General features: G+C 43.6%; 1 protein-coding gene across 1 annotated transcript; it reads right to left on the bottom strand.

Annotated features, from left to right (window-relative positions):
• Window positions 1-27,775: 27,775 nt before the first annotated feature.
• On the bottom strand, window positions 27,776-36,914 carry LOC124689523 (2'-deoxymugineic-acid 2'-dioxygenase-like). The gene is made up of 4 exons (XM_047223042.1): window positions 36,852-36,914; window positions 34,925-35,640; window positions 28,122-28,263; window positions 27,776-27,874 (listed from the first exon to the last, which is right to left on the bottom strand). The coding sequence occupies exons 1-4, from the start codon at window positions 36,912-36,914 to the stop codon at window positions 27,776-27,778; spliced, it is 1,020 nt and encodes a 339-aa protein (XP_047078998.1).
• Window positions 36,915-72,089: the final 35,175 nt, after the last annotated feature.

Here is a 72,089-nt window from a genome sequence, read left to right as displayed (position 1 = left end):
AGATTTGAGGAAATAATAGGAGTGGAGAAACAAAGATAGGACTTAGCTAGCTAACGGGGACGTACCAGCACCATCTAAGTTTCGAACGGCTTTGCGACGCATCACCTACTTCAATGAGTCCTCATCAGTTCATATGTGTCCAGCAAATAGTTGCACGTACGTGCACGTCTACTCTACTCGGTTGGTTTTTGATCATCTCGTATATCAACGGTGCCGGATAATTTGCTGAAAATGGACCATGCATGCGCCAAATATCCTCAGATGGGACAAGAATGTGAAACCCAAAAAAATGAGGAAGGGCTCACTCCACATTCTCCTACTCATCATCCACGGTACCGTGAACCACTCCATGTCGACATGCATTTGGCTACTAGGAAACCAAAAAATCATGTTCAAATTAGCATCCTGGAGGAGTAGAATAGTTCACAGCGTCCAACCTAAATTGTCCCGATTCATCCTATTCACAGCAATTTACGCAGGTGAATCAAGGAGTTTGATTCAGCTCCTATCATGTATTCTGTAGAAAGGAAGGATGATTTCTCTTCTCAGTCTAACAGATGATTATTCTTTCCTGTTGAAATGGATGCCATCTACTATATATCTACAGGGTCTTGGTGTATGGAGTAAAGTCACACTTTAGTTTTCACCAACTGATGGAGCAATTATCTTGAATAGCCAACTGTTGTGTTCTGCGAGTACTACGCTATGTGAGGGGTAATAATATGACAACCGTAAACTGGGGAGTATAGAGGCAGCGCCGGCTAGGAAGACGAGGCCACCTGGCGCCCAAATCACGACCCAAACGATCACTCACACGCCGCCCTATAGCCCACGTCCGCGCGGCCACCCAAACCGACCAAATAGAATACAAAACGTGTCCTATTTGCGTCCTCATGTTGGAGATGGCCTTATTAGTACTACACTATATATTTTCTAGAGTTGAGTAATAACCATTTTCTCTCTCCATACTAGAAGAAAAAGAAACTATTTCCTCTATTTGAAGTTAGTTGTGTTAGAAATAGTATCTGAGTCGGTTGTTTAGACTCGTATGTATTTAGGACTTCTCCCTCTCCCTCTTGATGTACTCCTATATAAACCAAGACAGAAATACAATCTCGGTTATCCGAGTAGATTCAACTCTACCTGATCTTTTACATGGTATCAGGCCGGCCTCTTCGCCGACGAAACTGATCGCCGAAACCCTACGATCCATCCTCTACATCGCCGCCGCCCCGATCGTCTCTGGTCGTCGTCTCCATGGCGTCGCCCTCGTCGTTCCAGTCAATCAATTTGGGACAGCCGCCGTCTGATAAACTGACGCGCTCCAACTACATAGGGTGGCGAGCCCAAGTCCTTCCGCCGATCTGAGGTGTTCGCCTCTTCGGTCTCCTTGATGGCAGCGATGCTGCTCCGCCGGAGATGCTTGAGGTCGCGCCCATGGACAAGGAAACTACGGATCAAACTCCCAAGAAGATCAATAACCCGGCCTATGACTCGTGGATCTCACGGGATCAGATTGTGCTCGGGTATTGATACGTCCCCGACGTATCGATAATTTCTTATGTTCCATGCCACATTATTGATGTTATCTACATGTTTTATGCACACTTTATGTCATATTCGTGCATTTTCTGGAACTAACCTATTAACAAGATGCCGAAGTGCCGCTCCTGTTTTCTCGCTGTTTTTGGTTTCAGAAATCCTAGTAACGAAATATTCTCGAATCGGACGAAATCAATGCCAAAGATCTTAGAATCCCCGGAAGCATCCAGAACACACCAGAGAGGTCAGAGGGGGGCCACAGGCCCACCAAACTATAGGCTGGCGCGGCCAGAGGGGGGGGGCCGCGCCGCCCTATAGTGTGGCCCCCCTGTCAGCCCTCCTGCACCGCCTCTTCGCCTATATAAAGCCCCTGACCTAAAAACCTCGACACGCTTGACGAAACCCACAGAAACCTTCCAGAGCCGCCGCCATCGCGAAGCCAAGATCTGGGGGACAGGAGTCTCTGTTCCGGCACGCCGCCGGACGGGGAAGTGCCCCCGGAAGGCTTCTCCATCGACACCGCTGCCATCTCCACCGCCATCTTCATCACCGCTGCTGCTCCCATGAGGAGGGAGTAGTTCTCCATCGAGGCTCGGGGCTGTACCGGTAGCTATGTGGTTAATCTCTCTCCTATGTACTTCAATACAATGATCTCATGAGCTGCTTTACATGATTGAGATCCATATGATGAGCTTTGTATCGCTACTAGTTGTGTGCTACTCATGTGATGTTATTAAAGTAATCTATTCCTCCCGCATGGTGTAAAGGTGACTAGTGTGTGCACCATGTGGTTCTTGTCGTAGGCTATGATCATGATCTCTTGTAGATTGTGGAGTTAATTATCATTATGATAGTATTGATGTGATCTATTCCTCCTTCTTAGTGTAATGTGGACAGCTGTGTGCACTATGTTAGTTCTTGGTTTATTTTGCAATAATCTATTATGCTCTAAGGTTATTTAAATATGAACATTATTGTGGAGCTTGTTAACTCCGGCATTGAGGGTTCGTGTAATCCTACGCAATGTGTTCATCATCCAACAAAAGAGTGTATGTAGCACATATGAGAAAGAGTTATTTATTATGCGATCAATGTTGAGAGTGTCCACTAGTGAAAGTATGATCCCTAGGCCTTGTTCCTAAATATCGCTATCGCTGTTTGTTTACCGTTTTACTGCAGCTACTACCGCTGCAATACTACCACCATCAACTACACGCCAGCAAGCTATTTTCTCGGCACCGTTGCTACCGCTCATACTTATTCATACCACCTGTATTTCACTATCTCTTCGCCGTACTAGTGCACCTATTAGGTGTGTTGGGGACACAAGAGACTTCTTACTTTGTGGTTGCAGTGGTTGCATGAGAGGGATATCTTTGACCTCTTCCTCCCCGAGTTCGATAAACCTTGGGTGATCCACTTAAGGGAAAACTTGCTGCTGTTCTACAAACCTCTGCTCTTGGAGGCCCAACACTGTCTACAGGAAAGGAGGGGGAACGTAGACATCAAGCTATTTTCTGGCGCCGTTGCCGGGGAGGAAAGGTAAAAGGTACTCACACTCCGGATCTCGGCTACTAAGCTATTTACCGGCGCTGTAAGTACTCGAAGCTATTTCCTTTAGATCCTGCAATTGCAACTTTTTGTTTCTTGTTTACACTAGTTAGGCATAATGGAAAACAACAAAAATATGAGAGATCTTTATGAACTTTATCTTGAATTAGGACATGATGTGTTTGAAGAGAGAATTAAAAAACCCATGGAACTTTATATGCATGCTAATGGGAATGTTATAAATATGAATGCTTTGAACACTATTGTTGCTAATGCTATGGAAAATTCTAAGCTTGGGGAAGCTGGTTTTGATGAGCATGATCTTTTTAGTCCCCCAAGCATTGAGGAGGAAATTTACTTTGATGATACTTTGCCTCCTATTTATGATGATTATAATGATAATAGTCTTTTGTTGCCACCTGTTATGGAGGATAAATTTGATTATGATTACAATATGCCTCCTATATTTAATGATAGCTACTTTGTTGAATTTGCTCCCGCTACAACTAATAAAACTGATTATGCTTATGTGGAGAGTAATTATTTTATGCATGAGACTCATGATAAGAATGCTTTATGTGATAGTTATATTGTTGAGTTTGCTCATGATACTACTGAAAGTTATTATGAGAGAGGAAAATATGGTTGTAGAAATTTTCATGTTACTAAAACACCTCTCTATGTGCTGAAATTTTTGAAGCTACACTTGTTTTATCTTCTTATGCTTGTTACTTTGCTCTTCATGAACTTGTTTATTTACAAGATTCCTATGCATAGGAAGCATGTTAGACTTAAATGTGTTTTGAATTTGCCTCTGGATGCTCTCTTTCGCTTCAACTACTATTTCTTGCGAGTGCATCATTAAAACTGCTGAGCCCATCTTAATGGCTATAAAGAAAGAACTTCTTGGGAGATAACCCATGTGTTATTTTGCTACAGTACTTTGTTTTATATTTGTGTCTTGAAAGTTGTTTACTACTGTAGCAACCTCTCCTTATCTTAGTTTTGTGTTTTGTTGTGCCAAGTTAAGCCGTTGATAGAAAAGTAAGTACTAGATTTGGATTACTGCGCAGTTCCAGATTTCTTTGCTGTCACGAATCTGGGTCCACCTCCCTGTAGGTAGCTCAGAAAATTAAGCCAATTTACATGCATGATCCTCAGATATGTACGCAACTTTCATTCAATTTGAGCATTTTCATTTGAGCAAGTCTGGTGCCATTTTAAAATTCGTCAATACGAACTGTTCTGTTTTGACAGATTCTGCCTTTTATTTCGCATTGCCTCTTTTGCTATGTTGGATGAATTTCTTTGATCCATTAATGTCCAGTAGCTTTATGCAATGTCCAGAAGTGTTAAGAATGATTGTGTCACCTCTGAACATGTGAATTTTTATTATGCACTAACCCTCTAATGAGTTGTTTCGAGTTTGGTGTGGAGGAAGTTTTCAAGGGTCAAGAGAGGAGGATGATATACTATGATCAAGAAGAGTGAAGAGTCTAAGCTTGGGGATGCCCCGTGGTTCATCCCTGCATATTTCAAGAAGACTCAAGCATCTAAGCTTGGGGATGCCCAAGGCATCCCCTTCTTCATCGACAACATTATCGGTTCCTCCCCGAAACTATATTTTTATTCCATCACATCTTATGTACTTTACTTGGAGCGTCTGTGTGCTTTTGTTTTTGTTTGTGTTTGAATAAATTGGATTACATCATGCTTGTGTGGGAGAGATACACGCTCCGCTGGTTCGTATGAACACATGTGTTCTTAGCTCATAATATTCATGGCGAAGTTTCCTCTTCGTTAAATTGTTATATGGTTGGAATTGGAAAATGATTCATGTAGTAATTGCTATTAATGTCTTGGGTAATGTGATACTTGGCAATTGTTGTGCTCATGTTTAAGCTCTTGCATCATATACTTTGCACCCATTAATGAAGAAATAGAGCATGCTATAATTTGGTTTGCATATTTGGTTTCTCTAAGGTCTAGATAATTTCTAGTATTGAGTTTGAACAACAAGGAAGACGGTGTAGAGTCTTATAATGTTTTCAATATGTCTTTTATGTGAGTTTTGCTGCACCGGTTCATCCTTGTGTTTGTTTCAAATAACCTTGCTAGCCTAAACCTTGTATCGAGAGGGAATACTTGTCATGCATCCAAAATACTTGAGCCAACCACTATGCCATTTGTGTCCACCATACCTACCTACTACATGGTATTTTCCGCCATTCCAAAGTAAATTGCTTGAGTGCTACCTTTAAAATTCCATCATTCGCCTTACAATATATAGCTCATGGGACAAATAGCTTAAAAACTATTGTGGTATTGAATATGTACTTATGCACTTTATCTCTTATTAAGTTGCTTGTTGTGCGATAACCATGTTCACTGGGGACGCCATCAACTACTCTTTGTTGAATTTCATGTGAGTTGCTATGCATGTTCGTCTTGTCCGAAGTAAGAGCGATCTACCACCTTATGGTTAAGCATGCATATTGTTAGAGAAGAACATTGGGCCGCTAACTAAAGCCATGATCCATGGTGGAAGTTTCAGTTTTGGACATATATCCTCAATCTCAAATGAGAAAATTATTAATTGTTGTTACATGCTTATGCATAAAAGAGGAGTCCATTATCCGTTGTCTATGTTGTCCCGTATGGATGTCTAAGTTGAGAATAATCAATAGCGAGAAATCCAATGCGAGCTTTCTCCTTAGACCTTTGTACAGGCGGCATAGAGGTACCCCTTTGTAACACTTGGTTAAAACATGTGCATTGTGATGATCCGGTAGTCCAAGCTAATTAGGACAAGGTGCGGGCACTATTAGTATACTATGCATGAGGCTTGCAACTTGTAAGATATAATTTACATGATACATATGCTTTATTACTACCGTTGACAAAATTGTTTCATGTTTTCAAAATCAAAGCTCTAGCACAAATATAGCAATCGATGCTTTTCCTCTATGGAGGACAATTCTTTTACTTTATTGTTGAGTCAGCTCACCTATTTCTCTCCACCTCAAGAAGCAAACACTTGTGTGAACTCGTGCATTGATTCCTACATACTTGCATATTGCACTTATTATATTACTCTATGTTGACAATATCCATGAGATATACATGTTATAAGTTGAAAGCAACCGCTGAAACTTAATCTTCTTTTGTGTTGCTTCAATGCCTTTACTTTGAATTATTGCTTTATGAGTTAACTCTTATGCAAGACTTATTGATGCTTGTCTTGAAGTGCTATTCATGAAAAGTCTTTGCTATATGATTCACTTGTTTACTCATGTCATTACCATTGTTTTGATCGCTGCATTCACTACATATGCTTTACAAATAGTATGATCAATGTTATGATGGCATGTCACTCCAGAAATTATCTTTGTTATCGTTTTACCCGCTCGGGACGAGCGTAACTAAGCTTGGGGATGCTGATACGTCCCCGACGTATCGATAATTTCTTATGTTCCATGCCACATTATTGATGTTATCTACATGTTTTATGCACACTTTATGTCATATTCGTGCATTTTCTGGAACTAACCTATTAACAAGATGCCGAAGTGCCGCTTCTCGTTTTCTCGCTGTTTTTGGTTTCAGAAATCCTAGTAACGAAATATTCTCGAATCGGACGAAATCAACGCCAAAGATCTTAGAATCCCCGGAAGCATCCAGAACACACCGTAGAGGTCGAGGGGGGCCACAGGCCCACCAAACTATAGGCTGGCGCGGCCAGAGGGGGGGCCGCGCCGCCCTATAGTGTGGCCCCCCTGTCAGCCCTCCTGCGCCGCCTCTTCGCCTATATAAAGCCCCTGACCTAAAAACCTCGACACGTTTGACGAAACCCACGTAAACCTTCCGCAGCCGCCGCCATCGCGAAGCCAAGATCCGGGGGACAGAGTCTCCGTTCCGGCACGCCGCCGGGACGGGGAAGTGCCCCCGGAAGGCTTCTCCATCGACACCACTGCCATCTCCACCGCCATCTTCATCACCGCTGCTGCTCCCATAAGGAGGGAGTAGTTCTCCATCGAGGCTCGGGGCTGTACCGGTAGCTATGTGGTTAATCTCTCTCCTATGTACTTCAATACAATGATCTCATGAGCTGCTTTACATGATTGAGATCCATATGATGAGCTTTGTATCGCTACTAGTTGTGTGCTACTCATGTGATGTTATTAAAGTAATCTATTCCTCCCGCATGGTGTAAAGGTGACTAGTGTGTGCACCATGTGGTTCTTGTCGTAGGCTATGATCATGATCTCTTGTAGATTGTGGAGTTAATTATCATTATGATAGTATTGATGTGATCTATTCCTCCTTCTTAGTGTAATGTGGACAGTGTGTGCACTATGTTAGTTCTTGGTTTATTTTGCAATAATCTATTATGCTCTAAGGTTATTTAAATATGAACATTATTGTGGAGCTTGTTAACTCCGGCATTGAGGGTTCGTGTAATCCTACGCAATGTGTTCATCATCCAACAAAAGAGTGTATGTAGCACATATGAGAAAGAGTTATTTATTATGCGATCAATGTTGAGAGTGTCCACTAGTGAAAGTATGATCCCTAGGCCTTGTTCCTAAATATCGCTATCGCTGTTTGTTTATCTGTTTTACTGCGTTACTACTCGCCGCAATACTACCACCATCAACTACACGCCAGCAAGCTATTTTCTCGGCACCGTTGCTACTGCTCATACTTATTCATACCACCTGTATTTCACTATCTCTTCGCCGAACTAGTGCACCTATTAGGTGTGTTGGGGACACAAGAGACTTCTTGCTTTGTGGTTGCGGTGGTTGCATGAGAGGGATATCTTTGACCTCTTCCTCCCTGAGTTCGATAAACCTTGGGTGATCCACTTAAGGGAAAACTTGCTGCTGTTCTACAAACCTCTGCTCTTGGAGGCCCAACACTGTCTACAGGAAAGGAGGGGGAACGTAGACATCAGGTATCTCCTTCAGTCGATTGGATCTGAGGTTCTGCCTCACATTCAGAGAATCGAGACCACCGCCGGTGTCTGGCAGGCGGTTGAGGAGATGTTTGCCTCGCAGTGTCAGACCGAAGTCACGAACTTGCGGATCAAACTGGCAAATGATGTCTACGCACGCTTCTTTTCCTGTAGACAGTGTTGGGCCTCCAAGAGCAGAGGTTTGTAGAACAGCAGCAAGTTTTCCCTTAAGTGGATCACCCAAGGTTTATCGAACTCAGGGAGGAAGAGGTCAAATATATCCCTCTCAAGCAACCCCGCAATCACAATGCAAGAAGTCTCTTGTGTCCCCAACACACCCAATACACTTGTCGGTGTATAGGTGCACTAGTTCGGCGAAGAGATAGTGAAATACAAGTAGTATGGATGTATATGAGTGGTAATAGCAATCTGAATAAAATATGGCAGCGAGTAAACATGCAACAGAACAGTAGATAAACGGAGATTCGATGTTTGGAAACAAGGCCTAGGGATCCTACTTTCACTAGTGGACACTCTCAACAATGCAATCATAATTGAATATAAATATAAGCACTTCATCATACTACTCTCTTATTGGATAGAGAACTCAAATTCATTGGGCAAGTGTGCAAAAGCACACCTCAAAGGCGTATTCCCAAGTACTAATAAACACCCCACACCGTCACCGTGAGCATTCATAGGAGGTACTAACACACCACAATTCATAAGGGAGTTACACACGGCGCACACACCGTCACCATTACACCGAGGTCACAGTAACCCCAAAGTTCACATAATTAAGCACTTGAATAGCATATGACATCTAGATTACAAAGCTCATCATATGGATCTCAATCATGCAAGGCAATTCATGAGATCATTGTATTGAAGTACATGAGAGAGAGATGAACCACATAGCTACCGGTAGAGCCCTCAGCCCAGGGGGAGAACTACTCCCTCCTCATCATGGAGACAGCGTTGGCGGTGAAGATGGCGGTGATGTCGATGGAGATGGCTCCGGGGGCAATTCCCCGTCCCGGCAGGGTGCCGGAACAGAGACTTCTGTCCCCCGAATTGGAGTTTCACGATGGCGGCGGCGTTACAGTAGATTTTCTGGAGTTTCGTCAATCGGTACTGCGTTTTTAGGTCGAAAGGGCTTAAATAGGCGAAGAGGCGGCGCAGGAGGGGCGACAGGGTGGCCCCACACCAGGCTGGCGCGGCCAGGGTGTAGCCCGCGTGGCCCACGTGTGTGGTGGCCCCCTGGCTCTCCTCCGGCTCTCCTTCGGTGTTCTGGATGCTTCCGGGAAAAATAGGATGTTTGGCGTTGATTTCGTCCAATTCCGAGAATATTGCCCGAACAGCCTTTCTGGAACCAAAAACAGCAGAAAATAGGAACTGGCACTGTGGCATCTTGTTAATAGGTTAGTTCCGGAAAATGCATAAAAACATTATAAAGTGCAAGCAAAACATGTAAGTATTGTCATAAAACAAGCATGGAACATCAGAAATTTTGGATACGTTGGAGACGTATCAGCATCCCCAAGCTTAGTTCCTACTCGTCCTCGAGTAGGTAAACGATAAAAAGAATAATTTCTGTAGTGACATGCTACTTACATAACCTTGATCATACTATTAAAAAACATATGAGATGAATGAAGTGACTCAAGGCAATGATCTATAGTTGCTAACAAATAGATAACATATAGCAAAACTTTTCATGAATAGTACTTTCAAGACAAGCATTACAAGTCTTGCATAAGAGTTAACTCATAAAGCAATATATTCAAAGTAAACGCATCGAAGCAACACAGAGGAAGATTTAAGTTTCAGCAGTTTCTTTCAACTTTCAACATGCATATCTCATGGATAATTGTCAACACAAAGTAATATGATGAATGCAAATAAGCAAGTATGTAAGAATCAATGCACAGTTCACACAAGTGTTTGCTTCTAAGATGGAAGGAAGTAGGTAAACTGACTCAACATAAAGTAGAAGAAAGGCCCTTCGCAGAGGGAAGCATTAATTGCTATATTTGTGCTAGAGCTTTTATTTTGAAAACAAGAAACAATTTTGTCAACGGTAGTAATAAAGCATATGTATTATGTAAATTATATCCTACAAGTTGCAAGCCTCATGCATAGTATACCAATAGTGCCCGCACCTTGTCCTAATTAGCTTGGATTTACATGAATTATCATTGCATAACATATGTTTCAACCAAGTGTCACAAAGGGGTACCTCTATGCCGCTTGTACAAAGGTCTAAGGAGAAAGCTCGCATTGGATTTCTCGCTTTTGATTATTCTCAACTTAGACATCCATACCGGGACAACATAGACAACAGATAATGGACTCCTCTTTAATGCATAAGCATTCAAAAACAGATAATATTCTCATAAGAGATTGAGGTTTGTTGTCCAAACTGAAACTTCCACCATGGATCATGGCTTTAGTTAGCGGCCCAATGTTCTTCTCTAACAATATGCATACTCAAACCATTTGATCATGATAAATCACCCTTACTTCAGACAAGACGAACATGCATAGCAACTCACATGATATTCAACAAAGAAATAGTTGATGGCGTCCCCAGGAACATGGTTATCGCTCAACAAGCAACTTATTAAGAGATAGAATACATAAGTACATATTCAATACCACAATAGTTTTTTAAGCTATTTGTCCCATGAGCTATATATTGCAAAGGCAAAGAATGGAATTTTAAAGGTAGCACTCAAGCAATTTACTTTGGAATGGAGGAGAAATACCATGTAGTAGGTAGGCATGGTGGACACAAATGGCATAGTTTTTGGCTCAATGATTTTTGATGCATGAGAAGTAATCCCTCTCAATACAAGGTTTAGGCTAGCAAGGTTGTTTGAAGCAAACTCAAGTATGAACCGGTGCATCAAGACTCACATATGAACATATTGTAAGCATTATAAGACTTTACATCGTCTCCTTGTTGTTCAAACCCTCACCAGAAAATATCTAGACTTAGAGAGACCAATCATGCAAACCAAATTTTAACAAGCTCTACAGTATTTCTTCACTAATAGGTGCAAAGTATATGATGCAAGAGCTTAAACATGAGCACAACAATTGCCAAGTATCACATTATTCAAGACATCGTACCAATTACCACGTGTAGCATTTCCCGTTTCCCACCATATAACAATGAACGAAGCAGTTTCAACCTTCGCCATGAACATTAAAAGTAAAGCTAAGAACACATGTGTTCATATGAACCAGCGGAGCGTGTCTCTCTCCCACACAAGCATTTATTCAAGCAAAACAAAAATAAAAACAAACAGACGCTCCAAGTAAAGTACATAAGATGTGACCGAATAAAAATATAGTTTCAAGAGAAGTGACCTGATAAGTTGTCGATGAAGAAGGGGATGCCTTGGGCATCCCCAAGCTTAGATGCTTGAGTCTTCTTGAAATATGCAGGGATGAACCACCGGGGCATCCCCAAGCTTGGAGCTTTCACTCTCCTAGATCATATTATATCATCCTCCTCTCTTGACCCTTGAAAACTTCCTCCACACCAAACTCAAAACAAACTCATTAGAGGGTTAGTGCATAATTAAAAATTCACATGTTCAGAGGTGACACAATCATTCTTAACACTTCTGGACATTGCACAAAGCTACTGGAGGTTAATGGAACAAAGAAATCCATCCAACACAGCAAAAGAGGCAATGTGAAATAAAAGGCAGAATCTGTCAAAACAGAACAGTCCGTAAAGACGAATTTTTTAGAGGCATCAAACTTGCTCAGATGAAAATGCTCAAATTGAATGAAAGTTGCGTACATATCTGGGGATCACTCACGTAAATTGGCAGAATTTTCTGAGTTACCTACAGAGAATTCAACCCAAATTCGTGACAGCAAGAAATCTGTTTCTGCGCAGTAATCCAAATCTAGTATGAACCTTACTATCAAAGACTTTACTTGGCACAACAATGCAATAAAATAAAGATAAGGAGAGGTTTCTACAGTAGTAACAACTTCCAAGACTCAAATATAAAACAAAGTACTATAGTAAAATAAACACATGGGTTATCTCCCAAGAAGTGCTTTCTTTATAGCCATTAAGATGGGCTCAGCAGTTTTAACGATGCACTCGCAAGAAATAGTATTTGAAACAAAAGAGAGCATCAAGAGGCAAATTCAAAACACATTTAAGTCTAACCCACTTCCTATACAAAGGAATCTTGTACACAAATGAATTCATGAAGAACAAAGTGACAAGCATAGGAAGATAAAACAGGAGTAACTTCAAGATTCTCAACATAAAGAGGGGAAACTTAATATTATTAAGATGCATATAACCATATTTCCCTCTCTCATAATAACTTTCAGTAGCATCATTGATGAAATCCACAATATACCCATCACTTAAAACATTCTTATCATGGTTCATATGCATAGAAGTGTCATTAATTTTGGCATAAGAAGAGTTCTTCTCACTAGTAGTAATTGGAGCAAGATTATTATCAAGAATTTGAACATGGTAAACAAGTTGCATATTAAGGGAATTGTTTTTGGCAATCCAATCATAACTATGACTAGTTTCATAAGGATAGTTATAACCTATATCATAGCATTCTTTATAATAATCATTAAAGGTCAGAGGCATAGTATCATCATAAGAAATAGAATAGTCATCTTTCATAGTAGGTTCATCTATGACCATACCATCATTGTTGCAAGAAGGAGATGTATCAAACATGTAATGATCAGTAGCAAAAGGATTTTCAAACACCTCATCCCCAAGCTTAGAGCTTTCTATATCATTATGGGAGGAAGCATGGATAGTACTGATACTATGGCAATTATTAACATCATCATTTTCAGAATTAGTTTCCCGTAGATTTGCAATATCAAAAGTAGTGTGCTCTTTCAAATCATGATCACTAATGTAGGTAAAGGGCATAGGAAGATCATTGTATTCAGATTCGTTATCATAATAATCATCAGGAGCAACATACTTACGGTTACCTATCGTTATCTCATACACGCGGGGATATGCTGTTACCTCTTTCTTTTTATTCCCCTTCTTCTTCTTCTTCTTCTCCTCCTCCTCCTTCTTCTTCTTCTTCTTCTTCTTCTTCTTCTTCTCCTTCTTCTCCTCGTTCCCTTCTTTAGGAGGAAGAGGCTTGAAGGGAGGCTTCTCCACATAACCTGATTTATTTCCATAAACAATAGAAGAAACTTGGGAGGATTCCTCCTTTTCATTAATAAGTTCAAAACACACAACAATCCTAGTTGTCAGCTTCTAAAATATTTTGTATGTAAGTATTTGTATGGCAATTATCAATGCAATAAGAAAAACACCCATGCAGGACATCATCAATATCAAGATCACTCATATGTAACAAAGAGATTTTTCTTGATAGCTCTTCACACCACAAAAATAAAGTAAGTTCATCATGCTGATTAGGAGTAATTTCATCATTATAATACAAATTTGCAGCACTCATGGGGTGCGAATTATCATTGGAGGAGCATTGAAAATTAAAATGACCCACTTTATGACAAAGTTCACAAATAAAAGGATAACTAGCACAAACTTTTTTACCAAGATCATCTAGAGCCCTAGACCACTTTCTAGTTTTATCATTCATATGATGGATACAATATTCATCTTTGATTTGATTAATTCCACAGGGTCTATGCATTCCACAAAAATTAACATGCTTATAAGAAATGGTATTTTCAGAAGTTTGGGCATGTTTATTGCAATCATTAATAACAATTTCATTTTTCATGCAAGTGTCTTTAAAAGGTTCATGATACTTATCAAAATTCTTCCTAGGCAATTCAAAATGAGAGGCAAAAGCTTTATAAAGATTTGCAACAACTTGAGAGTCAAGACCATAAGTAGCACTCATATTTCGAAATCTATCAGTATCCATAAAAGTTTCAATGCATTCATAATCATAATTTATACCTGACTCTTCACCTTTGTTGTTCTCCCATCCTTCAGTATTCTCCTGAATCCGATCAAGAAGATCCCATCTAGCTTCAACCTCCTTGCTTGTGAAAGATCCCTCCAAACAGGCATCTAGATAGTCCTTGTGATGTCCTGAAAGCCTTGCATAAAAATTATTAACAATAACATTATGGGGAGCTCATGAATGGGACATTTGAGCATTAGTGACTTCAATCTCCCCCATGCTTGAGAAATACTCTCTCCATCACGAGGATAAAAGTTATAAATGTAATTCCTATCAATATGCACTTCATGAGGAGGATAAAATTTAGAATTAAAGAGAGATACAATTTCCTCCCAACCAAGAGAATGACTATTCTTCAACGACTTTATACCAATGCGCCGCTTACCGCATAGACTAAAAAGAGAATAGTTTCTTCCTCACTTCATCCATAGAGATACCGCACACTTGAATAACCCGCATAATTCATGCAAAAACAATGAACGATCTCCAGGATGGACAGTTCCATCCCCTTCATAGCGGTTATCCATAACACATTCAATAATTTTCATAGGTATTTTATACGGAATACTTTCAGCAGGTGGATTTAAAATATCAGAAGCATCATTAGAGTTATCGCATATGGGAGATAAAGTATTATCAGAGCAAAATATTTCTTCCAAAGCTGAGGAGCAAAAAAGATTATTTTTATATAAACTAGCTTCCCCAAGCTTAGATTTCTCCATAGCATTAGTAGTAATTGCGTTCATACTAATAACATTGCTACTAGCATGCAAATAAGGTTCCATAGGTTTTTTAATTTTTGCATCGCACAATTCATGTCTTAACTTAGGAAATAGAATAAGAAGCTCATTGTTGTTCATTATGCCTTACTAGTGTAAAACAAGAAACAAAAAGATGCAATTACAGGATCTAAAGGAAATAGCTTCGAGCACTTACAACGGCGCCGGAAAATAGCTTAGTAGCCGAGATCCGGAGTGTGAGTGCCTTTTACCTTTCCTCCCCGGCAACGGCGCCAGAAAATAGCTTGATGTCTACGCACGCTTCTTTTCCTGTAGACAGTGTTGGGCCTCCAAGAGCAGAGGTTTGTAGAACGAAGAGCAAGTTTTCCCTTAAGTGGATCACCCAAGGTTTATCGAACTCAGGGAGGAAGAGGTCAAATATATCCCTCTCAAGCAACCCTGCAATCACAATGCAAGAAGTCTCTTGTGTCCCCAACACACCCAATTCTACAACACATCTAAAGTTGAGACTGGTGTGGTTTGATAGATAATTTCACAGGCTTTCCAACCATATGAAATTCATCAAATTTGTTTTAGCCGAAATGAAGTTATTTAATTTCTAACAAAGCACCCGTATTGAATTTGTCTGAAAAGAAATTATTCGAATTCAAAAACTTGGGCTTTGGCGGGAAAGGATTTGGGCCGCAGAGGGGGAGAAAAGGTTGGGCCGGCCCAGCTATGCCCACGGTGCACGCGGACCGCCTGACAGCGAGGGACCCACGCGTCAGCGTGTCTTAAACAGCGAACCGGTACCTTTTAACGTGGGCCGCTGGATTAGATGACGATCCGACGGTCGAGCGTCGTCATCGTCGTCAACGAGAAGCGAGCACTGCACGGCGGAGGGAGGGGGTCAGCGGCGATCCTGGGCTCCCGCGATCGACGGCGTTGATGCACGGCGACGTTGCGGACGACGGTGGATCTTCTGGTACCGGCGGCGACTCCAATGGTGGCCGAAATCGATGGCGCCCTTCTCAGCACCGCCGCGGGCTCCAGCTAGTGATTGGTGGTCTACCGGCGATAATGTGGCGAGGAAGTGGGTGGAGAAGGATCAGAGAGAGGAGAGGAGTCGAATGGTGTGAGAATTCCTTCGCGGGGTGGCCTCCTTTTATAGCGACGCGAGGTGGCCGTGGGGCGCAGGGCAGGTCATGGTGGCGACGGCGATACAGTGGTCGAGGGGGTTGGGCGCTGACGCAGGCGAGTAGGCGACATTGTTGTGAGTGCGTGGGACTTGACGGCGCAGGAAAAGGTGGTCTGTAGCGCTTGTCATCGTCCTCGCCTCCTCGTGTTCGTGGCAGAGGTCATCGTCGTGCGCGTCGGCTACAGCGTGCGGGAGAGCCAATGGAGTTGTCCAGTAGGTAGCTGACGTCGAGGTGATCGTGCACGCGCAACGAGAGAGAGAGAGGGGAGTGCTGTGTCAACGGGGTGACTTTGTGTCCAGGGCGCTCGCCGTGCGTGCTCTGGCGTGGCGTGGCGTGTCTGGGCGTGCCAGAGCACGTCGAGTTCTAGGGCTTGTCGGCTTCCTCTTGGCTCGTGACTTTGTCTAGCGTCATCAGCAGGGAAAGGGGAGTCTACTGGACCTGGTGGCCTGGCCTGGATTGGAGAGGAGAGGAGGAGAGCATGGTGAGGTCAAAGGTGGCCGGCATGGTCTTGTCCTTGGTGTTGTGGTGCAAAAACTTTGTCTCTGGGGTCATGGCCTGCTAGAGTGAGGTGAGAGAAGTTGGTTTGGCAAGGTTAGCATAGCTAGAGAGGGCTAGAGCTTGTACACTTGATTCATGCCAAAGTTTATGTGACATAAGCCATGACAAGTGTGTCCTTGTACTAGGGTGAGCATGGATCTACTAAGTGAGGTCATTTGGAAGTACAAGGCACTATTGATGAGCCAAAGAGAGAGAGGGTGAGAGGTGGTACATAGTTGGTGGAGTGGTTGTACCCTAATTCTATTCTATGTGCTCCACATATAGTACAAGCAAAGGTCTCATGTGGGTTGAAGTTTGACCAAAAATCTGCATAGATGTGTTCAAAATAAGGTTTGGCACTCATTGGTGCTCTTGGTTTGGGTTTTGGAGATGGTTTGTGAAAATTCCAAAATTTCGGGGAATCTAGAATCTGTTTCCATGTTGCCACTTTGCACTCTTGTACTAAGCAATAGAAAAATATCTGGTCAAAGTGGTCAACATCAAAAGTGTTCATCTTGATGAGGTCTTGGATGAGGTGCAAAGAGTGGTGAGGGTTTGGTTTGAAAATCTCTTAATCCAGGGGCTCAAAGTGGGTAAGATGTTAAAATTGTCACATGTGACCATTATCACATGTAACTAGGTTTTTGATTTTTCTTGGATTTGATTTTGGTTTCTTTGGTGCAAAAGGGATCCTTTTGAGTTTAAAAGAGTTTCCAAACCATTGGCACAAATTTATATGGCCTAGGTTAAAGATTTTCAAAAATGTCCATAAGCCATATGTGAGGGTTTTTGCAATTTCTCAAATCTTTTTCTTGCTTTCTCTTTGATCCAAAGGATCCTTGTTTTGGGTTAAAAAGAGGTTGGTTGGGTTTACTCATGGTTTCCAACCATTTGGGTAAGGTAAATAGGGCATAGGCCAATTATTGGAGAATTAGCCATTAGCACACATATGCCTCACATTTTTTTTAAAAGTTTCTCTTTGGTTTTGAGAAGGGTAGGGTTAGGGTCTAGAATTTTTTTCAAAATACTTCACACAAGCATCTTAGCAAAATCCACAACAATTGTGTAGGAGCACTATGCACCAAACTCAATTGAATTAAAAAAATTATTGGCTCCAATTTTTGGAAAAAGGAAATTCATTTTCTTCTTTGTTTGAAAACATGGGATGTTGCACCCGGCAAAGGATTGCTGGTGGCGCTATGGAGATGATCGTCGTGACAATGGAGAGCGTGGAAACAATGATGCTCAGGCTAATTTGGCATCACATGGAGTTGATACCAACTGGTATTATGATATTGGGGCCACTGACCATATTACTGGAAAACTGAACAAGCTCAACACTCGTGATGCATACAATGGCCAGGATCAGGTCCGCACTGCTGAAGGCAAATGTATGCACATCAGTCACATTGGTTATTCAACTTTGCGCACCCCTCATGCATCCTTTGATCTCAATGCCATACTTCATGTCCCAAGTGCATCAAAAAATCTTTTGTATGTTCCTAGATTCACCCTTGATAATCATGTTTTCATTGAGTTCCATCCTTTCTTTTTTGTTATCAAGGATCAGGCAACACGACGCATCCTGTTTAGAGGTCCTTGCTACGGAGGTCTATATCCCTTGATGCCCACCTCTACTGCGACCTCCAAGCATGCATACATCACAATAAAGTCGTCTTCCTCTACATGGCATCGCCGCTTAGGACATTGTTCTTCGTTTGTGGTTCAACAAGTGCTAGGAGAAGTAAAATAGCTTACACCCCAGAGAGTACCCCATATGTTTGTGATTCATGTCAGGTAGCAAAAAGTCACCAGTTGCCCTATCCTATTTCTATTAGTAGATCCACTGTTCCTTTAGAACAGATATTTTCTGATGTATGGGTCCTGCACCTCTCTCTGCTGGGAAACATTCATACTATGTAAGCTTTATCAATGATTTTAGCAAGTTCACTTGGATTTACCTTCTCAAATCTCGTGCTGATGTGTATCAAGTGTTCCTTAATTTTCAGAAATATGTTGAGCGCAAGTTTGATAGGAAAATTGTTACTATGCAAACAGATTGGGGGGTGAGTATGAAAAATTGAATGCATTCTTTCAAAAAGTTGGTATTACTCACCATGTCTCTTGCCCCCATGCCCACCAACAAAATGGCTCTGCTGAAAGAAAACATCGCCATATAGTTGAAGTTGGACTTGGTCTTCTTGCGAATGCATCCATGCCTCTTAAGTATTGGGATGAAGCTTTTCTCACTGCCACATTTCTCATAAATCTGCTCCCCAGCAAAGTCATAAACCTTGAAACCCCAGCTGAACGTCTTCTCCATGTCACACCAAATTATGATGCACTTCGTGTTTTTGGTTGCGCTTGTTGGCCCAATCTTCGTCCATATAATACTCGCAAGCTTGCTTTTCGATCCACTCACTGTGTTTTTCTTGGCTATAGTCCTTTACATAAAGGTGTCAAGTGCCTAGATATGTCTTCTGGTCGAGTGTATATCTCCCGTGATGTTTTTTCGATGAAAATGTGTTCCCTTTTTCATCCCTGCGTCCAAATGCTGGTCCTCTCCTTAGAAAAGAAATTCTCTTACTCCCACCATCCACATCCACTTCTCGTGAGGGTGCCAGTAATGTTGATAATCCTGTGCCTATTGTGCCTATTACTGATGTGCTCCCAGTTGCAGCAAATACTAATGCAAATTTCAGGCAAAATGGTGAAGAAATTGATGAAGAAAATACAGCACAAAATCATGCCGAAGATGACGAAATCAGCGTCGAGTTCGATGCAGATTCTGTTGGAGAACATTCTCCTTCCGTTTCCGATCCCGAGGTTGATTCTCCCGCCCTCGGGGCGCGCGGCCTGGCCGTGTCTGGCGGTCACACGCCGTCAGCCGCGCCTGATGCTCCACGTCGCGGGCGGTCCCCGCCCCAGCATGCTGCTCGTGGCGAGCACACGCCTTCGTCCAGCCCCGGCCCTCCACCTGGCGCCTCGCCTGCGACGCCCAACGCGACACCCGATGTGTCCCTGCAGCTTTCGGCTGCTACGTCGGATTCCTCGGGATCTTCTTTGGCCGGTTCTGCTCATGATGATTCTGCGGCGTCCTCTGTACAAGCACCGTCGCCGACTGATGGCGTGTAACTCACACGTTCGTTGGGAACCCCAAGAGGAAGGTATGATGTCGTATAGCAGCAGGTTTTCCCTCAATAAGAAACCAAGGTTTATCGAACCAGTAGGAGCCAAGAAGCACGTTGAAGGTTGATGGCGGCGGGATGTAGTGCGGCGCAACACCAGGGATTCCGGCGCCAACGTGGAACCTGCACAACACAACCAAAGTACTTTGCCCCAACGAAACAAGTGAGGTTGTCAATCTCACCGGCTTGCTGTAACAAAGGATTAACCGTATTGTGTGGAAGATGATTGTTTGCGAGAAAACAGTAGAACAAGTATTGCGATAGATTGTATTTCAGTAAAGAGAATTGGACCGGGGTCCACAGTTCACTAGAGGTGTCTCTCCCATAAGACGAACAGCATGTTGGGTGAACAAATTACGGTTGGGCAATTGACAAATAAAGAGAGCATGACCATGCACATACATATCATGATGAGTATAGTGAGATTTAATTGGGCATTACGACAAAGTACATAGACCGCCATCCAACCGCATCTATGCCTAAAAAGTCCACCTTCGAGTTATCATCCGAACCCCTCCGGTATTAAGTTGCAAAGCAACAGACAGTTGCATTAAGTATGGTGCGTAATGTAATCAACAACTACATCCTTAGACATAGCATCAATGTTTTATCCCTAGTGGCAACAAGCACAACACAACCTTAGAACTTTCGTCACTTGTCCCGGTGTCAATGCGAGCATGAACCCACTATCGAGCATAAGTACTCCCTCTTGGAGTTACAAGCATCTACTTGGCCAGAGCATCTACTAGTAACGGAAAGCATGCAAGATCATAAACAACACGTAGGTATAACTTTGATAATCAACATAACAAGTATTCTCTATTCATCGGATCCCAACAAACGCAACATATAGAATTACAGATAGATGATCTTGATCATGTTAGGCAGCTCACAAGATCCAACAATGATAGCACAATGGGGAGAAGACAACCATCTAGCTACTGCTATGGACCCATAGTCCAGGGGTAGACTACTCACTCATCACTCCGGAGGCGACCATGGCGGTGTAGAGTCCTCCGGGAGATGAATCCCCTCTCCGGCAGGGTGCCGGAGGCGATCTCCTGGATCCCCCGAGATGGGATCGGCGGTGGCGGCGTCTCAGTATGTTTTCTCGTATCGTGGCTTTCTGTACTGGGGGTTTCGTCACGGAGGCTATTTGTAGGCGGAAGGGCAGGTCAAGAGGCGGCACGGGGGGCCCACACCATAGGCCGGCGTGGCCAGGGGTGGGGCCGCGTCGCCCTAGGGTTTGGCCACCCCGTGGCCCCTCTTCGTCTCTCCTTCAGACTTCTGGAAGCTTCGTGGAAAAATAGGCCCCTGGGCTTTGATTTCGTCCAATTCCGAGAATATTTCGTTACTAGGATTTCTGAAACCAAAAACAGCGAGAAAACAACAAGCGGCACTTCGGCATCTTGTTAATAGGTTAGTTCCGGAAAATGCACGAATATGACATAAAGTGTGCATAAAACATGTAGATAACATCAATAATGTGGCATGGAACATAAGAAATTATCGATACGTCGGAGACGTATCAGCATCCCCAAGCTTAGTTACTGCTCGTCCCGAAGCGGGTAAAACGATAACACGAGATAATTTCCGAAGTGACATGCCATCATAATCTTGATCATACTATTTGTAAAGCATATGTAGTGAATGCAGCGATCAAAACAATGTATATGACATGAGTAAACAAGTGAATCATAAAGCAAAGACTTTTCATGAATAGCACTTCAAGACAAGCATCAATAAGTCTTGCATAAGAGTTAACTCATAAAGCAACAATTCATAGTAAAAGCATTGAAGCAACACAAAAGAAGATTAAGTTTCAGCGGTTGCTTTCAACTTGTAACATGTATATCTCATGGATATTGTCAACATAGAGTAATATAATAAGTGCAATAAGCAAGTATGTAGGAATCAATGCATAGTTCACACAAGTGTTTGCTTCTTGAGGTGGAGAGAAATAGGTGAACTGACTCAACATTGAAAGTAAAAGAATGGTCCTCCATAGAGGAAAAGCATCGATTGCTATATTTGTGCTAGAGCTTTGATTTTGAAAACATGAAACAATTTTGTCAACGGTAGTAATAAAGCATATGCATCATGTAAATTATATCTTATAAGTTGCAAGCCTCATGCATAGTGTACTAATAGTGCCCGCACCTTGTCCTAATTAGCTTGGACTACCCGATCATCACAATGCACTCGTTTTTACCAAGTGTCACAAAGGGGTACCTCTATGCCGCCTGTACAAAGGTCTAAGGAGAAAGCTCGCATTGGATTTCTCGCTATTGATTATTCTTCAACTTAGACATCCATACCGGGACAACATAGACAACAGATAATGGACTCCTCTTTTATGCATAAGCATGTAACAACAATTAATAATTTTCTCATTTGAGATTGAGGATATATGTCCAAAACTGAAACTTCCACCATGGATCATGGCTTTAGTTAGCGGCCCAATGTTCTTCTCTAACATATGCATGCTCAACCATAAGGTGGTAGATCGCTCTTATTTCAAACAAGACGGACATGCATAGCAACTCACATGAAATTCAACAATGAATAGTTGATGGCGTCCCCAGTGAACATGGTTATCGCACAACAAGCAACTTAATAAGAGATAAAGTGCATAATTACATATTCAATACCACAATAGTTTTTAAGCTATTTGTCCCATGAGCTATATATTGCAAAGGTGAAGAATGGAATTTTAAAGGTAGCACTCAAGCAATTTACTTTGGAATGGCGGAAAATACCATGTAGTAGGTAGGTATGATGGACACAAATGGCATAGTGGTTGGCTCAAGTATTTTGGATGCATGAGAAGTATTCCCTCTCGATACAAGGTTTAGGCTAGCAAGGTTTATTTGAAACAAACACAAGGATGAACCGGTGCAGCAAAACTCACATAAAAGACATATTGAAAACATTATAAGACTCTACACCGTCTTCCTTGTTGTTCAAACTCAATACTAGAAATTATCTAGACCTTAGAGAAACCAAATATGCAAACCAAATTTTAGCATGCTCTATGTATTTCTTCATTAATGGGTGCAAAGCATATGATGCAAGAGCTTAATCATGAGCACAACAATTGCCAAGTATCACATTACCCAAGACATTTATAGCAATTACTACATGTATCATTTTTCAATTCCAACCATATAACAATTTAACGAAGGAGAAACTTCGCCATGAATACTATGAGTAGAAACCAAGGACATACTTGTCCATATGCTACAGCGGAGCGTGTCTCTCTCCCATAAAGTGAATGCTAGGATCCATTTTATTCAAACAAAACAAAAAACAAAAACAAACCGACGCTCCAAGAAAAAGCACATAAGATGTGATGGAATAAAAATATAGTTTCAGGGGAGGAACCTGATAATGTTGTCGATAAAGAAGGGGATGCCTTGGGCATCCCCAAGCTTAGACGCTTGAGTCTTCTTAATATATGCAGGGGTGAACCACCGGGGCATCCCCAAGCTTAGAGCTTTCACTCTCCTTGATCATGTTGCATCATACTCCTCTCTTGATCCTTGAAAACTTCCTCCACACCAAACTCGAAACAACTCATTAGAGGGTTAGTGCACAATATAAATTGACATATTCAGAGGTGACACAATCATTCTTAACACTTCTGGACATTGCATAATGCTACTGGATATTAGTGGATCAAAGAAATTCATCCAACATAGCAAAAGAGGCAATGCGAAATAAAAGGCAGAATCTGTCAAAACAGAACAGTTCGTATTGACGAATTTTAAAATGGCACCAGACTTGCTCAAATGAAAATGCTCAAATTGAATGAAAGTTGCGTACATATCTGAGGATCATGCACGTAAATTGGCTTAATTTTCTGAGCTACCTACAGGGAGGTGGACCCAGATTCGTGACAGCAAAGAAATCTGGAACTGCGCAGTAATCCAAATCTAGTAGTTACTTTTCTATCAATGGCTTAACTTGGCACAACAAAACACAAAACTAAGATAAGGAGAGGTTGCTACAGTAGTAAACAACTTCCAAGACACAAAATAAAAACAAAGTACTGTAAGTAAAAACATGGGTTGTCTCCCATAAGCGCTTTTCTTTAACGCCTTTCAGCTAGGCGCAGAAAGTGTGTATCAAGTATTATCGAAGGGTGGTGCATTCTCAGCAGGGTGTGGAGTTTTCTCAACCAGGCATAGTATATTAGATACATAAGTTTTAGCATCTCCCTTTTCATTAGTCTTAGGCATGCTACTTTCATCAAACAAATTTTCAGGAACAAGCCAAGCATAGTTATTTTCTAGTGCATCATTCATAGCTAAGAGTTTACATGGTATTGGTGCTTTGATCTCCCCACCATCATCAATATTATTAGTGTATCTTATTCTATCCATGTCCATCTTTTCAAGGAGACTAACAAAATTAGTATGAGAACCAAGCATATTAAATTTAGCAAAGACCTTTCTAGCTTCTCTTGCTAGACCACCAAATTCTCTAAGAAGGGTTTCTAAAACAAAATCTTTCTTTTCCCCTTCTTCCATATCACCAAGTGTGAGAAACATGTGTTGGATTATAGGATTAAGATTAACAAATTTAGTTTCCAACAGGCGAACTAAATGCGCAGCAGCAATTTCATAAGTAGGCGCAAGGTCTACCAAGTGTCTATCTTCAAAATTTTCAATGGTGCTAACATGATTGAAAAATTCTTCTATATTATTTCTCCCAACTATAGACCCACGTCCTACCAGTATGTCTTTTGTGGTAAAATTAAAAGGAAACATGATGAATCAAGTAAAATAACTAATTTTTTTGTGTTTTTGATATAGCAAACAAGATAGCAAATAAAGTAAAACTAGCAACTAATTTTTTTGTATTTTGATATAGTACAGCAAACAAAGTAGTAAATAAAATAAAGCAAGACAAAAACAAAGTAAAGAGATTGAGAAGTGGAGACTCCCCTTGCAGCGTGTCTTGATCTCCCCGGCAACGGCGCCAGAAAAACTGCTTGATGGCGTGTAACTCACACGTTCGTTGGGAACCCCAAGAGGAAGGTATGATGTCGTATAGCAGCAGGTTTTCCCTCAGTAAGAAACCAAGGTTTATCGAACCGATGAGGAGCCAAGAAGCACGTTGAAGGTTGATGGCGGCGGGATGTAGTGCGGCGCAACACCAGGGATTCCGGCGCCAACGTGGAACCTGCACAACACAACCAAAGTACTTTGCCCCAACGAAACAGTGAGGTTGTCAATCTCACCGGCTTGCTGTAACAAAGGATTAACCGTATTGTGTGGAAGATGATTGTTTGCAGAAAACAAGTAGAACAAGTATTGCAAGTATATTGTATTTCAGGAAAGAGAATTGGACCGGGGTCCACAGTTCACTAGAGGTGTCTCTCCCATAAGACGAACAACATGTTGGGTGAACAAATTACAGTTGGGCAATTGACAAATAAAGAGAGCATGACCATGCACATACATATCATGATGAGTATAGTGAGATTTAATTGGGCATTACGACAAAGTACATAGACCGCCATCCAACCGCATCTATGCCTAAAAAGTCCACCTTCAGGTTATCATCCGAACCCCTCCGGTATTAAGTTGCAAAGCAACGTGACAGTTGCATTAAATATGGTGCGTAATGTAATCAACAACTACATCCTTAGACATAGCATCAATGTTTTATCCCTAGTGGCAACAAGCACAACACAACCTTAGAACTTTACGTCCACTGTCCCAGGTGTCAATGCAGGCATGAACCCACTATCGAGCATAAGTACTCCCTCTTGGAGTTACAAGCATCTACTTGGCCAGAGCATCTACTAGTAACGGAAAGCATGCAAGATCATAAACAACACGTAGGTATAACTTTGATAATCAACATAACAAGTATTCTCTATTCATCGGATCCCAACAAACGCAACATATAGAATTACAGATAGATGATCTTGATCATGTTAGGCAGCTCACAAGATCCAACAATGATAGCACAATGGGGAGAAGACAACCATCTAGCTACCGCTATGGACCCATAGTCCAGGGGTAGACTACTCACTCATCACTCCGGAGGCGACCATGGCGGTGTAGAGTCCTCCGGGAGATGAATCCCCTCTCCGGCAGGGTGCCGGAGGCGATCTCCTGGATCCCCCGAGATGGGATCGGCGGTGGCGGCGTCTCAGTATGTTTTCTCGTATCGTGGCTTTCTGTACTGGGGGTTTCGTCACGGAGGCTATTTGTAGGCGGAAGGGCAGGTCAAGAGGCGGCACGGGGGGCCCACACCATAGGCCGGCGCGGCCAGGGGTGGGGCCGCGCCGCCCTAGGGTTTGGCCACCCCGTGGCCCCTCTTCGTCTCTCCTTCGGACTTCTGGAAGCTTCGTGGAAAAATAGGCCCCTGGGCTTTGATTTCGTCCAATTCCGAGAATATTTCGTTACTAGGATTTCGAAACCAAAAACAGCGAGAAAACGAGCAAGCGGCACTTCGGCATCTTGTTAATAGGTTAGTTCCAGAAAATGCACGAATATGACATAAAGTGTGCATAAAACATGTAGATAACATCAATAATGTGGCATGGAACATAAGAAATTATCGATACGTCGGAGACGTATCACCGACACCCTCTCCTGATGTTCAACCACAATGACCACCTCCTACACGTGTTCAAACTCGTCTTCAATAAGGTATACGGCAACCCAAAAAATACACTGATGGTACGGTGCGCTATGGATTGTTTTCTTCCATAGGTGAACCATCTACACTTTCTGAGGCCCTTGATACTTCTCACTGGCGACAAGCGATGAAGGAGGAATATCATGCTTTAATGGAGAATAAGACGTGGCACCTTGTTCCTCCAAGCAAAAATAAAAATCTGATTGGCTGCAAATGGGTATATAAAGTTAAAAGACGAGCCGACGGGTCTATTGATCGATACAAAGCACGTCTTGTTGCTAAAAGATTCAAACAGCGCCAGTGGTTAAAATCTCTACCATCGGGATTGTTCTATCTATTGCTGTGTCTCGTGGTTGGACTCTCGGGCAGCTAGATGTCAAGAACGCGTTCCTTCGTGGTGTTCTGGAAGAGGAAGTTTATATGAAGCAACCTCCTGGTTTTGAAGATCCACGTGCTCCTCATTATGTTTGCAGGCTTGATAAAGCTCTATATGGACTAAAGCAAGCACCTCGAGCCTGGTATTCCAGGTTGAGCTCAAAGTTTATGCTTGGTTTTACCCCCTCCAAGGCTGATACTTCACTTCTTCTCTTCAACAAGTCAGGAGTCACTATTTTTGTTCTGGTCTATGTGATGACATCATTGTAACAAGCTCCTCCAGTTATGCTATATCAGCTCTTATGCGAGATTTGAATGAAAATTTTGCTATCAAGGATCTTGGTGAGTTACACTTCTTCCTTGGAATTGAGGTCAAAAAGGTCAACAATAATATGCTTCTGACACAGGAAAAATACGCTCTTGATTTACTGAAGAAGGTTGGTATGCAAAATTGTAAGTCAACGCCCACACCTATGTCTTCTTCTGATCAGTTGTCCCTTACAAGTGGTACACCTCTTGGCTCTGAAGACTGCACTCAGTTTAGGAGCATTGTTGGAGCTTTACAGTATTTGACTCTGACACAACCTGATTTAGCTTATTCAGTCAACAAAATTTTCCAATATCTTCATGATCCAACTACAGAACATTGGAAAGCTGCAAAATGCATCCTGAGATATGTTAAGGATACAGTGAAGCTTGGCATTACTTTCAAACCATCAACCTCCACTTTTCTGAGTGGTTTACTGATGCTGATTGGGCTGGTGATATTGATGATAGGAGATCTACTGGTGGTTTTGCTATTTTTGTTGGACCTAATCTGGTTTCTTGGAGCGCCAAAAAACATGCTCCAGTATCTCGCTCTAGCATAGAGGATGAGTATAAGGCCGTAGCTAATGCCACTGCTGAAATGATTTGGGTAGAAGCTCTTCTTGCTGAACTAGGAGTGAAGTTACAACAAAAGCCAAGTCTTTGGTGTGATAATGTGGGAGCTACTTATCTCTCAGTCAATCCTATTTTTCATGCTCGTACCAAGCACATTGAAATTGATTTTCATTTTATGCGAGAAAGAGTTGCAAGAAATCAACTAGCTATTCGGTTTGTTTCTAGTGATGATCAGCTTGCAGATGGTTTTACAAAGCCACTTCCAGTCCAGAAGCTCAATGAGTTTAAGCGTAATCTCAATCTGTTAACAGGTTGAGATTAAGGGGGGATGTTAGATTATGTATTAGGGTTTTACTTATGTACTCGTATACCATACCCTTTGTGTATCGGATACAAACCCTGTACACCCTATGACTATATAACATGCAACCCGTACGAGATCCAAGTACGGTTCCCTCGATAACTTTGTCAATAATATGAATCGGTGGCAGTAGTACGTATCTTTTTAGAAAGTTTGAAACTTGTGTTATGTAGCTAATTCGATTAGCCTGATGCTGATAGTCGTAGTCCCAAATGTAGTTTTCTTGGATCCTGAAGGACTCGGGCACTTCCTCCTTGCTAGCCGCGGCAGTGTAATACGCCTCCATGAACTCACTAAACACGAACTCCCTGAACTTTGCAGGATTCGTGTGGTGACCCAGCATACCACTGCATAGTGTAGTATGCAAACCGTTGACATAACACCAATGAAACACCGTTTCACTAGTATTACATCCCTCAGAGTGGTACAACAGAAACATATGCGGATTCAAGGCATGTCTATAGAATTACAATACAAACTCTTCAGAGAAGATCAACACAATCTCCTACTTTACAATGAGGTAAAACCACAGATAAACTCCTGAAGAACGAATCATAGTCTAATCTGTCACGAACTCTATTTAGAGAGGTACTTGGCTTACGACGGAACTATAGATCAACTCTATCTATTTAGGTTCTAGGATTAGGGAAATGATTCCTTTCTACTGTTAATCTAGGTTTTCTCCAAGATGGATGTTGTGTTGGACTCATCTGGAAAGATCCTGTCGCTTGAAGTAATTGGTTGACTCCTCGGTCTTCGAGTTGCACTGTAGATCCTTCTTTAATGCCTTTAGATCTAAGCAGGGGATTCAAAGAGGGATAGGTACGGGCGTACTCAACAAGTTCATTATAGGAAAGAGGTGTTTAATGCACTAGCTACAGCCATATACCAGAAAGTCGTAGGCAATGCAAGTTTTTGTAAATATTTATTTAAAAGGTTGCTTTTATTCTGAAGAGCTATGTCTGCCAGCCTTCACCGGTTGCTAGAACTTCATGGAGTTCCTTTCCAGCAGCCTTCGTAGTTCCAAACCCGGAACAGGGAGTGAAAAGCCACAATTTGATACACTCTACAGAGGTGTGTTACTTTACCCATGAGACATCTTATCCTTGTTACCAACCGGGCATATTCCCCGTCCACACTTCCTTGGTGTGAGGCCAGGTATAAGTCATAGCCAATCACTGGGCCTTCCCGCGACCCCTCATGCCTACCCCTTTGTAATCCACTGGCCATGATTGACTCATATGATCTATTCCTGGGCCAGCCCGTTACAATCCATCATAGGTACAACCTGCAGTAGAAGCAATGGGCTTTGTCCCTCGGGGCTTCCTCCCTGCCTAAGCATATCCCAGCTGGCCACCTGCAGTTGTACCCGTTGATATGAGAGAGGGAAAAGAACAGTTGACTACTCCGTCCCGCTCTGATTCTTATGGTAAACACGGTTGTTACGGCGCAAGAACCACTGAACGATATTTGTTGTTATTCATGTGTGAATATAAACCCTTTGCAATGGAACCTCCACCGGATTCATACCATGGTTCCATTGCCCACCATATAGTCATCTTCATAGTTGTGAAAATAATCTTTTTGTTTTTTATGCAAGAGTGATAAGTATAGTACTTTACAAGTAATTTGATAAAAATACTCAAGGTGACATGAACAAGCGATGAACTTTTCTTTCTTGACTGCAAGATTATGCAGTCAAGGACTTCGGTACGGGGTAAATCCAAATTCTGAAATAGCATCATCGTCCGGTAAGGACAATGTTTAAAAGATTGGCAAATATGCTATAATGCATAAATATGAGATGCAATCGCTCTAAGCGTGACCTAACCCCGATGATTTAGGATTAGTGAGTTGGAATGATTGGTTTAGGGTGTGTTGCACTTTTAGAGTGGTTTCACAAACAAGGTTCTTATTAGGGTTTTGTTATCTTAATATCAAACACAAGTGGTATAACAATCATATACACCAAGGAATAGTAGTTGGATAATAAGTAAAGATCAATTGTCAATTTTAAGTCCTGTAATACATGATTGGGAACTACTTGTTATATACTTCAAAAGAATAACTTGGAAGAATATGTTAATTAGGAAATAATAAGTATTTCAGTAGAAACTATTTGCTTTTATGGTTTACCATGGTTCTTAATTGAATTTCCTAATTAAGTATTATATGAATCACAACAAGTTTGGATTGAGTTCCTAGTCATGTAATGGTTGCATAGTTTGGGTTAAGTAAGGGTATATTAAGCAATTGATTATAAATGGTGGCTACCATGGTTGGTTATATCTTACTGGTGATAGATAGCTAGGGTTTATAGGTCCTATTAGGCAGAGTTGTTGATTACTCTATATCTTCTTCAAAAGAATAATGTTTGAAGAACATATTACTTAAGTAGTAAGAAGTATTTCAATTAAGGCTTATGGGTCCTAGGTTTTACTATTGGATCCACTAAGTAAAAAATAGTTGTTTCCTAAATAGGATGGTTCATAAATATCTAATACTAGTAGGGTTTAGTTGGGTATGGTTATGTGATACAATATACTTAACATGGCTGCTATTAGAGTTCTTCATAATGGTTCGATACTAAGCATGGGTAGTTAAGGGTGATGACTTTGGGAATAGGAACTAGGGTTTATAATTAATTGGTATTACTTGATCATTTAGGTTTTATTAGTATGAATAGATGAAATAGTAGTTTATTAGTAACAAGGTCTTTATAATTTATGTAAACAAGGACATGTATTTAGTTGCTAATTATGGACCTACAATGAGTGTTAGGGTAGTAGGATTACATTTCATGGTTTTTTAGGGTTTTAGGTTTTGCATGCAATTATAGAGCTAAGGTTCCTAATAGAATTAGGGGTTTAGGGTTCCACATGAAATTATGAGGTTATAGTTCTATTCTCAATGGAACTAGGTTTCCTATTTGTCATATGGTTCTTAATTTAATAACTTGATTATAACTTGAAGTTAATTATAACTTTGAAATAAAAAATAATAGTGGACTTGATATTTTATTATTTTTAGAAGATTCATATTTAAGATAAATATTATTCACGGTTTAAATCCCTATAATAAAGATTTAATAACATAATGATAAATGAAAATTAGTTTTAGTGTTTTCTTTATTTACTTAATATTTTTTATTTAATTTAGAAAGTCTTCCTAATTATTGAATTTTAATTGAATTAAATAAAAGAAAAGGCGTAAATTATAAGTGTTAAACAATTAAATTTTGATGTAAAATGAAATTTTCATATTATATTTTTATTGGATTGAGTTTATTTTTATAAGAATTTTGACATCTTATTTATATTTTTATTAGTTAAAATTAATTTTCTATATTCTTTCAAAGTTGTAGCTATTTTTTGGAATTTAGAAATTACCTAAAATACTAAACATACCGGTTGGAGTGTTACCCCCACGGATAGACAGGTGGGCCTAGGTCCACGTCGGCTGCCACACGGACGGAGAGTAAGTCAAAGGGGTCAGGCCCACGGCCACGTCATCTCTTGCCGGTGGCTTGACGTCAGTGGGCAGTCGATGACGGCGCCGCCGATTTAAGACCTCCTCGGTCGCGAAATTAGTATCTATCGAATCCCCTCGACAAGCTAAACACCGTGGTGGTGTTGGTTTTTCGAAACAACCACCGGAGCATCGCCGGAGATCATGCCTGCGGCGGAGCAACTCCGGCCAAATGGCTAACTAGAGCTTCGGTTCATGAAACTATGTGATTCTAGGTTCCAGAGAGGCACAAGCTCACCATGGTTTTGATGGTGTGGTCACCGGAGGTTGTGGTGGTCGGAGATGACGGTGATTTCGAGATTGCCGGCGAACCCGAGCGAAAGGGAACTTCAAAATTAGCCCTCCTCCTAGCTCCCCTAGATGCTCTGCTCCGTCAGGATGATATACTCATCGAGGCGCACCTCATATACCTCCTCTCGGACGCTGGGATGGCTCCAGTCGTCGGGTTCTTCTTCGACGCCGATGGCAACTGGCAGATGATTGTGAGAGGCGGGGAGTGAATGAGAGGGTGGGGCTTGGCGGATATGAACTAGGGTTCTACGGCGGAGCTCTAGGCAGCTTTATAGCTCACGGCATGGTCGGAATCGACGCCACGTTGTCGGAGACGGCGTAGATGCCACTGTTAAGTCGGTGTGTGCAATGTGCATGAGTCGTGACACAAAGTATGTCGACGGACTCGTCGTGATTAGCTCGGGGTTTGGGGAATGGGATTGGAGTCCGGGGCTCGTTCTTATCTGTGACGGGGACGTGGCCGGCGAAGTCGTTCAAGGCGTTTCGGTGTCGTCCATGCGGGGAAGGAGGGGATGCGGCTTGGGCCTGCTACTGGGCTGCTGCGGCCAAGTTAGGTCTGGTAAGCCTCTCTTCTTTTCACTTCTCTTTTCTATTTCTGTTTTATTATTTGTGATTTGAATTATATTCTCTTTTGTAGGTTTTTGGATTGTCTGAGTTGTGATAAAGTATATCAAAGATGTTTTCTAAGTTATGATCTTGAATTACAAGATCATTAATTAATATGGTTATATTTCAAATGATAACCCTATATTTCAAATAGGAGGGTTAATGAGGATGATCCATATTTTCTTTCTTTTGAAATTCAAATTATTTTTCTAGAAATTTGTAAAGTTACCTAGTGATGATTAAGTGTTTGCATTTTGTATTTCTATGCAAGAAATAATACACATTGTAAACTTTATTTCTTAGTTTCTTATTTAAGATGGGGATTTCACATACATGATTCCATGTGGTTAATTAATTCTTCAAGGCTTGGAATTTAGTTTAGGTTTAATCCAAAATTTAATAATATGGTTTTCTCAAACCCTTGTTTTTGAAATATCTGGGATAGATCCTATTCTTCTCAGGATTTATGCATTAATTCAAAATGAATGTTTGGGAGTATATTCATGATGGTGTATTCATTATTGATTTTATGTCTTGAGTTGTTTTCTAAGAATATGGGTGTGAACACCATTCTTGGAGTTGGGAGTTAGGGTTTAGTATTAGGATCATTTTATGCTCACCAGGTGAAGCATAAACATAATTGAGATATGGTTTAGGGTTTTACTTGTGATCATCAAGTAATACACAAGTTAGTTTGAGATATGGGCATAGGTTCCATATGTGATTTAACACCATATTACTTTGGCTAGGGTTTCTCTTCCTCACCACTCATAGGATGGTTCCATCAAGGATCACTTAGGTTGATATAGAGGCTGAACTATACAAAGGGTTGTTACTATTAGTTGTTTCTCTAACTAAAATATTGGAAATGGTTTAGGGTTGCCAGTAGTCTCCCTATGATATTATGTGAGGGTTTATGTATGCTTATCATATTAGAATTTAACTTATCCTCACATATCCCTAAAGCATGATCATGTATTAGACATGATCAACTTATTCTTAATGGCTTCAACTTCAAGTTCTTAAGGTTTATGATCATTACCCAATGGTGATGATCATGCATCGTATGGGCTTCCTAAAGTATCACTAGAAGTATTTGTATATAGTTATACCAATTACCCCTCTCACTCCACAAGGACTTGGATTATAATCTATGGTTCTACTCAAGGAATGATGATGTGATTATCTAAATATGTGATCTGCCTAAGAATTTTATCTTGCTATCTTCTGTAGCTTGTTCTTCAGGAAATCTGAATAACCTGCTTTTTGTGGTATGCCTCCACCTCCTAGCTGCTTCATCTTGCCCCTATCTAAAGCATGGAGTGGCCCAACTCTTTGGTTTGCTTGTATCATGGTACAAGATGATGAAATGGATGAGGTATAGGGTTCCTTTTATAGGCTTGGGCATGCTCTAGTATCATGACACATAGGTGGGTGGCTCTTGTTTTGATTTGATGAGTAAGGTGCTTGGTTGTCATGCTCTCATCCATAGCAATCCTTTAAGCATGAGGTGGCATAGCTTAGGATTCAAGCTATGTAGATATTTTCATCATATGTGGCATGGGTATTATCCTCTCATTTGATTTGTTTTTGGATAGCCAAGTGGATTTTGTTACTAAATATATTGTGAATGATTTTATGCTTTTGGTTGAGTCACTATATCATATGTGATTGTATTTATGTCATAATTGGGATCAAAATGTCAAAGATAAGAATTATACCCCAGTTTTGAATGGTGATGTTTAATTTCACCAAGGCATGGTGATATGAGTTTCAAAATACTCTTAGTTAATTTTATTCAAATATTTTGAACTATAATTCATAATGTAAACGAATTTAGTTTTGTGATATTCCACATATTTAATAAGTTATGATTCAATTAAGAATATGTGGCTATTATAAACTTTAAACCTTGTGGTTTACCATATTTGGTAATAATTTTAGAAGTGAATTAAATTATACACAAATGTAGTTTCCTAACTTTTAAGTGCTAATAACTTAGAGTTTGATTCTTATATATTTGATGGTTATAGGCCTCTCCCATCTCTAGGGTTTAATGATAAGCTTGTGTTGGTGTTGAGTTCAAGAGTTTAGTTCAAGAGTTTAGTTCAAGAAATACCATGAGGTTTATGGTAGGGATAATTATTAGTTTAAGATATGGAAAAGATAAGTCAAGAATAGTTTCTCTATTTTATTGTTACTTGATTTGTAATTGAATAGATATTCATATGTCATGGCAAGAAATATCATATTATGATCTTTATAAGATCAAGTAGTTGATCCTTGAATAATGTATTATTGGGTTAGTTTTAGTTCCATTTGATCTAACCACTTAGCTCAAATCATCTCTACCCAAAACAAGTTTTAGCAAGGGTTACATTGAGGTTTATAGCGCTTGACTTGATGAGCTACTTCAATTCCATCGGGTCAAGTGAAACTTCAATTATTGTGACATGTTTTATTTGAAAGCGCGAAATTTCCCCAGATTTTCTATGCATGAATGCAATGCACACATTTGTTTCCTCTATTTTTGTAACCCTAATTCTTGAGATGTTACAATTTGTGGCCTCGTCCAAGATCTCCGGCTCTTTGCTGATATAGCACTCCATCTTGGGCATGATGAGGATTGCCACTGACATCCTTGTCACCACGGAGTTGGTTACAACACGGTGTTCGACGCTGGTTAGTGCACCGTTCGTGAAGATCTCCATTTGGTGGATAAAGTTGATGACAAATGCGCTGGGGACAGGGCGGATGATGAGGAGCCACCACCTGTTGTGCCTCGCCTGGAGGCCCACCACGTCGCCCTGTGAGAGAATGGTCAGGAGGTGGGGGTCAAAGTGCGGGAGGAGGCCGAGTGTGAGGCTCGGGTCCGAGCACGGCGGGTAGTAGTTGACGTTCATTTGAGTGTCGCCGCCACTAAGGGCGCAAGCAAAGAAGTCGGCGCCGAGGCCAAGCCCTTTTGCGATGAGACGGAGCATTGTCTGGGCCAACTCGTGCACCGCCACGGAGAAATCGGTGAGGCACGGCCTGAAGCTCGTTGGTTCGGTTGTCCACTGCCGGACGAGCCCATCTGTCACTGGGTGGCACTGGAGCTTGAGGTAGTCGAGCCAGTACCGCATCTCGCCGTAGTCGTAGGTGGTGCTGGTGGCGAGCCGGAAGGGCTTGCTCTGGTCGTTGGAGCAGTAGGGGAGTTTCGCCTCCGCCGGCATCGTGAAGAACTCCGCTGCCGCATCCCGGAACCCCCTCACCACGTCCTCCCCCACGTCGTGATTCATAACCTGCGTTAAGATCGAATCACAATCAATGCTTCAGGATTTAAAAGCCAAAAAAGAACTGGCCCAAAACGCGAATTTCAAAAACAAGTACTCCCTCTGGTCCATAATAAATATTGAAAATTTTAAACTAAGGTTATACATTTTTGTATTAAGTTTTCGATATTATGATAGACTGGAGGGACTAAAAATTCCAGAGTTATTAAATTCTTGTATTTTTTATACATCTATTACTTTTTCGATAAAGGGAATATATTAATATGAAAACATACCAACTACACCTAGCCTCTGCAACAATGCAACACCCTAATAGCAGTACGGATGCACAGAGCCAAAAAAAGAGAATACAAAACTAATTAAGAAACAAAAGTCCCACTACAGTATCTCATGCCTATTAACAACAATACATCCACCACCAAGACAACACCTGAAATACAGACTCTCCAAAAGCGACGCCTCCAAGAAGGAAATGGTGCATCAGCGCCGTCATCGTTCGATCAAAGATCTTAGGTTTTCACCCTGAAGATAGTCCACGCTCTCAAAACAATGCCTCCAACAAGATCATTAGCAGCCTACAACCAGTTAAGGCCAGACCTCAGATTCTCACCCTGAAAGGTAGAACTTTAAATTCACCTGTGTTGCCGCCCTCACTTTAATACATCTGTTCTTTTACAAACGTGGGTTAAATGGTAGCGTACTTTTATGCCGTAGCTACGTTTTTCAAAAATTCCGCTGATATATTAATAATCATCAACAACAAAAGTACATACAAATAGCTCTAAACATAAAATTGAAATACAAGTTGGTATTCAACCCACATAATGGCAACTACAGACTTTAGCGCGAACCGAAGACGTGCCACCATCATCCCTTCATAATCAGAGTCGGGATAAAATTTATCCTAATATTATGTCCTAGAAGATCGAAACCGGTTGTTATTTTCTGGTTGAAGGTAAAAGGAAAATCGAGTGGAGATGACAAAATTGGAGAGTGTTTCAAGTTTCAACCCATGAAGCCACGGCGCGTGCCAAAAGATTTGCAACGCGACAGTCTCCAATGGCATCACAAATAGATGGAGTTGTTAATTAGAACTCTATCTGTAGATTCTGTACAATCGACCTCCAAGCAGACAGAGCAGGCGTGTACGTACCCACATCTTGTGTGCTACCGACCTACGATCGATGACCGCGATCGGCACAGCTGCCAAATGCATAAACGGGCAGACACACGGAGGCGACAGGATATCTCCTGCGGCGAGCCGGTGCAGGTGTCGCCGTCATCGTCGTTGCCGATCCGCGGTCATTTATGGCGCGCCGGTGGCGGCGGCAGCGGCGGCGGCTGGATAAGAGACAGAGCACCTGGACACCGAGACCGAGCACACTCACGCTCGAGACGAACAACGAATCATCGGGCGGTGGAGGAGACAGAGCTGGCGTGTTGCACTTGTAGAAAGAAACCACACGCGCGGGAGAAACGGGGCAGGCACAGTATCTTCACAAGCTTAGCTAGCAATCCGGCGAGCTCAGCTCAGTGGAGCGATAGATCGAGACGTCCCGTGCTCACTGGCGGCCGGCCGGCCCTGTGTTTAGCCCAACAGAACTACAGTACACAAATTCAGGTGCCCTCGTGAGACAGCGCCTCGCTAAGAGCACGTCTAACAGACCCGGTATTCGCTCGTCCTGTATCGAGCGAATACAGGGCCCTATATCAAAAAGATTAGTACACACGAACCATTCTATTTAGTAGACCCCTTATTTTATCCCGTATATTTTAAAATGCAAAACGCGGGAAAATTCTTATTGATAGTTCTTCATAGATCATAGATAAAGGATACACAAAATTGCGCGATTCTACTGGATCGCGACTTCTACAATGCTAGGGATGCGCCATGGCTACCGCCGCTACCGCGCGCCTAGTCGTCGAGGATGATGACGCCGCCATTGTCGGCGGCCTCCCGAGTCTTCAGCTCCTCGACGGCGGCGATGGCCTGCGCCACCTCCTCCGCGTCCGCCTGGGCCTTGTCGGCGGCGTCCTTCTTGGAAGCGGCCACCGCCTCCAAGAAGAGGGGGTCCTCCGCCTCCTCTTCCTCGTCGTCGGCCTTCCACGCGCGCTCCTGCTTCCACGCGCTCCGCCACTTCTCAAATTCGCCGCCGCTCATCGGCTTCAACGACGGGTTGACCTTGTGGTAGCGGCCGCCCTCCGCGAAGTCCTGGAGCTTCGGCGGCATCCACTCGGACCCGACGTACTTGCACGCCGCACACCGACTCCCGACGAAGGAGTTTTTGCAGTGGTAGCGGCGCACGGCGGGGCTAGGGTCGCGAGTGAGGGTTGGACCCCCACTCGCACCTTCACCCTCTATTTGTAGGGGGCGACGGGGTGGGTTTGATGGGGCCCGTATTCTGCCGATACGGGCCGGCCCGAATACGGGACTTGCTAGACGGCCCATTTCACTTTCAGGGTACCGGCGTTTTGAGGGGCCTCCTAGACATGCTCTCAGCTCAGCTAACCGCTAGCTGAAGTGGGGGGCATCGAGAAAAGAGTGCATACAAATCCCTAGCGTACGTCTTTACCTACAATTACAAGTATTTAAGTGTACACCTTTTACACAATACACTCGCACACCTAATTTCTGTTTCCCTTCTGTGCAATGCTATAATAAAACCATGTCAATGATATTCGATGCCGCCGCCGGCAAATTCACCTGCTATGGAACGGTCGAGTTGTCGGCGTCGAGCAATCGGTGGATCTGCAAGAACTGGAGCACATCATCCTTTGACGATGGGGGCGGCGGCATCCGGCTCCTTTATAGTTCCATGTAGTCCTAGGTCTAAATTGTCTAGATGGGATTTGCATAAGTTAAATTTAACGGGCGCAACAAGTCCGCCGAGGTGTGTACATACTTCAGATCCACAAATGCCACGCTGGTCGCCCGATTCGATTTTGTGTCTAACCTAGCTTGCATCTAATCTATTTTATCTTTTGTAAGGTTAGTAAACAGAAACTCCCTGAACTTCGTAGGATTCGTGGTCTCGTCCACCATCTCCGGCGCCGGCCCGATCCGCTCCATCTTAGAGCATCCCCACTCGTTGGCGCTCCTCACGCTCAAATCCGACGATTGTTTCGTCCGGATTGGACGTAAATCTGGCATGGGGAGCGCCGAAGTTCCAACCGTCCCCCCGGCAGGACACCCCCAACTTGGGGGATTTGACATATTTCAAACAAATTCGACATAAAATTTAACAAGTTCGGCAAACAAGATTCAGAAAATTGCTGAAACAATTTCGGCGAAAAGCAGTACAATGTTTAACAAGTGCTGAAACAAATGACGCACACAATTTCACAAGTTTTGAAACAAATAAATAAAACACAGACTAGTTGGCATCGGCGTTGGCGTTGCCTCGGAGCGTCCATATGTGCTCCACCAGATCATCTTGCAGCTGTCGATGCATTGTAGGGTCTCGGATCTCCTGGCGCATAGCAATGAAAGCGGCCCATGATGTCGGCACCTGGTGATTAGGCTGTGCAAGAGGTCTCTCTCTCATATGGTGCTTGTTGCTCAGCCAGAGGACCCGGATGTTTTCGCTCATTTTCAATAATCATATTGTGTAGGCACACACAGCAGTTTATCACCTCCCACATCTGATCTTTGGACCAAGTCATAGCGGGGAACCGGACGACAGCAAATCTCTGCTGGAGGACACCAAATGCACGCTCGACGTTTTTTCGGCAAGCTTCTTGTTTCTTCACAAACTCGCAAAGTTTGGGAGTGCTAGGCTTCGAGATAGTCTTCACAAATGTTGCCCACTTTGGATAGATACCGTCTGCAAGGTAGTATCCTTTGTTGTAGTGCCGACCATTGATCACATAGTTCACCGGGGGGCATGTAATGTCCCAGGTTTAGAGACGATCGAGGGGTAGATTTTAGAAAGGGATGTGCATTGCATCGTAATTTACGGGGAAATTTCGCGCTTTTAAACAAAAACTGCATCGAAGGGGGACAAGTTTCTCTCTCGACACCTTACAGGGTTAGGGTTTCGAGAGTGCGACAAACCTGTTCCTTATTCAACTAAATTAGGGTTTTGAGAAGAGAGGGGAAAATTGCATCACAAACTTTAGTTGCATGATTGGATTACAAGTTAAGTGTTTGAATGTATTCAAACCAAATTTAAATTTGAATTTCAAACATTAAATAATCATCACATAATTCAAATTTGAGGTAATTTCTCAAACAATTATCATTAAGCAATTATACAAGTAATATAAATATTGCAGTAAAGCTCATTAGAGAAAACTTTGAGCTTTATTGATCATCACACAATTTACATTGTCATTACAATATTCATAAAGAAAATAAATGAATAATACAACACATTACAAGAATTGCTTAAATAGAAAAAGAAAAAGAAGATTACAATCAATGACCTATCCTAAACTACAAGTCTAGTTTTATAAGATGCTTGAGCCTGATGATTTTCATCTTCACTTGATTATCCTCTTGATTCCCCGCACACAACAAAGCAAAGCAACAATTATGCCAAGTGGCATTGCCACTTGGCAGGTTAGAAAGAAAATGGCAACAGAGAGGATATGCTCACAGCTCGCCGAGCTGATCTACTCACGATCAAGTACCAAGCCGGGTACCAAGCACTTGGTACACACACACGACCAAACGCGCTCACCGGGCAGAGTGTGCATGCTCAACAAGCACACACAAGCCGGTGAGTCACCACAAGCTGCGAGGCCTTGTTGTCGACCAGAGAGGAAGGAGAAGGCCACATAAAAGCCTCCACAGTAAAACCTAAGCCATATCCATCGACAGGCTACACTGGGTAAGTCCACCAGAAACCAAGAACTCAAGAACAGGAAGAACAGCACTGCTGTTCAACCTGCTCACACCATCACAACATCAATTCAAGCACCACAGGCTTGCAGGGAGGAGCAGGGCAAGCATAAGCTCAACACTGAAGAAATCCTCTACACCAACAACCAATCTAGGAGCTGGAGTGAGGTATAAACCAAATCAACCTGAGCAAAACCAAGTTTTGCTCATAAATAAGCATACAATGCATCACAGGAGCACAGAAGGGTAGAATACCCTGTTTGTGTCATCATTTGGCTGCAAAGCCATTTGGTGCAAGCAAATATGGGTAAAGACCATTAGGCAATCATCCTATGGGAACAGCAGTTATGAAAATCAATGCATAACTGAAGAAATCCAGCAAAAGATGAAGTCTCGGCTAGCCTAGCCCACACACTTAGCACCTACAGCTATTTATGCCATCGGACTATAGACAATTACTTGTCTATATACTTTGTCAACATCAAAAGGTCACTGGAAGTCCAATATTGGATCAAGCCAGTGAACAGCTATTCCATTCCAGCCAGCAATCACAAACCATGGCAAATCACAGGGAGGGGAGCAACCAGGACAGCATCACAAGTGCTGCCAGGGCCACCTCAACCCTGAGCCAACACAAGAACCTACACATCATTATCCATTTGGATTCAGTAGAGGGGTAGGGTACACAACTGAGTGTTGGCATCCATCTAGCCCTGTCACATTTAATAGGATGATCACAACTGCAAAGCAGCTCACATCACTTATCCACTTCAGTAAAATTCAGGCAATACAGATAAGTGAACAAAACAAATAAATAAAAGCACCAGGGCTTTGCTGATGATCTAATGGATCACTGCAAGCAACAGCAGTTGCTTAAGCCAACAACAGTACACACCAGGCCAAGCCTGTATGAAGCACAAACAGCACTGGTTGAGCACCAGTGAATCACAGAGAGAAGCACACACTTGCTCACAAGCAAGTAATGATAAACTGATCATAAGAGCATCACTTGCTCTTGCTACAGGTCACCACAGCCAAGCATATCATCAACACATGAACCAGACAATAAGATCAGCCACAGGACATGAACCAATACATCACAGATAATCAAATAAGATAGATATCAGAGTATCCAGTAGCAGTTCATCATGGGATAGGGCTGTACAGGCACAGCTATGCTCATTGGAGTATCCCCATGAATTAGAGCACACAGAAAGGCATATCAGAGGCACTGACACTTGCAAATTTGCAAGGATATTATACACAGTAATCACAGCCAGGGCAAATAGTTAAATACACTTGATGATCTAGCAGTAATAGCATCAAGGACAAGATCACAGAGATAGAATTAAGCAAGAATTGTAAACATAAGCAAGCACAGAGCCTAGGAATCTTGCACAGAATCATGTATAGCATGGCAGGATAGCACAATAGTAGTAACCATGGCAGTAGCAGGCCAGCAGATTTACAGCAACAGCGCATAGTCACGGCAAGCATCTCAACATGGAGATGCAGGCCAGTGGCTGAGCAAGACGAAGGGGATGAGGAGAGATGTGAGCAGAGCAGACAGGGAGAGTAGGAGGCGATGGATACTCACCGGTGAAGTGAAGCGCAGGGCACGGCCATGGCGGCCACGGCGGCACACGCCGAGGGCGCATCAGCGCCAGGCCAGGCCAAGCCATGGCGGCGCCACGGCACTAGCATCACCACGGTCAGGCACGGCGGTGCCACGGCATCTGGAGCGTCGGTGGTGACGAGATCGCCACGTCACTCCACGCCAGGCGACCAGAGCGAAGGGGGGCAAGACGAGCAGACGGCGCTTCACAAATCGCCGCGGTGGATCTGAAGCGCCGTTGAACGGCGGTTCAGATGCGCCATATCTCGCCGGCGGCGACGGCCGGAGATGGTCGGAACAATTCGGAGAAGACGGCAGCGACGCGGGTGTCGCGAGAGCGTGGGCGAGGGCTAGGGTTCGTGAGCGAGTGGAGGAGAAGGGGTCGATGCGACCGACCGAGCCCAAGTGTGGCTCGGGTTAGGGTTAACCACTGGGCCACCCTGACAGGTGGGCCCAGGGGCATTTTTGGTTTTTCACAAATTCCAAATAAGGCAGAAACTTTGAAAATACATAACAAATTATTAATAACTCTAAAAAAATAATTAAAAATATGAAAATAGATCAGCATAAAATTCTCTATCCAAATAAAATACAAAAGAGAATTGTTGAAGACAATTGAGAATAAGTTTTCATTTGTTGATTTAAATAATCATTTAAATCACACAAATAATTTTCAATAATAAAACTAAGTCCATTTATACATTTGGACTTTAAAAACACCTTGACAACATTTCAAGGTTGTATTTTACCTTAAACAGAGTATCCCTAAATTATTCTTAGTATTAACCTCCTACCTGAAATAATAACGACATCGGAAGGGGGAACAAACCCTAAAACTGGAATCATGCATAATTGCTTCTTTAACCATTGCCCTTATCGGACAATGATGCTATTTTTCAGAACCAGAGGACAAGGGTCAGTCCACACCATCCAACTGCAAAACTTTGCAGTGTTCAGGCAAGTTCATCGCTTGCTCATGTCATTTGAGTATTTCTATCAAATTACTTGCAAAGTATTATGGTTATCACTATTGCATAAAAACCAAAACCACTATTTTCATAACTATGAATATGACTATGTGGTGGGCAATGGAACCATGGATTGTGTTGATATGGTGGAGGTTCCATTGCAAGGGTTTATATCCATCTAAGATTAAACAACAAATGTCGTCCAAGTGATTCTTGTGCCGTAATACCCGTGTTAACCATAAGATCCGGAGTGGGACGGAGTAGTCAAAAGTGTTTCCACCTCTCGTTCATCAACGGATGCGCTTTACCGTAGACACTTGTATCTGTCAGTGGCAAGCGGTAGGCTGGGGAAGCCTTAAGTCCCCACGGCATAGTCCGTAGACACTTGTCGCTCGAAGTGCAAGCGGTAGGTCTGGGAAGCCATAAGTTCCCCACGGTATTGCGGTCTATGATGGGTTGCAGCTACCGGCGTAGGAGTGTATGGTAGAGCCCAGCACTGTCATCGTGGTCGGGGTCCACCCTGAAATCTATGGGAATAATGGGACCGGCGTGGACCCAGGGTCGGGGCATGCAACAAAGGGTGGGTGTTCGAGGTAGCGGAGGAACATGATTGGCTAGACCTTATACCGGGCCTCACACCAAAGGAAGTGTGGACGGGAAAGCTGCCCGGTTGGCACCAAGGTTAAGATCTCTTATGGGTAAAGCAACACACCTCTCGCAGAGTGTAAAGAACCGTGACTGTCACTCCTCGTTCCGGGATATGGAACTGCGAACGCGGCCGGAAAGGAGCTCCATGAAGTTCTAGTAAACCGGTGAAGGCTGACGGACATAGCTCTTTGAAATAAAAGAAATCTCTTGAAGAAATGTTTACAAAAACTTGCATTGGTATTAGCCTTTCTGGTCTAATATCGTAGCTAGTGCATTAAACACCTCTTTTCTATAATGAACTTGTTGAGTACGCTCGTACTCATACCACTCTTAAATCCCATGCTTAGATTGTCTGAATCGTCTGGAGGAGGACTACGACAATAATGAAGGAGCTGAGATCATCGGCTATGAAGAACCAGACCTCTCTGGAGGTATCGAGGGCGTAGACTACCTCATCGTCTACGGAACCGGGGAGGCTTCCGGAGGAGATCAAGCCTAGAGACAACCAATAGTAGTAGTAACCGAGCAGCCCGAACTCTTAGTATTTAGCTGCTCGAGGAGATAAATGTATAACTTAATGAGACTCTTATATTGTAAGCTAAGTTGGGTTCGCCTCGAACCCAGGAGTATTCCTCTTCGAACCCAAGAGGAGCTCCAAGATGACATGTGTATGATATTTGTAATAATAAATGAATGAGTTATGGACCTGCTATGTTCTGTTGTACTACTCTGAGGGATGTAACATTTGCGGATTGGTACTTCGTGAATGTTATATCAACGACTGGCATACTACAACATGCAGTGGTATGCAGGGTCACCACAGTTGGTATCAGAGCAAAAGCTTTGACCTTAGGTTGGAACCTAGTAAATGGGACGAAACGTTAGGAGTCAAATAGGATTAGTAAAGAATTCGCTAAAAATATGGTGTATATTCACTTGAGAATAAAACAATCATATCCTTTAGTGCTATAATTCTTTATTATCTCTATTATGATGCATTATTACTAATCTTATATATATTCTTTCTATTCTACAGCCAACAATGGCAAGTTCACGTCCCGGAAGAAACGTGAAGGTGTTGGATTCCACACTGAGTGAATATGAAGGAGGACTCGCAGATATACTTCGTGCCATGTTACTTGAATTTGGGTGTGATCCCCAGATCCAAGTAAATAAATACTGGTTCTACGATGGACCAGTGTTGGCCAAGTGTAGGGTAGGACTTAGACTTCCTGAATCCCTAGGATTGAGCGTAGTTATGCCAGCAGGGGAAGCCAGAACTATTAACACAACCTACCATATTGCAGTTATGAGAGCCATTACTGATATCAGGGAACATAAGACGAAAGAGCTTATTGGTTCCGAGTTTAGCCACATTCCACATCTAGAGGAAGAAGATGACCCTATGCTTAATCACTTCAAGTTTGCGAAACGCAAACCAGCAGAAGCCGCAAAATATATGGACAATAGCCGCAACCTGCTATAATTGTTCTTTCAATTGAACCGACATCTGTCGGGAGCAATTGATACAATGCTGGAAGAATTCACGGAACCCAAAGAGGAGGCGAAAGGGAAGGAACCAGTGGTGGATGAGGTACATACACCAGTTTATTCAGCTGGTGATTACATTAGTATTGATCATCCCGAACAACAAACCACACCCATTACACCTAGGTACTATCCTAGTAGCTCCTATAAGGGATATGAGGGTGGAGAGGAATCTGGGAACCATCAGCGTTCCGAGACTCCTATAGAGAACTCAACAGGTTGGCGTTGGGGGTCAGATACTGGAAACTCTGGCAATCCAGTCAGAGGTAATTCCGAGATGGAAGAAGATGCCACAAACCAGCCCCAGCACGATCAGTACAATAGGGGTGACTATGAAGAGTATCTGATACTGATTGAGTCGGATACTGATGGTGGGAATACCTATGGTGGAGTCGTTGGGGAGTACACCCGATGGGTGGATTATGATGCCCTGAATAATCAGTTTATGACCACAGATTTTTCCCTGGGATCATCTTCGGATTCCGATTATCAGCCAACGGGAAGACCTTATGTTCCAGAATCCGTCAGGAGGACTACGCGTTCGACCGGATGGAAGCCTGGAATGTACCGGGAGTGAAGCACGCATAGAGACCACCAAGGGAGGCGAAACTACGATATACAAGTACCACGTGTATCGTAGTGTGTAATATTTGTAGAAATTTGTACATATACTTTAATAAGTGAGTTTGCATACTCACATCGGCTTGAGTATTGTAATAAGACCACTTATGTATGTATATACAGGGTATATGTTTTGTATGATTTGGATTTGCTTCTTGATTTCCATTGCGTGACTAGTTCTGTGCACAAAGTTGAGCTCAGAAAACTTGCGCATGGAGTAATTATGAGTATCATCTTGTGTTGCAGAACTAGGGGGATATGTCGGGAGCGTTAGGCGAGGAAAGTGACGCGCAGCGCATGGAGCGCGAAGCAAAACAAAAGGAAGAAGCTGATGAAGCAGCCAGAAATCAATTTCCACCACCACCACCACCCATGACGCAACAGAATTTCGTCCAGTATATGCAAATGGTGGAGGAGAGGCAACGTATCACGCTGGAGCAGCAGAATAAATTCTTCCAAGAGCTGCTGCAACAGAATAGGGCAGAGAGGCCAGAGAACCAGGGAGTCACCCTAGCAGACTTCCAGAATACCAAGCCTATATCTTTCGCATACGCGCCCGAGCCAATGGACGCGGAAGATTGTCTTATGGATACCGAGCGAAAGCTCAATACGGTTGGTTGCAATGACCAGGAGAAGGTCCGTTATGCTACACATCTGCTGTGTGGACCCGCCGCATCATGGTGGGATAATATTGTAGCCGTTTATCCGGCTGGAAAAGTATTTACCTGGGAGGAGTTCGCAAGGAAGTTCAGGGAATCCAATGTCCCTGAAAGTATTGTGGAACTAAAGCATCGAGAGTTCGAAAGTCTCGAGCAGAAGGATAAAGCTATCCTGACCTACGTCAGGGAATTTTCAAAGCTGTCCCGGTATGCTGTTGAAGAAGTCAACACCGAGGACAAGAAAAAGAAGAGGTTTTTGAGGGGGTTAAGTCCCCAGTTCAAGGTACAGCTCCGTATGATGAGAGCAACAGAGTTTCAAGAGTTGGTGGATGCTGCCATCACTCTGGAAGATGATTTCAAACAACTGCAGGAAGAGAAAAGGAAGAAGGCCAAGTTTGAGCCTAAGAGGTTTGTTAGTAACAAGCCCAATACCAGCTTGAGTTTCAAGCCAAGGTATAACAACAACAACAACAACAACAGCAACTATTACAATAGCAGGAGGAACCAAGCGTTTCAGACTGCAACTCAAATTATTTGTCGCAGCTGTGGAAATCCAGGGCATTTTGCCAAGGATTGCAAGAAACCAAGGATTATATGCTTTGGTTGTCGCCAGGAGGGGTACATGCTGAAGGACTGCCCCAAGAAAAATATTAGAGGAGGTCAGTCAGGAGGAGGAGGGAACCGTGGAGGAAATACCGGAGGGAACTGGAAGAACAAGAAACCCTTCGGCAAGCTGAACTGCACTAGTCTGGAGGAGGTGGTCAACTCCGATCAGGCGGTGATAGGTACGCTCCAGATACTCACTCATCCTGGCAAAGTACTTTTTGATACTGGTGCAACTACATCATTCATTTCTCAGCAATTCATCATCAAACATGGGATTAGTTGCACTAAGTTAGATAAAACCATAACCATACTTTCTGCGGGGGGAACGATAGTAGTAACCCATACCAAACAAGGACAAGTCATCATGATCAATAAATGCGCGTTTGACGCAGACCTGTTCATTCTACCGATGAAGGACATTGATGTCATTCTTGGTATGAACTGGTTAGAAGCTAATGGAGCATTGATTGACTGTGTGAATAAGACGGTATCTTTGAAAAGCCCCGATGGAAGTAGAATGATCTACCAAGGCGACAAACATACACAGATTGAAGTTGAGCTACAATTGAACAGCATGAAGGAGGTGAAGTTAGAGGATATACCTGTAGTGAATGAATTCCAGGATGTATTTCCTGCGGAATTACCTGGTATGCCACCAGATAGGGAGATAGAATTCACTATCGACCTAATTCCAGGAACAGCTCCGATTGCTAAGGCACCATACAAGATGGGACCCAAAGAGTTGAAAGAACTTAAAGAGCAATTGGATGACTTGGAACAAAAAGGATTTATATAAGAAAGTGTTTCACCATGGGGATCACCTGTGATCTTTGTGGATAAAAGAGATGGAGGAAGAAGGATGTGCGGAGACTACAGGAACCTGAACAATGTCACCATCAAGAACAAGTATCCACTTCCAAGGATACAAGATCTATTTGATCAAGTTAGAGGCGCAGGAGTCTTTTCCAAGATTGATCTAAGATCCGGTTATCACCAGATAAAGATCAAGAAGGAAGACGTTCCGAAAACTGCCTTTGTCTCAAGGTATGGACATCATGAATACCTTGTAGTGCCTTTTGGATTAACAAATGCCCCAGCAATATTCATGAATCTCATGAATAAGATCTTCATGCCATATCTAGACAAGTTTGTCATCGTATTTATCGATGATATCTTGATATATTCCAAGAACAAGGCCGAACATGCTGAACATCTGAGGTTAGTGTTGCAAACACTAAGAGAACATCAACTCTATGCCAAGTTCAGCAAGTGTGAATTTTGGCTAGATCAAGTGGAATTTCTTGGTCATGTCATTAGCAAGGATGGAATAGCTGTTAACCCGAGCAAGGTAGCAAGCAGTTTTAGAATGGGAAGCACCCAAGACTGTCAAGGAAATCCGAGGATTCCTAGGAATGGCAGGATATTATCGGAGATTCATTGAAGGATTCTCCAAGATAGCAGGACCAATGACGAAGCTGTTAAGAAAGAACACACCTTTCGTGTGGTCAGAGGAGTGTGAGAAGAGTTTTCAAACTCTGAAAGAGAAACTCACCGCGGCACCGGTGTTAGCTGTTCCGGAAGTTGGCAAGGATTACACCGTGTACTGTGACGCATCCAAACATGGATTGGGTTGCGTACTCATGAAAGATCGGAAAGTGAAAGCTTATGGATCAAGGCAACTCAGACCTCATGAAGTGAACTACCCAACACATGATCTAGAACTAGCAGCAGTTGTATTTGCACTCAAAACATGGAGACATTTTCTCTATGGAGCCAAGTGTGAGCTCTATACAGATCATAAGAGTCTCAAATACTTCTTTACTCAGAAGGAACTCAATATGAGACAGAAAAGATGGCTGGAATTGATCAAGGATTATGATTTGACCATCAATTATACTCCAGGAAAGGCCAATGTTCTAGCAGATGCCTTGAGTAGGAAGAGCACCGGAGGAGTGGAACAAGAAATATCACCGGAGTTGAGGAAGGAAATAAGTCAAGCCCAAATACAACTTTGGGAGAAGGAAGCTCATGAAGGACTATCGGCTTTACAAGTAGCCGATGAGCTAAATGTTAACCTGAAGAATGAAATAATGATGGGTCAATTGGATGATCCATTCATCGTGGAGGAAATGAGGAGGATTGACGAAGGAAGACCATCAGAATTTCACCGAGGAGAATCAGGATCACTTTGGTTTCAAAAGAGGATTTGTGTTCTGGATATTGCTGAAATCAAGGAAGTAATACTCCGGGAAGCCCATCAAACACCATACTCCATACATCCGGGAAGTACAAAGATGTACATGGATTTAAAGGAGTTATTCTGGTGGAATAACATGAAGAGAGAAATAGCACAATATGTGGCGGAATGCCATACCTGCCAAAGAGTGAAAGCTGAACATCAAAGTCCGGCAGGAAAGTTACAACCTTTACCAATCCAGAATGGAAATGGGAGGAAATAGGGATGGATTTTATCACCGGACTACCCATGACTAATAAAAAGAAGGACATGATATGGGTAATCGTGGACCGGTTGACGAAAAGTGCACACTTTTTAGCGGTGAACCAGCAGGATAAAGGAGAGAAACTCATCGATCTTTACATCAAAGAGATCGTGAGTAAGCATGGAGTACCGAAGAAGATAGTGTCGGATCGAGGATCCGTATTCACATCAGCATTCTGGAAGCAACTACACGAAGCTTTAGGATCCAAGTTGGATTATAGTACCGCCTATCATCCTCAGACAGGTGGACAAACGGAAAGAACTAACCAGATCCTAGAGGATATGCTTAGGGCTTGTGCCTTAGACTTCGGAGGATCATGGGAAGAGCACTTGCCACTAGCAGAGTTTTCATACAATAATAGCTATCAAAGCAGCATCAAGATGGCACCATTCGAAGCTCTGTACGGAAGGAAGTGTAGATCACCCATATGTTGGTATGAAGCCGGAGCAAGCAAAGAGTTCAACCCTGATTATGTCAAGGAAAAGCAACAAATAATTGACATTATCAGAGATAGGCTCAAGATAGCCCAAAGCCGAAAGAAGAGTTATGCTGATCAAAAGAGGAGAACTTGGGAGCCACGAGTTGGAGACATGGTATATCTTAAGGTAAGCCCGATGAAAGGACTTCAGAGGTTTGGAGTAAAAGGAAAGCTGAGCCCTAGGTACATTGGACCCTTTAAGATTCTGAGCCAAAACCGAGGGTTAGCCTTTGAGTTGGAATTACCGGGAAGGTTATCACAAGTTCACAACATATTCCATGTGTCGCAACTCAGAAAATGCTTAAAGACCCCAAATGAGCCAGTATCACATGATGAGCTCGAGTTACAACCAGACTTAACCTACATCGAGAAGCCAGCCAAGATTCTCGAGGAGAGCTGGAAACAACTCAGAAATAAAGCTATCAAGTACTGCAAGATACAATGGAAGCATCACCCTGAGAGGGAAGCTACCTGGGAAAAGGAGGAAGACCTGAGGAAAACATACCCCGAACTATTCAGGTATTACAACCACAACTTCGGGACGAAGTTTTCTTTAAGGGGGAAAGGCTGTAATGTCCCAGGTTTAGAGACGATCGAGGGGTAGATTTTAGAAAGGGATGTGCATTGCATCGTAATTTACGGGGAAATTTCGCGCTTTTAAACAAAAACTGCATCGAAGGGGGACAAGTTTCTCTCTCGACACCTTACAGGGTTAGGGTTTCGAGAGTGCGACAAACCTGTTCCTTATTCAACTAAATTAGGGTTTTGAGAAGAGAGGGGAAAATTGCATCACAAACTTTAGTTGCATGATTGGATTACAAGTTAAGTGTTTGAATGTATTCAAACCAAATTTGAATTTGAATTTCAAACATTAAATAATCATCACATAATTCAAATTTGAGGTAATTTCTCAAACAATTATCATTAAGAAATTATACAAGTAATATAAATATTGCAGTAAAGCTCATTAGAGAAAACTTTGAGCTTTATTGATCATCACACAATTTACATTATCATTACAATATTCATAAAGAAAATAAATGAATAATACAACACATTACAAGAATTGCTTAAATAGAAAAAGAAAAAGAAGATTACAATCAATGACCTATCCTAAACTACAAGTCTAGTTTTATAAGATGCTTGAGCCTGATGATTTTCATCTTCACTTGATTATCCTCTTGATTCCCTGCACACAACAAAGCAAAGCAACAATTATGCCAAGTGGCATTGCCACTTGGCAGGTTAGAAAGAAAATGGCAACAGAGAGGATATGCTCACAGCTCTGCCGAGCTGATCTACTCACAGTCAAGTACCAAGCCAGGTACCAAGCACTTGGTACACACACACAACCAAACTGCTCACCAGGCAGTGTGCATGCTCAACAGCACACACAAGCCAGTGAGTCACCACAAGCTGCAGGCCTTGTTGTCGACCAGAGAGGAAGGAGAAGGCCACATAAAAGCCTCCACAGTAAAACCTAAGCCATATCCATCGACAGGCTACACTGGGTAAGTCCACCAGAAACCAAGAACTCAAGAACAGGAAGAACAGCACTGCTGTTCAACCTGCTCACACCATCACAACATCAATTCAAGCACCACGGGCTTGCAGGGAGGAGCAGGGCAAGCATAAGCTCAACACTGAAGAAATCCTCTACACCAACAACCAATCTAGGAGCTGGAGTGAGGTATAAACCAAATCAACCTCGAGCAAAACCAAGTTTTGCTCATAAATAAGCATACAATGCATCACGAGAGCACTGAAGGGTAGAATACCCTGTTTGTGTCATCATTTGGCCGCAAAGCCATTTGGTGCAAGCAAATATGGGTAAAGACCATTAGGCAATCATCCTATGGGAACAGCAGTTATGCAAATCAATGCATAACTGAAGAAATCCAGCAAAAGATGAAGTCTCAGCTAGCCTAGCCCACACACTTAGCACCTACAGCTATTTATGCCATCAGACTATAGACAATTACTTGTCTATATACTTTGTCAACATCAAAAGGTCACTGGAAGTCCAATATTGGATCAAGCCAGTGAACAGCTATTCCATTCCAGCCAGCAATCACAAACCATGGCAAATCACAGGGAGGGGCGCAACCAGGACAGCATCACAAGTGCTGCCAGGGCCACCTCAACCCTCAGCCAACACAAGAACCTACACATCATTATCCATTTGGATTCAGTAGAGGGCTAGGGTACACAACTGAGTGTTGGCATCCATCTAGCCCTGTCACATTTAATAGGATGATCACAACTGCAAAGCAGCTCACATCACTTATCCACTTCAGTAAAATTCAGGCAATACAGATAAGTGAACAAAACAAATAAATCAAAGCACCAGGGCTTTGCTGATGATCCAATGGATCACTGCAAGCAACAGCAGTTGCTTAAGCCAACAACAGTACACACCAGGCCAAGCCTGTATGAAGCACAAACAGCACTGGTTGAGCACCAGTGAATCACAGAGAGAAGCACACACTTGCTCACAAGCAAGTAATGATAAACTGATCATAAGAGCATCACTTGCTCTTGCTACAGGTCACCACAGCCAAGCATAGCATCAACACATGAACCAGACAATAAGATCAGCCACATGACATGAACCAATACATCACAGATAATCAAATAAGATAGATATCAGAGTATCCAGTAGCAGTTCATCATGGGATAGGGATGTACAGGCACAGCTATGCTCAGTGGAGTATCCCCATGAATTAGAGCACACAGAAAGGCATATCAGAGGCACTGACACTTGCAAATTTGCAAGGATTATACACAGTAATCATAGCCAGGGCAAATAGTTAAATACACTTGATGATCTAGCAGTAATAGCATCAAGGACAAGATCACAGAGATAGAATTAAGCAAGAATTGTAAACATAAGCAAGCACAGAGCCTAGGAATCTTGCACAAAATCATGTATAGCATGCCAGGATAGCACAACAGTAGTAACCATGGCAGTAGCAGGCCAGCAGATTTACAGACAACAGCAAGCATAGTCACGGCAAGCATCTCAACATGGAGATGCGAGCCGGTCGGCTGAGCAAGACGAAGGGGATGAGGAGAGATGTGAGCAGAGCAGACAGGGAGAGTAGGAGGCGATGGATACTCACCGGTGAAGTGAAGCGCAGGGCACGGCCATGGCGGCCACGGCGGCACACGCCGAGGGCGCAGCAGCGCCAGGCCAGGCCAAGCCATGGCGGCGCCACGGCACCAGCATCACCACGGTCAGGCACGGCGGCGCCACGGCATCTGGAGCGTCGGTGGCGACGAGATCGCCACGGCACTCCACGCCAGGCGACCAGAGCGAAGGGGGGCAAGACGAGCAGGCGGCGCTTCACAAATCGCCGCGGTGGATCTGAAGCGCCGTTGAACGGCGGTTCAGATGCGCCATATCTCGCCGGCGGCGATGGCCGGAGATGGTCGGAACAATTCGGAGAAGACGGCGGCGACGCGGGTGTCGCGAGAGCGTGGGCGAGGGCTAGGGTTCGTGAGCGAGTGGAGGAGAAGGGGTCGGTGCGATCGACCGAGCCCAAGTGTGGCTCGGGTTAGGGTTAACCACTGGGCCACCCTGACAGGTGGGCCCAGGGGCATTTTTGGTATTTCACAAATTCCAAATAAGGCAGAAACTTTGAAAATACATAACAAATTATTAATAACTCTAAAAAATAATTAAAAATATGAAAATAGATCAGCATAAAATTCTCTATCCAAATAAAATACAAAAGAGAATTGTTGAAGACAATTGAGAATAAGTTTTCATTTGTTTATTTAAATAATCATTTAAATCACACAAATAATTTTCAATAATAAAACTAAGTCCATTTATACATTTGGACTTTAAAAACACCTTGACAACATTTCAAGGTTGTATTTTACCTTAAACAGATTATCCCTAAATTATTCTTTGTATTAACCTCCTACATGAAATAATAACGACATCGGAAGGGGGGAACAAACCCTAAAACTGGAATCATGCATAATTGCTTCTTTAACCATTGCCCTTATCGGACAATGATGCTATTTTTCAGAACCAGAGGACAAGGGTCAGTCCACACCATCCAACTGCAAAACTTTGCGAGTGTTCGAGCAAGTTCATCGCTTGCTCATGTCATTTGAGTATTTCTATCAAATTACTTGCAAAGTATTATGGTTATCACTATTGCATAAAAACCAAAACCACTATTTTCATAACTATGAATATGACTATGTGGTGGGCAATGGAACCATGGATTGTGTTGATATGGTGGAGGTTCCATTGCAAGGGTTTATATCCATCTAGGATTAAACAACAAATGTCGTCCAGTGATTCTTGTGCCGTAATACCCGTGTTAACCATAAGATCCGGAGTGGGACGGAGTAGTCAAAAGTGTTTCCACCTCTCGTTCATCAACGGATGCGCTTTACCGTAGACACCTGTATCTGTCAGTGGCAAGCGGTAGGCTGGGGAAGCCTTAAGTCCCCACGGCATAGTCCGTAGACACTTGTCGCTCGAAGTGCAAGCGGTAGGCTGGGGAAGCCATAAGTTCCCCACGGTATTGCGGTCTATGATGGGTTGCAGCTACCGGCGTAGGAGTGTATGGTAGAGCCCAGCACTGTCGTCGTGGTTGGGGTCCACCCTGAAATCTATGGGAATAATGGGACCGGCGTGGACCCAGGGTCGGGGCATGCAACAAAGGGTGGGTGTTCGAGGTAGCGGAGGAACATGATTGGCTAGATCTTATACCGGGCCTCACACCAAAGGAAGTGTGGACGGGAAAGCTGCCCGGTTGGCACCAAGGTTAAGATCTCTTATGGGTAAAGCAACACACCTCTGCGAGTGTAAAGAACCGTGACTCTGTCACTCCTCGTTCCGGGATATGGAACTGCGAACGCGGCCGGAAAGGAGCTCCATGAAGTTCTAGTAAACCGGTGAAGGCTGACGGACATAGCTCTTTGAAATAAAAGCAATCTCTTGAAGAAATGTTTACAAAAACTTGCATTGGTATTAGCCTTTCTGGTCTAATATCGTAGCTAGTGCATTAAACACCTCTTTTCTATAATGAACTTGTTGAGTACGCTCGTACTCATACCACTCTTAAATCCCATGCTTAGATTGTCTGAATCGTCTGGAGGAGGACTACGACAATAATGAAGGAGCCGAGATCATCGGCTATGAAGAACCAGACCTCTCTGGAGGTATCGAGGGCGTAGGCTACCTCATCGTCTACGGAACCGGGGAGGCTTCCGGAGGAGATCAAGCCTAGAGACAACCAGTAGTAGTAGTAACCGAGCAGCCCGAACTCTTAGTATTTAGCTGCTCGAGGAGATAAATGTATAACTTAATGAGACTCTTATATTGTAAGCTAAGTTGGGTTCGCCTCGAACCCAGGAGTATTCCTCTTCGAACCCAAGAGGAGCTCCAAGATGACATGTGTATGATATTTGTAATAATAAATGAATGATTTATGGACCTGCTATGTTCTGTTGTACTACTCTGAGGGATGTAACATTTGCGGATTGGTACTTCGTGAATGTTATATCAACGACTGGCATACTACAACATGCAGTGGTATGCAGGGTCACCACAGGGCATGACCCTCAACAAGCTTGGAAAAGATCGGGGAGCAGTTTAGGACGTTGATGTCATTGTTGGATCCAGGCATACCAAAGAAAGAGTGCCAAATCCAGAGATCATGGGTAGCCACTGCTTCAAGTATCACAGTGCAGCCGTTTTTGTGACCCTTGTACATTCCCTGCCACGCAAACGGACAGTTCTTCCATTTCCAATGCATGCAGTCAATGCTTCCAAGCATCCCTGGAAAACCCTGGCTTCATTTGTTGCAAGGATCCTCTGAGTATCTTCGACAGTGGGTGTTCTCAAGTAATATTCCCCGAACACTGTTATGACGGCCCTGCAGAACCGGTAGAAACAATCAAGGGCGGTGGACTCCGCCATTCGAAGATAGTCATCTGCACCATCACCTGGAGCTCCATAGGCCAGCATCCTCATAGCCACTGTGCACTTCTGAAGTAGGGATCAAAGTCTCGGATGCACTACGGGAAAATCAGGCGCTGCCGTGCAGCCTATCATTGTTGTGCGCTGCTGCACGGCAAAGATTTCTTTGCCGTGCGCAGCAAGCAGAACGCACGGCAACGACAATACGCACGGCAAAGTATGGGAACAGCGCACGGCAATGAAATCAAGCATGGCAAAGAAAAACTTGGCGCACGGCAAAGAAATATCTCACGGCAAAGTCCAAAGAAAGCGCACGGCAATGATAGGTAGACGGCAAAGTCCCTACAAGCCGCACGGCAAAGAAACAATGCACGGCAAAACCCTGGGCATTGCCGTGGCTCGCCCCTTTGCCGTGCAGACAGACTAGTTGCACGGCAAAGGGTCCTTTGTCGTGCGCTGCCTTCTTTGCCGTGCGTCAATATACATCTTATTTTTTTTCTAACTATTTTATTTCATCTAATACTTATATTTATTCTGTTTATTAGTTTTTCTTTTTCATGACTATTTATTACACAATGTGCAATACAAAATTAGTCTCCATGTTCATCCCCCCACATATATCAGGGTTCCGGTGCTCCGGCGGCCGTCCCCCTCCTTCCCCCAAAAACAGTGGGACGGCGGGTCTACCCCCATAGATTTCTTCGCGCGAGGGTGCACAATGTACTTTTTCATTCTTTTAGGTTTGTTAGGGTTAGGTTTTAGGTCCACTTGCAAGTTTTGGTGGAATTCCGGTGCTCCGGGGGTCATTCCCCCCTAAAAACGGTACGTCTGTGGGCCCCGGATGGTCTACCCCTAGATTTCTCCGCGCGAGGTTCCACCAATATACCTTTTCATAGGTTTAGGTTTGTTTAGTCCATGTACATATGGAAAACCATGTGTGGCACCCTTTGGCACAGTCTAGCCCCCGATATACCCGCGGCGGGACACTTCGAGGGTGTGCCTGATCTACTAGTTAGGGTTCGGCGTAGGGTTAGGGCTAGGATTTATGGTTTAGGGGAGCTACTTTTGCACCATTACACCTTGCACCACACTTTGACATATAGCACAGGCCCACATGCAAGATTTGGTGGGGTTCCGGTGTTCCGGCGGTCGTTCTCCCCCTCCTCCCCCAAAACAGCGGAATGTGTGCCCCGACGGGTCTACCCCCCTAGATTTCTCCGCGCGAGGGTGCACCAATGTAATTTTCATTATTTTAGGTTTGTTTAGGACATATACACATGTAGAACCAAGATTGGGACCCTTTGGCACATACACCCGCAGCTCGAGCCATTATCACACGATCGAGGGTGTGCCTGATCTACTGGTTAGGGTTAGGTGTAGGGTTAGGGCTAGGGTCTAGGGTTTAGGGGAGCTACTTTTGCACCATTACACCTTGCACCACACTTTGACACATAGAATAGGCCAACATGCAAGATTTGGTGGGGTTCCGGTGTTCCGGCGGTCGTTCTCCCCTCCTCCCCCCAAAACAGTGGTATGGGTGCCCCAGCGGGTCTACCCCCCTAGATTTCTCTGCGCGAGGGTGCACCAATGTACCTTTTCATTCTTTTAGGTTTGTTTAGGACATATACACATGGAGAACCAATATTGGGACCCTTTGGCACATACACCCGCAGCTCGAACCATTATCACACGATCGAGGGTGTGCCTGATCTACTGGTTAGGGTTAGGTGTAGGGTTAGGGCTAGGGTTTAGGGTTTAGGGGAGCTACTTTTGCACCATTACACCTTGAACCATGATACGTCTCCGACGTATCGATAATTTCTTATGTTCCATGCCACATTATTGATGTTATCTACATGTTTTATGCACACTTTATGTCATATTCGTGCATTTTCTGGAACTAACCTATTAACAAGATGCCGAAGTGCCGATTCTTGTTTTCTGCTGTTTTTGGTTTCAGAAATCCTAGTAACGAAATATTCTCGGAATTGGACGAAATCAAAGCCCAGGGGCCTATTTTTCCACGAAGCTTCCAGAAGTCCGAAGGAGAGACGAAGAGGGGCCACGGGGTGGCCAAACCCTAGGGCGGCGCGGCCCCACCCCTGGCCGCGCGGCCCTATGGTGTGGGCCCCCCGTGCCGCCTCCTGACCTGCCCTTCCGCCTACTTAAAGCCTCCGTGACGAAACCCCCAGTACCGAGAGCCACGATACGGAAAACCTTCTCGAGACGCCGCCACCGCCGATCCCATCTCGGGGGATCCGAGAGATCGCCTCCGGCACCCTGCCGGAGAGGGGATTCATCTCCCGGAGGACTCTACACCGCCATGGTCGCCTCCGGAGTGATGAGTGAGTAGTCTACCCCTGGACTATGGGTCCATAGCAGTAGCTAGATGGTTGTCTTCTCCCCATTGTGCTATCATTGTTGGATCTTGTGAGCTGCCTAACATGATCAAGATCATCTATCCGTAATTCTATATGTTGCGTTTGTTGGGATCCGATGAATAGAGAATACTTGTTATGTTGATTATCAAAGTTATATCTACGTGTTGTTTATGATCTTGCATGCTTTCCGTTACTAGTAGATGCTCCGGCCAAGTAGATGCTTGTAACTCCAAGAGGGAGTACTTATGCTCGATAGTGGGTTCATGCCTGCATTGACACCGGGACGAGTGACGAAAGTTCTAAGGTTGTGTTGTGCTGTTGCCACTAGGGATAAAACATTGATGCTATGTCTAAGGATGTAGTTGTTGATTACATTACGCACCATACTTAATGCAATTGTCTGTTGCTTTGCAACTTAATACTGGAGGGGTTTCGGATGATAACTCTGAAGGTGGACTTTTTAGGCATAGATGCGGTTGGATGACGGTCTATGTACTTTGTCGTAATGCCCAATTAAATCTCACTATAATCATCATGATATGTATGTGCATGGTCATGCTCTCTTTATTTGTCAATTGCCCAACTGTAATTTGTTCACCCAACATGCTGTTCGTCTTATGGGAGAGACACCTCTAGTGAACTGTGGACCCCGGTCCAATTCTCTTTACTGAAATACAATCTACTGCAATACTTGTTCTACTGTTTTCTCCAAACAATCATCTTCCACACAATACGGTTAATCCTTTGTTACAGCAAGCCGGTGAGATTGACAACCTCACTGCTTCGTTGGGGCAAAGTACTTTGGTTGTGTTGTGCAGGTTCCACGTTGGCGCCGGAATCCCTGGTGTTGCGCCGCACTACATCCCGCCGCCATCAACCTTCAACGTGCTTCTTGGCTCCTCCTGGTTCGATAAACCTTGGTTTCTTTCTGAGGGAAAACTTGCTGCTGTGCGCATCATACCTTCCTCTTGGGGTTCCCAACGAACGTGTGAGTTACACGCCATCAAGCTCTTTTTCTGGCGCCGTTGTCGGGGAGATCAAGACACGCTGCAAGGGGAGTCTCCACTTCTCAATCTCTTTACTTTTTTTTGTCTTGCTTAGTTTTATTTACTACTTTGTTTGCTGCACTAAATCAAAATACAAAAAAATTAGTTGCTAGTTTTACTTTATTTGCTATCTTGTTTGCTATATCAAAAACACAAAAAAAAATTAGTTTACTTGCATTTACTTTATCTAGTTTGCTTTATTTACTATTGCTAAAATGGCCAACGCTGAAAATACTAAGTTGTGTGACTTCACAACCACAAATAATAATGATTTCTTATGCACACCTATTGCTCCACCTGCTACTACAGCAGAATTCTTTGAAATTAAACCTGCTTTACTGAATCTTGTTATGCGAGAGCAATTTTCTGGTGTTAGTTCTGATGATGCTGCTGCCCATCTTAATAATTTTGTTGAACTATGTGAAATGCAAAAATATAAAGATGTAGATGGTGATATTATTAAACTAAAATTGTTCCCTTTCTCATTAAGAGGAAGAGCTAAAGATTGGTTGCTATCTCTGCCTAAGAATAGTATTGATTCATGGACTAAATGCAAGGATGCTTTTATTGGTAGATATTATCCCCCTGCTAAAATTATATCTTTGAGGAGTAGCATAATGAATTTTAAACAATTAGATACTGAACATGTTGCTCAAGCTTGGGAAAGAATGAAATCTCTCGGTTAAAAATTGCCCAACTCATGGACTGACTACTTGGATGATCATCCAAACCTTCTATGCGGGACTAAATTTTTCTTCGCGGAACCTATTGGATTCAGCTGCTGGAGGTACCTTTATGTCCATCACTCTTGGTGAAGCAACAAAGCTTCTTGATAATATGATGATCAACTACTCTGAATGGCACACGAAAAGAGCTCCCCAAGGTAAGAAGGTAAATTCTGTCGAAGAAACCTCTTCCTTGAGTGATAAGATTGATGCTACTATGTCTATGCTTGTGAATGATAGGACTAGTATTGATCCTAATAATGTTCCATTAGCTTCATTGGTTGCACAAGAAGAACATGTTGATGTGAACTTCATTAAAAACAATAATTTCAACAACAATGCTTACCGGAACAATTCTAGTAACAACTATAGGCCATATCCTTATAATAATGGCAACGGCTATGGTAATTCTTATGGGAATTCTTACAACAATAATAGGAGTTCACCCCTGGACTTGAAGCCATGCTTAAAGAATTTATTAGTACGCAAACTGCTTTTAACAAATCTGTTGAAGAAAAGCTTGGGAAAATTTATATACTTGCTTCTAAAGTCGATAGTCTTGCCGCTGATGTTGATCTTTTGAAATCAAAAGTTTTTCCTAATGAGAATCATCATAATAAGATTGTTACTACAGCAAATGCCATTCAAGTTAGAATTAATGAGAATATAAGATTAATGGCTGAGCTGCGTGCTAGGTGGGATAGAGAAGAAAATGAAAAACTAGCTAAAGAGAAGAATATAGCTAAAGTTTGGACTATTACCACCACTAGTAATGTTAATGCTACACATGTTGCTGCACCTCCTACTAATACTAATAAAAGAATTGGTGTTAGCAATGTTTCCACTTTTAATGCAAAGCGCGAGAAACAGCCTGAAACTGCTAAAACTGCTGAAACTGCCTGTGATAAAGCTGCTGAAATTTTTTCCAACATTGGGGATGATGATCCCATTGCTTTAGATTATAATGGTTTGAATTTTGATGATTGCCACATCTCTGAAGTTATAAAGTTCTTGCAAAAACTTGCTAAAAGTCCTAATGCTAGTGCTATAAATTTGGCTTTTACACATCATATTACAAATGCTCTCATAAAAGCTAGAGAAGAGAAATTAGAGCGTGAAGCCTCTATTCCTAAAAAGCTAGAGGATGGTTGGGAGCCCATCATTAAGATGAAGGTTAAAGATTTTGATTGTAATGCTTTATGTGATCTTGGTGCAAGTATTTCTGTTATGCCTAAGAAAATTTATGATATGCTTGACTTGCCACCGCTGAAAAATTGTTATTTGGATGTTAATCTTGCTGATCATTCTACAAAGAAACCTTTGGGTAAAGTTGATAATGTTCGCATTACCGTTAACAATAACCTTATTCCCGTTGATTTTGTTGTCTTGGATATTGAATGCAATGCATCTTGTCCCATTATATTGGGAAGACCTTTTCTTCGAACTGTTGGTGCTATCATTGATATGAAGGAAGGTAATATAAAATATCAATTTCCTCTCAAGAAAGGTATGGAACACTTCCCTAGAAAGAGAATGAAGTACCCTTTTGATTCTATTATGAGAACAAATTATGATGTTGACACTTCGTCTCTTGATAATACTTGATACACACTTTCTGCGCCTAGCTGAAAGGCGTTAAAGAAAAGCGCTTGTGGGAGACAACCCATGTTTTTACCTACAGTACTTTGTTTTTATTTTGTGTCTTGGAAGTTGTTTACTACTGTATCAATCTCTCCTTATCTTAGTTTTGTGTTTTGTTGTGCCAAGTTAAGCCGTTGATAGAAAAGTAAGTACTAGATTTGGATTACTGCGCAGTTCCAGATTTCTTTGCTGTCACGAATCTGGGCAAAATCCCTCTGTAGGTAACTCAGAAAATTATGCCAATTTACGTGAGTGATCCTCAGATATGTACGCAACTTTCATTCAATTTGAGCATTTTCATTTGAGCAAGTCTGGTGCCATTTTAAAATTCGTCAATACGAACTGTTCTGTTTTGACAGATTCTGCCTTTTATTTCGCATTGCCTCTTTTGCTATGTTGGATGAATTTCTTTGATCCACTAATGTCCAGTAGCATTATGCAATGTCCAGAAGTGTTAAGAATGATTGTGTCACCTCTGAATATGTCAATTTATATTGTGCACTAACCCTCTAATGAGTTGTTTCGAGTTTGGTGTGGAGGAAGTTTTCAAGGATCAAGAGAGGAGTATGATGCAACATGATCAAGGAGAGTGAAAGCTCTAAGCTTGGGGATGCCCCGGTGGTTCACCCCTGCATATATTAAGAAGACTCAAGCGTCTAAGCTTGGGGATGCTCAAGGCATCCTCTTCTTCATCGACAACATTATCAGGTTCCTCCCCTGAAACTATATTTTTATTCCATCACATCTTATGTGCTTTTTCTTGGAGCGTCGGTTTGTTTTTGTTTTTTGTTTTTGTTTGAATAAAATGGATCCTAGCATTCACTTTATGGGAGAGAGACACACTCCGCTGTAGCATATGGACAAGTATGTCCTTGGTTTCTACTCATAGTATTCATGGCGAAGTTTCTCCTTCGTTAAATTGTTATATGGTTGGAATTGAAAAATGATACATGTAGTAATTGCTATAAATGTCTTGGGTAATGTGATACTTGGCAATTGTTGTGCTCATGATTAAGCTCTTGCATCATATGCTTTGCACCCATTAATGAAGAAATACATAGAGCATGCTAAAATTTGGTTTGCATATTTGGTTTCTCTAAGGTCTAGATAATTTCTAGTATTGAGTTTGAACAACAAGGAAGACGGTGTAGAGTCTTATAATGTTTTCAATATGTCTTTTATGTGAGTTTTGCTGCACCGGTTCATCCTTGTGTTTGTTTCAAATAAACCTTGCTAGCCTAAACCTTGTATCGAGAGGGAATACTTCTCATGCATCCAAAATACTTGAGCCAACCACTATGCCATTTGTGTCCACCATACCTACCTACTACATGGTATTTTCCGCCATTCCAAAGTAAATTGCTTGAGTGCTACCTTTAAAATTCCATTCTTCACCTTTGCAATATATAGCTCATGGGACAAATAGCTTAAAAACTATTGTGGTATTGAATATGTAATTATGCACTTTATCTCTTATTAAGTTGCTTGTTGTGCGATAACCATGTTTACTGGGGACGCCATCAACTATTCATTGTTGAATTTCATGTGAGTTGCTATGCATGTTCGTCTTGTCTGAAGTAAGAGAGATCTACCACCTTATGGTTAAGCATGCATATGTTAGAGAAGAACATTGGGCCGCTAACTAAAGCCATGATCCATGGTGGAAGTTTCAGTTTTGGACATATATCCTCAATCTCAAATGAGAAAATTATTAATTGTTGTTACATGCTTATGCATAAAAGAGGAGTCCATTATCTGTTGTCTATGTTGTCCCGGTATGGATGTCTAAGTTGAAGAATAATCAATAGCGAGAAATCCAATGCGAGCTTTCTCCTTAGACCTTTGTACAGGCGGCATAGAGGTACCCCTTTGTGACACTTGGTAAAAACAGTGCATTGTAATGATCCGGTAGTCCAAGCTAATTAGGACAAGGTGCGGGCACTATTAGTATACTATGCATGAGGCTTGCAACTTGTAGGATATAATTTACATAACTCATATGCTTTATTACTACCGTTGACAAAATTGTTTCATGTTTTCAAAATCAAAGCTCTAGCACAAATATAGCAATCGATGCTTTTCCTCTATGGAGGACCATTCTTTTACTTTCAATGTTGAGTCAGTTCACCTATTTCTCTCCACCTCAAGAAGCAAACACTTGTGTGAACTATGCATTGATTCCTACATACTTGCTTATTGCACTTATTATATTACTCTATGTTGACAATATCCATGAGATATACATGTTACAAGTTGAAAGCAACCGCTGAAACTTAATCTTCTTTTGTGTTGCTTCAATGCTTTTACTATGAATTGTTGCTTTATGAGTTAACTCTTATGCAAGACTTATTGATGCTTGTCTTGAAGTGCTATTCATGAAAAGTCTTTGCTTTATGATTCACTTGTTTACTCATGTCATATACATTGTTTTGATCGCTGCATTCACTACATATGCTTTACAAATAGTATGATCAAGATTATGATGGCATGTCACTTCGAAATTATCCGTGTTATCGTTTTACCCGCTCGGGACGAGCAGAACTAAGCTTGGGGATGCTGATACGTCTCCGACGTATCGATAATTTCTTATGTTCCATGCCACATTATTGATGTTATCTACATGTTTTATGCACACTTTATGTCATATTCGTGCATTTTCCGGAACTAACCTATTAACAAGATGCCGAAGTGCCGATTCGTCGTTTTACGCTGTTTTTGGTTTCAGAAATCCTAGTAACAAAATATTCTCGGAATTGGACGAAATCAAAGCCCAGGGGCCTATTTTTCCACGAAGCTTCCAGAAGTCCGAAGGAGAGACGAAGAGGGGCCACGGGGTGGCCAAACCCTAGGGCGGCGCGGCCCCACCCCTGGCCGCGCGGCCCTATGGTGTGGGCCCCCCGTGCCGCCTCCTGACCTGCCCTTCCGCCTACTTAAAGCCTCCGTGACGAAACCCCCAGTACCGAGAGCCACGATACGGAAAACCTTACTGAGACGCCGCCACCGCCGATCCCATCTCGGGGGATCCAGGAGATCGCCTCCGGCACCCTGCCGGAGAGGGGATTCATCTTCCGGAGGACTCTACACCGCCATGGTCGCCTCCGGAGTGATGAGTGAGTAGTCTACCCCTGGACTATGGGTCCATAGCAGTAGCTAGATGGTTGTCTTCTCCCCATTGTGCTATCATTGTTGGATCTTGTGAGCTGCCTACCATGATCAAGATCATCTATCCGTAATTCTATATGTTGCGTTTGTTGGGATCCGATGAATAGAGAATACTTGTTATGTTGATTATCAAAGTTATATCTACGTGTTGTTTATGATCTTGCATGCTTTCCGTTACTAGTAGATGCTCTGGCCAAGTAGATGCTTGTAACTCCAAGAGGGAGTACTTATGCTCGATAGTGGGTTCATGCCTGCATTGACACCGGGACGATGATGAGAAAGTTCTAAGGTTGTGTTGTGCTCGTTGCCACTAGGGATAAAACATTGATGCTATGTCTAAGGATGTAGTTGTTGATTACATTACGCACCATACTTAATGCAATTGTCCGTTGCTTTGCAACTTAATACCGGAGGGGGTTCGGATGATAACTTCGAAGGTGGACTTTTTAGGCATAGATGCGGTTGGATGACGGTCTATGTACTTTGTCGTAATGCCCAATTAAATCTCACTATAATCATCATGATATGTATGTGCATGGTCATGCTCTCTTTATTTGTCAATTGCCCAACTCGTAATTTGTTCACCCAACATGCTGTTCGTCTTATGGGAGAGACACCTCTAGTGAACTCGTGGACCCCGGTCCAATTCTCTTTACTGAAATACAATCTACTCGCAATACTTGTTCTACTGTTTTCTGCAAACAATCATCTTCCACACAATACGGTTAATCCTTTGTTACAGCAAGCCGGTGAGATTGACAACCTCACCTGTTTTGTTGGGAGCAAAGTACTTTGGTTGTGTTGTGCGAGGTTCCACGTTGGCGCCGGAATCCCGGTGTTGCGCCGCACTACATCCCGCCGCCATCAACCTTCAACGTGCTTCTTGGCTCCTCCTGGTTCGATAAACCTTGGTTTCTTTCTGAGGGAAAACTTGCTGCTGTGCGCATCATACCTTCCTCTTGGGGTTCCCAACGAACGTGTGAGTTACACGCCATCAAACCACACTTTGACACATTTCATAGGCCCACATGCAAGATTTGGTGGGGTTCCGGTGTTCCGGCGGTCGTTCTCCCCCTCCTCCCCCCAAAACAGCGGTATGCGTGCCCCGGCGGGTCTACCCCCGTAGATTTCTCCACGCGAGGGTGCACCAATGTAATTTTTCATTCTTTTAGGTTTTTTTTAGGACATATACACATGGAGAACCAAGATTGGGACCCTTTGGCACATACACCCGCAGCTCGAGCCATTATCACACGATCGAGGGTGTGCCTGATCTACTGTCTAGGGTTAGGTGTAGGGTTAGGGCTAGGGTTTAGGGTTTAGGGGAGCTACTTTTGCACTATTACACCTTGCACCACACTTTGACACATGTCATAGGCCCACATGCAAGATTTGGTGGGGTTCCGGTGCTCCGGCGGTCGTTCTCCCCCTCCTCCCCCCAAAACAACGGTATGCGTGCCCCGGCGGGTCTACCCCCGTAGATTTCTCCGCGCGAGGCTGCACAAATGTACCTTTTCATTCTTTTAGGTTTGTTTAGGACATATACACATGGAGAACCAAGATTGGGACCCTTTGGCACATACACCCGCAGCTCGAGCCGTTATCACACGATCGAGGGTGTGCCTGATCTACTGGTTAGGGTTAGGTGTAGGGTTAGGGCTAGGGTTTAGGGTTTAGGGGAGCTACTTTTGCACTATTACACCTTGAACCACAGTTTGACACATGTCATAGGCCCACATGCAAGATTTGGTGGGGTTCCGGTGTTCCGGCGGTCGTTCTCCCCCTCCTCCCCCCAAAACAGCGGTATGGGTGCCCCAGCGGGTGCACCAATGTAATTTTTCATTCTATTTGGTTTGTTTAGGACATATAAACATGGAGAACCAAGATTGGGACCCTTTGGCACATACACCCGCAGCTCGAGCCATTATCACACGATCGAGGGTGTGCCTGATCTACTGGTTAGGGTTAGGGCTAGGGTCTAGGGTTTAGGGGAGCTACTTTTGCACCATTACACCTTGCACCACACTTTGACACATGTCATAGGCCCACATGCAAGATTTGGTGGGGTTCCGGTGTTCCGGCGGTCGTTCTCCCCCTCCTCCCCCCAAAACAGCGGAACGTGTGCCCCGGCGGGTCTACCCCCCTAGATTTCTCCGCGCGAGGGTGCACCAATGTACCTTTTCATTCTTTTAGGTTTGTTTAGGACATATACACATGTAGAACCAAGATTGGGACCCTTTGGCACATACACCCGCAACTCGAGCCATTATCACACGATCGAGGGTGTGCCTGATCTACTGGTTAGGGTTAGGTGTAGGGTTAGGGCTAGGGTTTAGGGTTTAGGGGAGCTACTTTTGCACTATTACACCTTGCACCACACTTTGACACATGTCATAGGCCCACATGCAAGATTTGGTGGGGTTCCGGTGTTCCGGTGGTCGTTCTCCCCCTCCTCCCCCCAAAACAGCGGAACGTGTGCCCCGTCGGGTCTACCCCCCTAGATTTATCCGCGCGAGGGTGCACCAATGTACCTTTTCATTATTTTAGGTTTGTTTAGGACATATACACATGGAGAACCAAGATTGGGACCCTTTGGCACATACACCCGCAGCTCGAGCCATTATCACACGATCGAGGGTGTGCCTGATCTACTGGTTAGGGTTAGGTGTAGGGTTAGGGCAAGGTTTTAGGGTTTAGGGGAGCTACTTTTGCACTATTAAACCTTGCACCACACTTTGACACATGTCATAGCCCCACATGCAAGATTTGGTGGGGTTCCGGTGTTCTGGCGGTCGTTCTCCCCCTCCTCCTCCCAAAACAGCGGAACGTGTGCCCCGGCGGGTCTACCCCCCTAGATTTCTCCGTGCGAGGGTGCACCACTGTACCTTTTCATTCTTTTAGGTTTGTTTAGGACATATATACATGGAGAACCAAGATTGGGCCCTTTGGCACATACACCCACAGCTCGAGCCATTATCACACGATCGAGGGTGTGCCTGATCTACTGGTTAGGGTTAGGTGTACGGTTAGGGCTAGGGTTTAGGGTTTAGGGAGCTACTTTTGCACCATTACACCTTGCACCACACTTTGACACATGTCATAGGCCCACATGCAAGATTTGGTGGGGTTCCGGTGTTCCGGCGGTCGTTCTCCCCCTCCTCCCCCCAAAACAGCTGTATGCGTGCCCCGGCGGGTCTACCCCCGTAGATTTCTCCGCGCGAGGGTGCACCAATGTAATTTTTCATTCTTTTAGGTTTGTTTATGACATATACACATGTAGAACCAAGATTGGGACCCTTTGGCACATACACCCGCATCTCGAGCCATTATCACACGATCGAGGGTGTGCCTGATCTACTGGTTAGGTGTAGGGTTAGGGCTAGGGTTTAGGGTTTAGGGGAGCTACTTTTGCACCATTACACCTTGAACCACACTTTGACACATGTCATAGGCCCACATGCAGGATTTGGTGGGGTTCTGGTGTTCCGGCGGTTGTTCTCCCCCTCCTCCCCCCAAAACAGCGGTATGCGTGCCCCGGCGGGTCTACCCCCGTAGATTTCTCCGCGCGAGGGTGCAACAATGTAATTTTTCATTCTTTTAGGTTTGTTTAGGACATATACACATGGAGAACCAAGATTGGGACCCTTTGGCACATACACCCGCAGCTCGAGGCATTATCACACGATCGAGGGTGTGCCTGATCTACTGGTTAGGGTTAGGTGTAGGGTTAGGGCTAGGGTTTAGGGGAGCTACTTTTGCACTATTACACCTTGCACCACACTTTGACACATTTCATAGGCCCACATGCAAGATTTGGTGGGGTTCCGGTGCTCCGGCGGTCGTTCTCCCCCTCCTCCCCCCAAAACAGCGGTATGCGTGCCCCGGCGGGTCTACCCCCGTAGATTTCTCCGCGCGAGGCTGCACAAATGTACCTTTTCATTCTTTTAGGTTTGTTTAGGACATATACACATGGAGAACCAAGATTGGGACCCTTTGGCACATACACCCGCAGCTCGAGCCGTTATCACACGATCAAGGGTGTGCCTGATCTGCTGGTTAGGGTTAGGTGTAGGGTTAGGGCTAGGGTTTAGGGTTTAGGGGAGCCACTTTTATACTATTACAACTTGAACCACACTTTGACACATGTCATAGGCCCACATGCAAGATTTGGTGGGGTTCCGGTGTTCCGGCGGTCGTTCTCCCCCTCCTCCCCCCAAAACAGCGGTATGCGTGTCCCGGCGGGTCTACCCCCGTAGATTTCTCCGCGCGAGGGTGCACCAATGTATTTTTTCATTCTTTTAGGTTTGTTTAGGACATATACACATGGAGAACCAAGATTGGGACCCTTTGGCACATACACCCGCAGCTCGAGCCATTATCACACGATCGAGGGTGTGCCTGATCTACTGGTTAGGGTTAGGGCTAGGGTCTAGGGTTTAGGGGAGCTACTTTTGCACCATTACACCTTGTACCACACTTTGACACATGTCATAGGCCCACATGCAAGATTTGGTGGGGTTCTGGGGTTCCGGCGGTCGTTCTCCCCCTCCTCCCCCCAAAACAGCGGAACGTGTGCCCCGGCGGGTCTACCCCCCTAGATTTCTCCGCGCGAGGGTGCACCAATGTATATTTTCATTCTTTTTGGTTTGTTTAGGACATATACACATGGAGAACCAAGATTGGGACCCTTTGGCACATACACCCGCAACTCGAGCCATTATCACACGATCGAGGGTGTGCCTGATCTACTGGTTAGGGTTAGGTGTAGGGTTAGGGCTAGGGTCTAGGGTTTAGGGGAGCTACTTTTGAACCATTACACCTTGCACCACACTTTGACACATGTCATAGGCCCACATGCAGTCACTGACTACTGCATGCCGGCCTGGCATGACAGGATACAATCTGCTGAGGAGGGTCAAGGTAAAGATATTTGCATAGCCTTTATTCTTGCTCTGCTAATTTGAGCATGAATTCATCCATTTCATAGCATGGTACACATTTTCCTCCTTCTCTTCACGATCGAGTCTTATTTACGGCTTTCTCTCAAGGATCAGACCCTCGTGAAAATACAATACAATAATTGTACAAGTTAGTAGTTGTATTCTATGTAACCTCCTACAATGGTTTTGAGTGAACCAAAGCATACTATCTAGCCTCAAATCCCTTATATCAATGTCAGAACTAAAGGGTACAAAATCATCCTAGCACCCTTATAAATGAAATGGTAAAAAAAAATCGTTGCCGTGCGCAGGCACACGGCAAAGAAGCCTGCCGCACGGCAAAGGCTGCCATGCGCACGGCAAAGACGCCCCGCACGGCAAAGGTGCTTTGCCGCACGGCAAAGACACCCCGCACGGCAACGAGCCAATAATTGACCCTATCCATACACGCGCATCGTCCCGACTAGCTAGCCATCTCTCCACACGCCGCCCACCTCTGCATCCTCCCACGCCGCCGCCGCCCATGCCTCATCTCCGCCGCCGCCGTCCGCCGCCCACGCCTCACCTCCGCCGCCGCCGTCCGCTGCCCCGCCCACGCCTCACCTCTCTCCCCCACCCTCCCGTGCCCCACCCGCGTGCCACCGGAGTCGCCCACGTCGCCACCGCCGCGGGCCACTCCCCTGCCTGCTACTGCCGCACGCCCCTGCTGCTCGCGCGCCGGCCTGCTGCAGGTGCTGCTCGCCCGCCCCGGCCCCTGCCCTCCTCCTCCACCTCGGCCGGCTGCCCCCTCCTCCACCTCGGGCCCTGCACTCCTCCTCCACCTCGGCCGGCTACCCCTGCCGCCCATGCCCCCACCGAGCCGCCACCACCCGAGCTGCTGCTGCCCCTACCGCCTCGCCCTGACCCCCCGGCACGCACCGCCTCAACCTGCCCCCGGCCCGAGCCGCCTCGACCTACCCTGCTCCGGCCGCCGCTCCTTCGCCTGGCCTCCTCGCGCCGCATCTGCAGGTAAGCTGATCTTGTTAGTAGCTATACTAGGATTTAGTGCTTTAGAATGTAGTATTTAGTAGAATGTATGATTTAGTAGAAGTAGGATTTAGGTTAACTGTAGAAAATAATATTTAGGGCAAAAAGTAAAATAGAAATAGGATTTAGTTTAAAATAGGAATTGGATCAGCAAGACTTGAATGACTAATTTATTTTTCCGCATTTACAGGCGATGCTTCGGGGTGGACACAGGGGCCGGCGTTGTCGGGGCGCTTGAGGAGCGTTGCTCAGAGGGACGGAGGGGATTTTGCCGGAGGGTCGTTGGTCTTCTTCACCGGCAGTCGATCACGCTTCGAGGGTGAGAATCCGTTCGCCTCTCTTGTACCTAGGTTTTTTTTGTGTCTAGATCACCAAGTCTGTCGCGATACCTAGGCGTCTCTTCCCGACCGTAAGGGTTACGCGGATAAATATGCATTAGTAGTCTCGCATATTATGAACCATAACTCTTACGGCATTTATCGGGACAGCCGGCGGATGCGTAGTTGGGTACGTTCTCCCTGCTCTACCCCGATCCGAGACAGGATTTTGGTAGCACCTCCCCGTTGTTCTCCGGATGCACACCCCTCTCGGCTTTTTGTCGAGACGTGTATCAGGAGAGCAGCGGGGAGGTGCTGCCGAAATTCTGTCTCGGATCGGGGTAGAGCTGGGAGAACGTACTCAATCTACGGATCCGGCGGCTGCTAGGAGCCCACCTAGTAGAGTTTCAGGTTGATGCACGCGTAAAAAAAGATATGATGCATTTATTTCCTATTTGATATATAAATGCTATGTTCGTCTGTTTTGTTGCTGATTAGAGGATGGATAATCGTGGCTGGATGTACGATGGCAGAATCAGTCAGTGGAACTATACTGATGAATGGGGAGAAAAGACCGAGCAGTTTGTGGATAGGGCGTTTGCCATCCCTAGCAGACCTATAAGAGTTTGGTGCCCTTGTAGTAAGTGCGCTAACCAAAAGGCACAGGACAAGGAAACTATGAGTATGCACCTGATCAAGTTTGGGTTCACACCGTCCTACAAGATTTGGACTTACCATGGAGAAAAGGCAAAGAAACGTGCTAGGAAGGAGGTGCGGCAGATTCAA

Source organism: Lolium rigidum, chromosome 2, assembly GCF_022539505.1.
Source record: "Lolium rigidum isolate FL_2022 chromosome 2, APGP_CSIRO_Lrig_0.1, whole genome shotgun sequence".
Lineage (NCBI taxonomy): Eukaryota > Viridiplantae > Streptophyta > Magnoliopsida > Poales > Poaceae > Lolium > Lolium rigidum.
Note: the sequence above shows the minus strand (reverse complement) of the source record. Positions and strands in the feature narration are given on the sequence as shown.

Excerpts from the sequence above, each read along its gene's own strand:
- LOC124689523 (XM_047223042.1), bottom strand. The coding sequence starts at position 36,914 with ATGACGGCGACACCTGCACCGGCTCGCCGCAGGAGATATCCTGTCGCC. Across the intron at positions 35,641-36,851 it reads TCGCCTCCGTGTGTCTGCCC|GTTATGAATCACGACGTGGG; the intron begins GTTTATGCATTT and ends ATCTTAACGCAG. Across the intron at positions 28,264-34,924 it reads CCGGAGATCTTGGACGAGGC|CACGAATCCTGCAAAGTTCA; the intron begins CACAAATTGTAA and ends GCTGGGTCACCA.